The sequence below is a fragment of the Ceratosolen solmsi genome, unplaced genomic scaffold (genome assembly GCF_000503995.2).
Source record: "Ceratosolen solmsi marchali unplaced genomic scaffold, CerSol_1.0 scaffold15, whole genome shotgun sequence".
NCBI lineage: Eukaryota > Metazoa > Arthropoda > Insecta > Hymenoptera > Agaonidae > Ceratosolen > Ceratosolen solmsi.
The window spans coordinates 3,752,455-3,824,543 of record NW_011948434.1 but is presented as its reverse complement, the minus strand read 5'-3'; the positions used below and the strand labels follow the sequence as shown (position 1 = coordinate 3,824,543).

Sequence of the window (72,089 nt, the reverse complement as noted above, 5' to 3'; positions counted from 1 at the left end):
TTGGCCGGAAGTCATCGCGCCTGATAGACAGACACGCGCACCTGCTCATCGACTCGTATGTTTCGCCGGAGATTCGAACACGCGCCCGTGGTGCATGCCCGTAATTTTCATTCCCGGCGCATCTCCAATGCGCATCTACAGGCAGATAAAAGTATTCGCGTGGGTGGCAAATTGTTTCTGCGCTCGACTATGTATCGTCGTTAAGTTTCCTCGCACGGTCTTTTCGGGCAATTCTTCAAATCTTTTCTACAATAGGGCGCAGGAGTAAGCGGAAGTTTTTGAAAATCATTCGTTGTTGATTTGTTCGATAATTATTAACGTCGCACGGGTTCTGGTGCTTCGTGGCTTCGCTGATTTAGGTGAAGTGAATGCGAACGGTCGGCTAAGTCGGATTGAGTTGTACTGCCCAATCAATAATATAATTATTCGAAGGGCTCATCGAAAATAATCAGATACGGATGGATCTACAATTTATTATTATCGATGGATAATAATTTATTGTTATTGTTATTGTAAAAGTGTCACGTACTTAGAGTACATTATGAAGGACCGGATTACAATGATGATAAGCTGTTTTTAATGCACATGCGGGCATAAAGGACGAAGCGTAATGGCGAAAGATGTTTGTACGGTAAATAATATTATCATCTCTTATGAAAATTGCTTAGCGACAAAGTTCACTTGGTGAATTGGAAACAAAATTCAAGTAAAAACGATTAAGGGCCAATTAGGATGACGTTAAATTGAATTTGATTGTAAGGTATTTCGATTCATGAAATATATTCTCTTACATAAATTATGGAATAATTAGTTAAAATCGAATGAAGGATGGATGAAACCTCGATGAGCTTTGTCAATTTTACGATTGAATTGCACGGCAGAGAAATGAAACGAGTTGCTGTTATTTTTCTCTCGAAAGCAATAAAATAATTTCGGTGCCCAGCGTAACCATAAAAGCGCACAATACTTACGCCATTGAAAAAAGCAACGGCCACTCGGTCCATTCTTGTCAAATATTCCCCTTTTCCGACGTCAAACGAGGTTTTCAAACTGAGAAACGCGCCTCATTTCTAGCTCTGCTCACTCTCGAGGTTCATTATCTTAACAATCGGTTCCCTAATAATTTTCGCACAATGGCTGTGCGCACGCTTTCCGTCCTTGTCCGCTCTCTTCTTTTTTGTCCTTTCGAAAAAGATAAATGATTTAGAGCGGCCAGTGAAAAACCCACGTCTACATGTAAGCTGTATCTGCTGTCTGTTTCATTCACTTTGCCTCACTCTCTCTCTCTCTCTCTCTCTCTCTTTCTCTCTCTCTCTCTCTCTCTCTCTCTCTCTCTCTCTCTCTCCTCTCGCTCCCTATGGATTACGATCGAGGAAGCGGACATACGACAGACTGAAACGAGGAAAATGTCCCCGGCTTGACCTCGGCTCGACGGTTTCGTACTTTCTGGGTTTTCGAAATTGATATTTTTTTTCTCCCTCTTTGTGCCCTGCTAGTAGCTACGCGATCGAATGGTTCTCTTATATTCAGTACTCGAATCCAGCGGTGGCGTCGTCTCCCCTACGCTTCGCGTCTTCTCCGATCTCATTCGTCTTTCTTCTTCTTCTTTTTCATCTCCGTCGTTCTCGCTCTTTACCCTCGCAGGCTTTTTATGCCGCGCAGTGTCCGAGGGTGGCCATTTTTCTCCGCACGACCGTCTGGGGGGAGCGTCGAAGAGACACACAGAGAGAGAGAGAGAGAGAGAGAGAGAGAGAGAGAGAGAGAGAGAGAGAGTGAACGTAGCGCGTGGCGCATTTCATCGCCCTTAATAAACACACATACGTCGAAGCCTAGACTTTCTCGTACACGAATGCTACTCACTTCTCTCGAGAAAAACAAGCGACTTATTATTTCACACCATCACCTTGAATTCCGAGGACCTTCGCAGTACGTATGCTTCAGGTTCGCATAAAGCAGTACACGTTTCACGACCTCCTGCGATTACGAACGTCGACGAAAAAAAAAAAAAAAGGATTACGCAGGCTAAAATTTAAGGCAGAAAAACTGACGTTTCTTGGATAGTGAAAGTTACGTCGTGAAAGTTACATGTTTATATGAATAATTAAATAAAAATTTCATTTTAATTTACAAGGGGTATGTACGATGCTCTTGTCTCAACAACGAAAGCCTATTATTATACGTGACGATTCAAGGACAATCGGTGTTTTTTCTATGCAGTTTTAATGCGCTTTAAAAGTGCGTATAAGAAAAAAAATTAATAATGCGCGCATCGTAATGGAAAGTATCGTTTGCGAAAACCAGAATTTTTTTCTTTTAACAAAAAGGCGACTTTCATACTTCGTTCAATAATAAATTGATTAATATTAAACTTGCATTTCTCTTCTTTTTTTATTCTTTTTTTCTTCTTCTTTTTTTTTAAGGATCTTTATTATAACGTCGAAAGATATTTTACGTACATTTATGCATTAAATATCAAATAAGCCACTCTCTAGAATATCAATAATAAATCATTAATTATACGTATAAAAGTGAATTTCAACAATTTACATTTCATGATAGCATGGAAACAGGTTGTGTTCTAATACTCTGAAGATGGTATTTTCGAAAATTTGAAAGATTCGTTGTCCGTCGAATTATTACTTGGTCCTTTTCGACTCGTTTTAATAATTTGACATTATTTAATTATTCTCCATTGGATCTTGAAAATTAGAAAAATAATCCATTCTTCTCGTAATTCATTATATAATTTCTAAGACTAAATAACAAACCGTGTTTTTGTGAGCTGCAATTGATAAAGAAGGAACGATATTTTACAATGATAATATAATATTCGTTCCGCATACGATAAAAATTTTCTCTCTAGATGAAAATAAAATGCTTCTTGTGCATTTATAAGTCCATATTATGCCAGCGATATCAGTCGCTTTAATTAAAGTGAAAGGTACTTAACCGGGGCAATTCAATGTGACAAGAGTGAATATATAGTCTAAGAGGAGTGGGATGCTTTTTAAAAATTGCCATAGGCTCCATTCTATGAAAGAGAACTCAATCTTGTAGCAATTTTCATTGTATTATTATTCTTAGATATTCTTACGTAAATTTTACCGAGGCTCGTTAATATTTTTACGTAACGGATACTCCTGGACATACTTGTTATGGGAAATACTTCTACGCGAAAGTTTTGCTTAGAATTTGCCTATTTTGCAGATTAACAGACAATTCATTTGCACGATGAATCGATACTCGCAAAATTATAATTGACGATAAGGTATTAAACATTTTAATATCGCAATTTTCAGACATTGCGTGTAACGATTTAAACATTAATGTAAAATCTTTTGACAGTTTAATTAAGCCAGTTTAAAGTTTTTCATAAAAACGACGAATCGTAAAATTGTTAAACTTGTATAAATTTGATTTTCTGCATTAGATTGGCTTAACATTAATAAGTGAAGATAATCATCGATATTGTTCCCGGCAATAAACATTTAACGAGCATGTAGAAATTTTCATAAAAACTAAAAATAATATAGTATAAGCGAATAGAATGTGTACAAGTTATTGTAAGATATTTACCGAATTATCATTGCAACAAATACAACAAAAGGTGCGGTAGTTAATAAAATTTGGGCAATTCAAATTGTGCGAAACGCACATTGCGTGAGCTACCCTAGCGAAATAACGGAGCTCTGTTGCAAAATTCCAAGCAACGTAACTCAATTTGGTCTTGATATTTGTTGGAGAAAAAAAAGAACAGAAATAAAAAATAAAAAATTACTAGCTACAATTGTAAAGCTCTAATCGTTAATGTTTCAAGAACTTTTGAAGATGACGTTTTAACGCACGTACCCGTAATATTTCACAATGCAACGTTCATCTTGCACCGCGGAAAGTAAATTTTCGCCATGTACAAATCACCGAATTCTCTCGATTGAAAAAGCTTATTGGCGTGCGATTGGACCGCAGCTCACATTATAAAAGGTCCGTATCACGCACGCCCATCCGAATAAAATTTTCCGTCAACAATGAAAAGCATTGAAAACAATGAATCGTCGACAAAAATAATAGGCATAAGCTTTAGGATAAATAACAATCGATTGTGAAATCTTATAATTTAAAGCAATTTTTGAAGTATTTTCAATGTTATTGTGCTTAGAAAAATACGTTGGATTATTTGTATAGAAGGAACAATTTCACGCGCACCCTCGTAGCTGGGAAAACGTATAATGGCCGAGGCGCTATTTGGAATAATACTGTGCCCATAAAATGCGCACAGATGGAAAACTTGCATTGGGTTTCGTTAACGCGCAGTTACGAATTAAAATTCAATAAAAGATCCGTATCTTTAAAACCAGAGCGTCACAGCCAAGTCACGCTTTAATTTATTTGTAGGCGTACAATGTTTCCTAATACACTTTTGCACGACAAATTCGAGCTGCCGAAAAAGAACATTTGTATTTGAAAATGCAATTTCAACGAGATGCGAAAGAGAGAGAGAGAGAGAGAGAGAGAGAGAGAGAGCGAACCGACTGTCCTAAGCGACTGTTAAATGCGAAACGGCTTTTTACCAAGAGTATCGACTAAGAGAAGAAGCTAAAAAATAAGAGAGAGTTTTTGCTTAGTACCTGATACGCCTGATCCTCTGTCTATGGAATAATAAAGGCTTTGGGCACGTGGCCACATCGGGAAATATTGTCGGTAATTATGGGGAGATGCGTGCATGGGGATAGGCAAACGCTCCGCTGAGTATAAATATATGCGCGACCCAGTGGCGCGGAGTGGCGGAGGAGGAGGTGGTCGAGGAGGGAGGATGGAGTGGGGTGGGGTCCGTCCTTAGCGAGCTGTTTGGGATGTAAATTTCTTACCTGCACGCGTGACACATGATTAATCTCGATTTAAGAGGGATTCCGCATTATAAGGGAGCACGCGTCAAAATCTTACACCCATGGATGTGGCAGACTCATGAACTCGATTACCAACAGGTTACTTTTATACCATACATTTCAATTTGTAGGGCCGATTACAAGATTGTATGTCCAACATACAAGGCAGCGCATTCTAGCGAATATCGTTTTATATTTGTGGTTTCGTTTTCACTGGGCGCATTGACGTCACTGCTATTGCATTAGCATACAATAATATTTTCTAAACTGCTTTCCGAGTGGGACAAATTTGGAATTACGTGGTGAGCCTTTGCGTCGTGCGCCCGTATCACTGTCGAAGGGGCACATCGTGAAAACGACGAATCTTTTTGAGACGAGCAAGAGCACGGAAGCGTCTCAGGTACGGGAAAATACAACAACAACGACAAAAAAAAAGAAGAAAAAAAAGAAGAAAAAAAAAAGATGGAAAGAAAAAAGAGAGAAAAAAGAGAAAAGGATCCAATGGAGCACCTATGCTCCATTTTTGCCAGTTTACAAGAGAAGAGAAGAAAAGCGGCGACCGCTGAGATGGGAAAGGAAAAATGGCAGTGAAAAGATAGAGGGAGGACTAAGCGTATATTGTGCGTCCATCAATACAGCCGCACAGATGATTCTCTGGCATTTCCTCGTGCAAGCCCAAGCAATTTCCCGAGCGAGGAAATGTCCGGTTTGCCAGGAAAATAGAAAAAAAGCGGCCCAACCACACCCCAAACTGTTAAGTTTCGCACTTGTCAACGGCCCCCCCCTCTCTCTCTCTCTCTCTCTCTCTCTCTCTCTGCTCTCTGCTCTCTGCTCTCTCTCTCTCTCTCTCTATCTATCTATCTATCTATCTATCTCTAACTCTCTCTATCTATCTATCTATCTATCTCTAACTCTCTCTATCTATCTATCTATCTATCTCTAACTCTCTCTATCTATCTATCTATCTATCTCTAACTCTATCTATCTATCTATCTATCTATCTCTAACTCTCTCTATCTCTATCTATCGCACTATCTCTCTATATCTATTCCTCTCTGTGTGCGAGCGAGGAGGGGCGAAGAGGAGCGAGAAAAACCTCCCGGTCAACTCACTCGTTAAACGATCAAATTGAAGCTCCGGCCGCATTCGGGCGTGGCGCGCTACTTAAACGTGAGATGTACGGTGGCTGTGGAGTGTCGCCGATGGGGCTGGAGACAATGACATCGTCCTCGAATTTGTTGCACCGATCTCTGGCTTATTCTTAGCTCGATTTTCCGCTTGTCTTGGAGATAGAGGCGATGAGAGACGCGAGCGCGCAAAACATTTATTGCTCCTGGCTAGCGTCGTCGAATCGGCGCTAAAGCCATTGGATTTCATTGAAAAAGGATTATGATTATTTAAACGCGGCGGCCTCTTACTTCAATAAGCTATTTGACGATCGTCAAATAAGTAAATGAGAGCGGAGGCGCGACAAATATTTAAATGTGCGCGCAGGGCCCATTGTTGGGTGCGCATAGGGTGTATTACAATCGTCTTTGGATGACTCGCGTGTTTACATATCGCCAAGTGCATGGAGCTTCGGGCACCCCATCCGACCATTAATTTTCCGCATTGGATTTTGTAATTATTCTACGATTACGCGTTCGCTGGTGCAATGTAAGTTGGCTGGAAGCGGCGATGGCTGTCAAAATTTATTTTCATGCAACGCGGACTGTACGCTCGGCGGATATTTCATATTACAAAATTGCATGCACGTGCAATGTGCAAGGATGCGCGCCTTGGAAAGAGTCGGCGGCAGACCTCCGTGACTCTGTACGCCAGCACGGTAATATTTTTCATCATCATCATCATCATCATCATCATCATCATCATCTTCATCTTCTTCTTTTTGTTGTTTTTTTTTGTTTTTTTGTTTTTTTCTCTTATTTATGTTTTTTGTTTGTTTGTTTGTTTGTTTGTTTGTTCGTTCGTTTCTTTTGAACGGCATGGTAAGTAAAAAAAGTCGAGAAGACCGAAAAATAGAGACTCACAGCGTAGTCGCGAGCCACGGCATTATCGTTCGACCGTGGCGTGCACAGAGGCTGAAAGCATGAAATTTTCAAGGAAGCGAGAGGCAAAAGAGTAGAGAGGCGCGCGAAGGAGCGAAAAAAGCGTTACAACTCTAAAGTCCGCTCATCGAGGACGGCCGAACGAGGGAAAAGATCATGCGTCTCCCCTTCATAAGCAATAAGTCACAACACACTCGAGCTTCACATCGTGGCGAAAAACAATGTTTTGCCAATTCTCCGAGAGTAGGGACGGGAAAAACATCTGGAGCGTTAACCACGGTCCATCTCTCCGGTTTGTTTGTCCGCGCGAGCGTTCCCCCGCACCGGCTTTTCCTACCTCGCTTTTTCCATTGACCCCGTATCCGTCAGCTCTTTCCCATTCGAAAAATCCAGCTGATCGCCCGCGCGTAACGGGTCATTCTCTCTCCCTCCATCCAGCGCGGACGTTAATGCGCCCAGCGTTACGCGCTCTCGGTCGGTAACCCGATAAACAAGAAAAATGGTCGGCGAGAGAGGGGCGGGGGGAAGGGGGAGGGGCTCGAAGTGTCGAGCGGGTACAAGAGAGCGAAAGCCAGTGGCGAGAGAAGGTGGTGAAGCAGGAGGAGAATGAGGAGGAGGAGTAGGAGGTGAGTGAGGAGGAGGATCTGGAGGTGAGTGAGGAGGAGGTGAAGGAGGAGGTGGGGGAGGAAGAAGAAGAGGAAGGAACAATGAGCGACTCGCGCGTGGTCTTCCCAGTGCACCCCAGGTTAATATGCGGGCAACTAAACATTCGAGTCGGACAATACCAAGATTTATAGGCCGATACATACGCGCCAACCATTGTCCAGCGATGCTGACCCCCGCATCTCCCCTCCATCTCCCCTCCATCTCCCCCTTGCCCCATCATTCTCTTGTTTTCCAGAGGACATTCTACGGATCTTTCTCGCTTTGATCTATTTTCTCCGGCGATTTTTCCCGCTCGCGCGTCCTCGATTTTCGGCCGCATCGCATCCTCGCGCTCGACAAACAGTCGAGCCAGCTCGGCTATTACCAACACGCACGCACACGCAGACTCGCCAACTGAGGCGCGTTGACGCGTGGCCCGAATCAAGGCGAATGAATGGCCGCGATGGTTGGGAAGGGTCTTAGCCGGCTAATGATGCGCCGTCTTGCGATTCGATGGGACTAGCTGACGCGAGCTCTTCACCGACTCTTCCACTCGATTTTTCGCGACAGCAGAGCGCGGACTTTACCGACCCAAGGACATTATGGGAATGACTTTTAGGTTCGCTTAAGGTGCCAATAGTAAATAGTGCTTGGAAACGGTTTTCTCAAGATGTCCGATTATGTTTCCACTGCTTACGCTTGCCTTACGACCTGGATGATTTATCGACCTTTACGATGCTGCATGGCCGATAATACGTAGTCCCTGATACGTATGGTTTTTATTAGTTATCATTGATAATATGACACTGATTACGCGGGCATGTTGGTAGATTTTTTTTTTTTTTTTTTCAAAATCGATTGCCAACCGACCGTGCTCAGCGAATGGCAATCGATTCTTCATAAGAGCCAACAATTCGATTAAACTTATATAAACTTATTTTCTGCGTGATTTGACAATTTCACGTTGGCGAGCCGCTCGCGGTTGTTTCGTCTGATTAAATTATAACAATTTGTTCCATTACTGGGAGCAATAATGAAGCAAAGGTTTTCGCTCCAATTGCGAAACATAAATGTCGCTTGTAATCCGTCTATGTTACAAGTACGCATGAACATTTTTCACACTGTCCGGTGAAATGTTTCCGCATGACTTGTATATATTTAATACGAAATCACGTGACAATTTACGAAATTTATGCGAACATCGGACGACGTATTACGAAAGCGTAAACTGAGGTTTATCGAAGAAAAAATTACGAAAAAATAACACGTTTAGAAGGGTAAAACGAAAGCTCCCGAGCATTACGGACGCATAGTGAAATTGTGATCGCTCGGGCTTGCATATCTATTCGTTTATGTGATTTATTCGCGAGGACATTGGATTTTTCGTTGCTAATTGTAGAAAATCTGAGAATCGATACAGTGACGCACGTATCGTAATTCGCTACTTGATGCGACAATTTAAAAATGTAAAATAATTCGACGAATGACGAAAAACTTCGACGTCCACTCTCAATTTCAATATGTACAGAACATAACGCTACTACCAATGCTTTTAATGAGATGCAAAGTTTAAGAAGTAAAATTGCAGAAAGAATGCAAAATTTAAGAAAGTCCCTCGCCTACTTCGCTCGACACTAACTCTTTCAGTCATCTTTACTCCAGGCATTTTTCCATTATCGTATTATTAAAGCAGCCTCGGTTCGGCCTAAGATTGCCCAATTACACGCGCGCGCGCATAATAATTTAACGTTCTTATAAAATGAGATGGCGAAAGGGCAGCTTAACGTATCCTTGCTCCATAAAGACCGTCCGAGCATCCTTTACCTACGGACGCTCATCGGGCGAAAAACCTGCGAGCAGTTGGAGCAACGAAGGGACATCGCCTCGCCAGCCCCTTTCGCCTTAAATTACAAATTAATCGGGGCGGCCCGTAGACACGGCCCTTTTTCCAATAGACGTTACACCGTAAAATAAGTCTCGCGGCAATTATCCGTCAAATCCAGCGGCCGTCCAGGTCCGTGGAGGGCCCATCTCCAGTCTCAACCCCAACGGAAAATATAAATGCCAATAAAGGCGAGAAGAGTCGCACGAGTAAAATCGGCCGGACACTCCTTGCTCCCCTCCGCCAAGTACGACGTTTTGAAAATCGCTTCTCAGAATCGCTGCGATTGACAAACTCGTGCTGCGAGCGGCAATTTTTGAGCGCGTGCAGATAAGCGTATAAATCAGGGTCAGAGCTTTTGTACGCGCGCTTACGGGCGCACGCGCACAATGGTTCGGGTGGACACGCGTTCTCGCACTCCTCCAATGTCGCTGGACATTTAACGCCCGGGGATCGCGCCTGAAGGAGCGACTTTTCGGGGTTAAGCCGTCGACGGCTTCGTCGACGGTGGGAGAATCGTCGCTCCCCTTTTTCCACTCCTAGCTGATTAATCGCTTTCGAGCGGTCGCGCGCGCGCTACAAAGCAAAGGGTCTTTTTGTTCGCGCGTATTTACGATTTGCCGCTGCCGCTGCCGCCACCGCTGCTGCTCCAATTTCCGAAAGGTTTCTTTAAATAAATCGTGCTCCATCGCCGGCTGCCGGCTAATGGCGAATAATGGGAGGCTGGACGTTACTCGGATTTGGCCGGCGTTTTGCGCAACCGCGTAGCGCGCGCAAGGCTTACCGCCCGGGGATATGGCGTTACGGGCAGATTTTCCAAGCGCCGTAGGCCGATCCTTATCGGGAAGTGGATGCCTTATGGTTTTGCCCGTTGCGCAAGCGTCCCGAGGAGACGAGAAGGAAGACCGAGCACGGGAATTATACGCTCGATCTGTGCCTCTCGTTAATCCGACCTCCTAATCCGGCGATAAACGGATTTTGTCCTCGGGACATCGTAGCATTAGTGCCGAAAGTAGGTCTGTACGCTGATACGATCTGGACTTGAATTATGACTTAGTTTTGACATAGCGGAGGTCTCGACGTCAAACCAAATTGAGGTTCGTCGAAGCTTCACGCAACTTCCTATTCACGAGCGAAACAGCTCCGGTCGACACCACCGCTCATGACTATATATTGCGTGGCTGCTTAGTCCTCGAGATCTTTCATTAACCTAAAGTAAAGATCGATCGACAAATTCGCAAGCGGAATATCATCCCATGAGGGCAATGGCAGTACCTCGAAAAGCATTCGTCTCAGTTGCGCCAATGCGCCGTAAATTTAATTACCAATGGTACCGAATTCATGGATTTTTAATACGCGTTTTTACATTAGAGTGATAGTTAATCGACGCTTTGGAAAATATGCTTTCTATGGGATCGGAAAATGCAGGCGTAATGCGAGAATCTCCGCTTTCCCTCGGCAAGACCGACAAAATGTGGACGACAAAAGAATCAAGTCGAAGTATTTTTCGAATTGTTATAGTGATTTAATGGATCGAACAGAAATTACGTTGAAGCCAAAGACGTTGAAGTTTTGTCAAATATTTTGCCATTAAAACTCACTGATTATTGACACTTGTGAAGCATAATCATAAATAAAAACATCGACGTTCGATATTAATATCTATATAGCAGAGATTCATTAGCTGAATTGAGTATTGGAATTTTTAATTATTAATCGCTGACAATACGCAATAGTACAAAAGTAGTTAGATTTATATTCTAATACGTGCATACGCAAGTCTATAAGCGGCTATGTACATAATTAACATTCGCATAAGCCGTTTTTTTTTTTTATTATGCTCATTTTTGCTACGGTATTCATCTAAATTACTGCAAAAAAGAACGATGGCTTTTCATATAAGAAAAGGGACTCGTTTGGAAAGAGAATTTTGACAAAATGGTATGCTACGTGTCTTGCTTCTTTTTAAGCTAAATACAAACACTGGCTAGTCTTTTCCCTCTCATGTAACGTCATCATACAAGATCATGATTGATATGTTAATTGTTGATTTTTTGACAGATAATCATATACGAGATAAAACACACTGCTTATCGGTTTAAATTTATAGTTTTACCATACAATCGTTGACAGTTCAGTCATCTTGTTCATTTAATTATCCTACATATTACGGTTACAGCACTATTTTTTTTTTTTTTAAAAAAAAAAAAAAAAAAAAAAAAAAAATCAAAAACCATTTGTCGCAAGCTGATAAAAGCTCTTTATCAACTGAGTATATAAAGTACATCAGTTATATAATAAATAGAAATTTAAAGATATCTTTCATCGTTGTTATTTTAAGAATATTCTTACGTAATTAACCGATAAGTTTTGCAAGAATGTAACAATTGGAAAACATTAACCTCAATATGATGAGAATATTTCAAAAGAAATTATTTGATTTGTTAAATAAACGAAATTTTTCAATCATAGTAATTGAGACCAATTGGCAATTGTGTAAATTTTATCAAACGTTTGAATACTTGAATGTTGAAAGTAATATTTCTACGGATTTCATAATTTTGTCTTCAAATTTTTTCCAAAACACGTATTAACATTTCATAAAACAATAATTACCAAATCAATGACAAGATGTATAATAATCCATGAATAGATAATGAAAAATCTTTTCTTAATTCATCCATAATGAAGACACATAAGCTGTAAAGTTATTATAATAATTCAACAATTTATTTTCCAATAATAATGTTCGAAAAATATTGGCCTATCGTTAGTAAGTAAAAACTCTGTTTTATTGTAAAATTATATCAATCAAGTCGTTAAGATGGAAACTAGCGCAAGCGCTAGAAAACTTTCACACTTACAAGTATAGAGATGTTTGGCGCGAATGTGAAAGTGTCATGTAAAGTCTTGGGGTAATTTTTTAATTTTATAAATGTTGATGCTCGTAAAGGTCGGACGTTAAAAGTATTTGAACAAAAAATTATAATTCGAATAATAAATCGAGAAATAATTCTTAAATTATATTCGAATAATTTTTATTTAAGGATTGCGAAGCGAAAAAAGTTAGAGATGAATCATGAAAATATATTAAATAAGTACACAGCCGTTGTAAGTAGGCGAATATTGAAAATGCCCTATATGAAAGTTTAGAAATACGATTGATTGGCTTAGAATTTTTTTTATTTCATGATACGTCAATATGCATGGAACTCGATAGTGCTATGTAAAATATTAACGTTAATTCTCAAAATCTAGAAATCATAATTACCCCACTAATGCGATATAATTAAAAATGTACTTAACGCGTTGAGCGGAGTAATTAACGTGATTCGAGAATATTGCCGATTTTCTGCAATTTCTTCCCTTTATAAATGTTCGAAATTACGAAGCTTAAAACTCCAGCCGTTTAGCACAATTCTTTGAACTTTCACATAAAGTAACAATTTATTTTTTATTATACCCGCGTACCCGCGGCTTCTTATGGCCACTTAAAGTGCCGCGTTAAACAAGTAAATTTTGACATTTTATCCCTATCATGCGATAGGCAATATAGCATTGCTATAAATTTTATAAGAAAACGTCCACGAATTTAAATAGCATACAAATGACAAGGACTAAATTGTCCGAGGCTTATGGTGATTGTACGAGCAATTGGGCATTATCTATTATTAAATTAGGTCTCGGTAGTACGTTTTGTTAATATATCGAGGAGCATGTATTATTAATAATATAAATATTTAAAATGATCTAGGCAAGTTCAAGCTTAATGGCGTCGATAAGCCAAAGCATTCTTGGAATAACAAAAGTGTAATTATCCATTAAGACGAATCAAAAGTAAAAACTGACCGTCAGCTCGACAAGCCAGTGAGAGTGAGTTACGTACGCATCAGCAGTGAATTCTGTTTTTGTTAAAGCTGGCGATTTAGAATCTGTGTTTATTTAAGCGATTGAAAAGCAAAAACTTATTTACACTTTCTTCAGCTCACGATTCTCCGCCATTACTCCGGTCATTGTCCAGTTGTTACGTATGAATAGACAAGGCCAATACTCCCCGTTATTCGAGAGAGGCAAGATTTACCGTGTATTATAGAGACAATAGGACAATTCCTTTATAAAGAAACATAAATTTCACGACATCACAATTCGCACAGAAATCACGAAATTTACAAGATTTTGGCATGTTATTGTTAAACTTGATTTATATTCTATTATTCTGGGAAAGATTTTTAAGGCGGTTGAATGTGCAAAATATGATTTAATAATTATAGATTGTTGCATGCCAGGCTATATGTCAGCATGTCTCAACATCTAATTATTCATCTATCTAATATAATTTTGTCTGTCGTTGAATTCTAATACGTTTTAACCTCAATATATATATATATATATATATATATATATATATATATATATATATTTAGCGATGGATAAGTTTTTATTAGAATAATATGCGCGAAAAGATAAAGGCTCTTGCGTAGAGTGCTCGATTACAAACGAGAGGTAATATTAGATTAAAATCGAAAATTTACTTCCAAATGACTGTGCCTAATATCTTTTCTTTTTAATATATATATATGTGTGTGTGTGTGTGTGTGTGTGTGTGTGTGTGTGTGTGTGTGTGCTCTTATCGTATAATATTTGTATAAGCGGTAATAACACGAGTGAAAAAACATAATGCGAATATTGCTTGTAGTGCCGTACTATTCTCAATTACGTCACGAGTAATGACGACTGATTGGCCCAGCGGTGAAACGTTCGAGAAAATCGAGAGAATTATTTCTTTACAAAATTGGGCTAATCTTATATTACGAGGGAACAAGTCGTAAGGCAAATGTTAAATGGTTAAATGCATTCATTGATTGACAATAATACCTGCAATGTCGAATTAATTGGAGAAAAATGATTAGTTTCAAATAATTTATCCATACATTGGTAATCAACAATTATTTACTTCCTAAGGTACGCTCAGAAATTTCCAATAAGATACTGCAAAATTTCAAAATCCTTAGATGCATAATTTGGTATAATTAATGAAATATTCTCGATCGGAACATTAATGTCTCATTATGATTATATCACATACTGTTGACGTCGTAAAAGCTTATCCTTTCAATTTACAATTCTCATTATAATGCTATTAATTTCCTAGCTATTATTCGTATTAGGCTGGGAAAAAAATTGACAAATTCATTATGCTTGATTATTTTATGAGATTTTGTTAAAAAATACTTTGAATAGTAGTTCGACAGACCCGTTAAAAACTATGATAGATCGAACGCTTAATAAATACATGAAGAATTAATTTCCTTCGATTCTACGAAGTTTAAGCCACGTTTATAGCTCTTTCCGAACAACTCAAATATATTATTGGATGTGTGTTTATGTCATTCCTCAAAGTTGCGAGGCCGAATCCGAAAACATTGTAAAGAACATTAATCAAGAAAGAAAACAACGTCCTGAGTAAAGATCGAACGAAACAATTTCTGTTTTGGTAGAGGTTGTGTTGCTTTCTGACCGTTGGAAAATGTCATCGTACCTCCTTTCTCCCTCCAGCGACGATGTACCGAAACAAACGAACGTGGTTGATTCGGTTAGAAGAGGTTAGAAGATGAGTCAATAATTTAACACGTTTGACACAATTTTTTTCTTCTTTTTTTCTTCTTTTTTTCTCTTCTCTTTTCATTTTTGTATTTATTTATTTATCATCGTCATTTCTCTCTCTCTCTCTCTCTCTCTCCACTCCACCCCACCCCTCGCCGATCGTACAACTCGTCGCTCGCTCAGTGCAGTAGTTTTACACGTAGTCATATATTCTACGTATACCAGATGCGCAACGGCCACGAGCAAGTATTAGAGCAAGTTGGACGTATGCTAACGGGGCCATTATTATTAAATTATTAATGACGAACTTGGATCATTCGCGTGTGCATTCTAAAAATAAAAAAAAAATGAATAGACGACGAGCGCACGGAGTTATCGAGGAACGGTGAGGATATCGTTGTTTGCATTGGATTAGATGGCTTGTTTATAAATATACCCAGGGGAGGAGGAATATGTAAAAGATCTTATGATTACTTAGTGCCAAAGCATTTGCTTTCAAAACAACGGCTCGCTTCCTCTTATGCCTCTTACGGCTATGAATTTTATCTTCTCTGCTTATTGAAAACGTCGACAAAGCAACGCTGCGCCCTTCGCACACGAGCCACCAGCCATTTCGGCAGAATTCCATCAACAAGTCGATTTAAAATTGCATGCCGCTGAACATTTGCCTCGAGCTGACTGCCGAAAATCTCCTCGTTCTGCACATTATATTCGGATAAATTATCGTAACGCCTTAACTAACTAACACGAAATTCTCATTTATTACATTAAAAGACTTTCAACGTTTATGTTTGCCGGATATATTTATACAACTTGTATTTATCTAGCATTTACCGTATATAACATAGTAAAAACATGGTGAATTCCTTCGTCGTTTCACATTATTATATTGTTATTGTTATTGTTATCATTATCATTATCATTATCATTATCATTATAAATACAATTACAATTATTATGTTATTATTGTTATTATTGTTATTATTGTTATTGTTGTTAGATACCATTTAAGCAATCGTGAGAATACTCTCGTTTAGGAAATAATCCGGTAATTCAGTAATATCAATTAGCGCCTCGTTTGCTAATTCCTCGCAACCAATTGAACGCTAATGTAAATATTGCCCTCGGCGACGCAATTGTTATTATTAAGTGAGCAAAAAGTGCGAGTGGTCGTTGCACGTGGTGCAGAACAGGATACGCGCGTTAGCAACAGGCTAATTTGAGAAACCCAAGACATTCGGCAAATCTATTTCACTCGTGTTGGAGAATAAATAGCGAGACTGATTGATTGAGGGAGCGAGAGGGAATGGGCTAGTGAGGGCATCTCATTGGCCGGACTAGGAAGGAGCTCCTTTAACGTTTGAAAATATTGGACCGGTGCGTCGGGGGTGGACTTGCCAAGGCTGGCCCTAAAAACATATTTCATCCCTCCGGAGACTCCAACGCACTCGTCCTTAATCGCCACTTAAGTAAGAAAAAATGGAGAGCACAATTAATAGGCTGTCCGATCGAGAGCTTGTTTTTTCATTAAAAAAAAAAAAAAAAAAAAAAAAAAAAAAAAAAAAGCTAGCGAGGCAGTTGTCGATGAACGGCTCGATGGAAGGTAGGAGGTGGTGATTAAAGTGGCAGCCGACCATTAATCAGCAGGCAAAGTAGCTTCCGCCGCGTCGCTCGGGCATCTATTAACTAGTTAACTCACGGATTAACTAGTCCCGTGGATTCATCGGCGCACGAGGCCCGATAGGCTCGATAGGCCCGATAGGCTCGATAGGCTCGATAGGCTCGATCGGACCAAGGGTCTACTAATTCGTTGTGGGCCAATCCCGCCCCTCCCGTCCCTCGTGCCACGTCGTTTCCCCCACCGTCGCGGCCACCGCCACCGCCGCCGCCACCGCCACCGCTGCCGCTACCGCAGATTCTACCTCGGCGCCCGGTGCCACCGCTCTCCTAATCCCCAATTAAAATTTCGGTGTATTGGCAACAGCGCCCGGATAATGCTCCCCTCTGTAGTGACAAACCGAGCGTGAAACGAGATAAAGCTCTCGTGGCTATCGACGCCTCTCTCGCGGCCAAAAAACCGAACAAAGCCCCGCCGCCGCTAAGAAACGACTCAATCGGGGACTCGAGCTAGGGCCCCGGATTCTGGTCGTGTTTACCAGGCTAACCGGGCGACTTACACGCGATAAACGTCCCGCCTATTCGACGGCATTAAAAAGCACGAAAATGTCCCGAGGCAGAGGCGCGCGAGTCCATCGGGCGCGACACGCCACCCCGTAATCGGATTTTCGACTCGCGCCCGTCTGTTATACGCCGAGATCGCCTGTCTCTCTCGGACTTGCGCCAAGAGGCGGGGCCATTACACCCCTCGGCTTCGAGCCTTCTCTCACTCACTATCTCCCCCCTCTCTCTCTCTCTCTCTCTCTCTCTCTCTCTCTCTCTCTCTCTCTCTCTTGACGCTGGCTGGCTCGCTCTTTATGCGAGCCGCACGCGCGTTAATTCTGGCCACTTTTCAAACGTCGAGCGTTTTTTCTCCCATCTCTCCCTATTTTTATACTCTTCCATACCCTGGCTCGCGTGCGCGTCCGCCCCATCTCTCTCTCTCCCTCTCTCGTTTTTTTCCACATTTTTCTACATTTTTTTTGTTGTTACGCTGCCTGGACGATACCCGATACTTGCCCGCTCCGAGTGTGTATAGCTTGTGCACGCGTTGTGATTTCCGTTTTCCTCCCTGTTTCTTTGTAACAGACTTTCCGGGGGGATATTCCGTCGGAATTTCTATATGTAGGTTTTTTATGTGTTTTCCGAGGGGGGTTGCGCGCGGCAACAAGGCCTTTTTTTCGCCCTCGTGGTTTGACGTTCCGGTGCTTAGCTCGGGGGACAAGGAGCCGAGACCGAGAGAGAGAGAGAGAGATAGAGATAGAGCGTTTACCCGTGGCAACAAGGGAGAAGCGAGAGAGGGAGAGCGAGCGAGCACGCGAGCACAGAATGATTTTGACGTTTTTTAGATTGGTGTTATGATGAAACTTTTTTACGTGAAAGTTTTTTTCGAATATTGACTTGGTAATCGAGATATAATTGACTCGTCGAGTGTTCGTCATTTTTTTCCATTTAATTCTTCAGCAAGTGCCACGATCTTTTTATAAGGGGGTGGGGGGGATTTCATTCTAGTTTTTTTTTTTTTTTTTTTTTGTGTACACTCAGATATACGTATTTAAAGTAAATTCCAATAAAAAAGTTTGATGACATTTACCTTTTGTTTGATCTTGTAATTAATACGATACTTTATTTGTATTCAATTAAAAATAATTTTTTTTTCGTTTATTGCCAAAGCTACGTGTTTGTAAATATTTAGTTAATTTGAACTTAGCTGACGAACTTAATTACAATTTTCATTTTATTAAATTCACAGATTTAATTTTAAACAATTGATTTCGATAATACTTTGGCATTACTTTCCATTACAACCGAAGTATAAATGAAAATCTTATTGTTTCGATAAATTTTGATGATCTTTTGGCAAAACATTGCAACAACACCGTGACAATAATTTTACATTACTTAAACAATTTATATTTATTTTATCCAAACACGTATTACTAGGCGTATCGAATATTTGTCAATAGTCGTGTAAAGATCTGCATAAAAAGTTGAGAATGTCGTTACTTTTCATTAGTATCGGTACGTCGAATAATATTAATACGCGTGTGCATGTGTGCGTGCGTTTGCGCGTGTAATTAATGGACGAAGGACATAGACGGTATGTGGAGAAGGATGCCCTATAAAAGGAGATTTTATATAAAAACTCGAATGTCCCCCTCCTGCCGCTACCGCCGCCCGTATGTCACAAAATTATGTCGATATGTAGAAAACGTTCCAAGCTAATAAGCTAAACGCTCATTTAAGTTGCAAATGTCCCTCGTGAACTTTTAAATTTGCGATTAAATAATCGAGCACCGATGGCAAGAAAATGAATGCCAGTATTACAAGTCTCGCAAACGCTGGCTTCCGTTTCGGTATAAAAGAGCAAAAGTATCCTTGCGCATCCTCACTAAATGCAACAGCTAGCGAGCAAGTAGGCCAGCGTTTTTCTAAAAATAGCACAAAAATTCTTCGAGTTCATCGCGATTGAAGAATATTTCAATACCCTGCATTCCGGGAAGTAACAAAACAAGGCTTCTCCATTCTCGCCATTAAAAACTATTACAACGAATTTGTGAGACATGCGGTCCTGCGCGCACGAGAAGAAAAAGCATCCTTACGGCAGATCATTCGAAAGCCGTGCAAAAAAAGAGGAGCGGTTGGGGTGGGGTGTAGAGGGAGTGGGGAGGCGATGGCGGGGAGGCCAGTCTTTTTTTCGTGAAAAGTGAAGGTTCGGCCGGAAACGGTGGGCCTCCTCTCCCTTTTTTTTTGGTCGCGCGCGTATCCTCGTCACTGAAAGAACTTCTCGCAGATCATCGTCCTCGTGGTAGCCGACGTCACTGCCGTTGAGTGTATGCATGAGCTGACCGAGGACCCAAACGGGGAAAAAAAAGCCCTCGACAATGGGGCCACGGCACCCATTAGGGAGGTGTATTGCTTATATAGGCCGGGGCCAAAACGACGATTTTTCTGACGGAGAATGGAAGTGATTTAGAAAGCGGAGTTTGAGGAAGCGTTTAGACGTGGGATGTGCGCCGACTATTATTTTTTTATTGCTTTCATACCTCTTAATGGGAGCGCATGCGCAGCCCGAATCTACACGAGCGGAATTTTACATTTCGAGTGGAAGGAAGGGCATTCCTCGGGAATGCCCGACGCGCCCGGATTACCGACTTCCCATTATTTGCGCTCGAATTAAAGAGCCCAACGCTATTTTCTGTTTATGCTCATTGTCCACGAATCCTCTCTGCTTCCGAGTTCTCGCCATTCAGGCTCCGCCAGCCAACCTAGATTTAACTGCGTTACACGCACAATGTTTAGCAACGCGCTTAAAGGATTTTTAAGCAATGTAAAACTATAAAATCAACTTTTGTCCTCTGGTGGCTTAACTTGAAAAAGTGGCGGAAGGATAATGCGGATTAGCCAGATTTTACAGATGCTCGTTATTGCATAACCGTTAAAATTACTCGACATTCCCAGGCTATCTTTGTCACCTTAAGGGCTTAACAACCACATATCTTGCTCTTGAGATATTAATAGTTGTAGCGTCGTCGTAATTTTCGCGAAACCGTTGCTTATAGAGAGGCTCGTGCAATCCCAGAGCAGCTAGAAGCGGCCGTGTAGAAATGAGCCAATACATTTGATAAGCAGAATCGACATAATGCATAGATCAGTGCGAAATTGTCGATTGGTAAGGGCGTCCATATTTGAATGAGAACAGTCGAAGCCTCCGGCTTGTCCGCTCGCGATGAATGCATAAACGACAGTTGTTTCCATCGTATCTCAAAAACACGAAAAACTTCCTAAAATAAGTTACCAAACGCCTGCTCATTATTTAATACGGGAAAATGATCAGAGATAAAAGAAATAAAAGCCTTACCTTAATGAAAGAAAGAAGCCTGTACAAAGACTCTGTAATATTTAAGTTGCGCAACTCGATAATCGCTCTTATAAATAATGGGCGTTAAATGGCGCGGTGATGTGAGTTGGTTTTTTTTTTGGGGGGGGGGGCGGGGGGGGGGGGGGGGGTGGTGGTGGTGGTGGTGGTGGTGGTGGCGGCGAGCGTTGCCGGTGAAAAAGGGAAAACAAGCATGAGGCTGCGAATCGAATGAGCGCCGTCAGGTGATCGATCTGCGCCACGTCATCGTCAAGCTGCCTACGAATTAACAGGGAGCGATGATACTTTCAGCGGCGAATGATCGAACGCTCGAGCGTGATCCGCACGATTTCCTCGGCGATAATGAATGACGCCTGTTCCCGTCGCCCGCTTTGCGTTTGTCGTATTATATAGCAGCTTTTTCTTCTTCTTCCTTTTTTCAACTTCGATAACGGGGGACCGCATTCGCCTACTAAGTAAACTTCCCGTAGAGTTCGTTAAAGTCGCTTTTTACCGTCCCTTTGACACTCGTCACGACGATTTGCGGCTCCAAGTGAAAGTAATGCGCTCGACTTTTTAAATGGTATTCGGACTTGATGACATTCATATGTTCGCTTAGAAAAGTCGATTTGTGCATTATGTTACGAGTATTATTGGGCGTTTGTTGCAATTGGCTGCTTCTTTTCTTCTCGACCCCTATGTAATTAAAGTTTAATATGTCGCAACGTTGAGATATCCCAGGTGAAAGTGTATTACATTAGCGCATATACAAATTTATGAAATTTCGTTTGTCCATTTAATACGAACTTGCACTTCTACTCGCTGTGCGCTTGAAAGTTGGAAAATTTCATTATATTTATTCTATTTTTTCTTTTTTATTCATTTATTGTAGTATAGAAAACGTTTTACTTCAATATTTTTCAATCTTTCTCTTATCGCAACACCAATAACATTTATATAAGTAGACACGAGATATTATTTAAGCACTTGGATAACTTATAATTTATGAGTAATGTATGTGTTCAATCAAACCGAAATGAAAAGAAGCTGTCACTCGATATGTTAAAATTTTGTTTTTATACGTTACATTTAATGTAACACGCGGAGTTATAATTAATAATATTTTATAGTTTTTACGATTAAAAATCTAACGGGAGATAGAATAACGAATTTGTACTGAATATAATTACGTTATGTTTGAATGCTTAATACAAATTCTAATGAAAATATAAGTAATATAAAGTATCATATTCTTTCAGTTATTAATAATTGCAAATGACTTTTTGCCTATTTGTCTGTTTGTCTCTCTCACACACACTCTCTCTCTCTCTCTCTCTCTCTCTATATATATATATATATATATATATATATATATATTATCTGTAGAATATTTCGTGGATACTACATAAAAGGATTATATAGTTTTTTTTATAAGATATGAAAACATCGTTTACAATGGTAAAATAGCGTGTATAATAGTATAAAATTTATCATAATTAACTAACAAATATTTTGAGTAAATAAAAACAATTACATTATAATAAATCTAGTCGAGTGCGCTGTCTATTATTTCATAATGTCAAAATCAATAATGTGAGAGATTAATTCGACAATGGCAAATTCGACATTCTTAGATGACTACCCATAGAAGGATAATGAAATAGAGAATTTTTTTATAAGAAAAATGTATTCCAAAGCGCACGATGTTTTTGTTAAATTATCTAAATTATAATATATACTATGCCAAGGATAACCGAGAGATACATTCCATAGACTCGTTTTACATAAAAGAAAAAGAAAAGCCAATGATGTTATTCGGCTAATTTGGCTATAAATGAATTTTATACGTGGTAAATGAAAAGTTACTTTCGAACGAAATGTATATTTGCTTTATTTTATTATTTTTATTTTTGTTTGTTGATACGGTAGTGTTTTAGTAGGATCGCCTCAATTTCATAAATATTTTGCAACTTAACGAGGATATGTGCACGGGAGGGTGACCACGAGCAGGACTGGCCAGTTAGTAAGACAAGGACGGGCTCTCGATGGGCACATCCCCACGCGCTGTGTAATCGATGATTCTCGTTAAGTGGCGAGAAAGTGGTATAATTAGTGTATAAACGTCCTCCCTCGTAGTGTATTATGCAATATTGAGCCATAAAGAGCCTGACTGATGAGTGTAATAGGCCAATGTGGGACGAAACTTTTATCCAATTATCCGTCACCCCCGCTACAATTATACATTATGGAAGGATGAATATTTACGAGGGGAAGAAGATGTCCATCGCTCTTATTAGGATTCCTTCGATTTAATAATCCATTACTTTATACAAACAATATGGATAATATCGTCTTGTTGAATTTAAAGTCGAGCGGAATATCGTAAGATATCCACGTTCGTCTAAATAACCTTCAAGTTTTTTTAATGACCCTCCATAGTCCACTGAGACACAGGACAATTGAATATTCCCGCTAAGAGGTCTGTCCGTCTGAGGTATGTCAAACGATTAAGAGAGCGATAAAAATTATTAATACTTTTCAATCAGGGTGAGTTACAACGAATGCATTGTATAACCAATAAGGTGTTGCAATTAGCGCCGACCGGGTGCCATGAAAATGTTATCGCAAATGTTGGCGATAATTGGAAGGATTGGACGAGAGATAAGGCAAAGGAGCGTAGCCGTGAAATATTTCCGGGACAGATGAGCTTGGGGAGGCGTTGTCAAATGGAGTCGTGAGGGTCACTCCGACGGCGCCCCCATAAAGGCGCGCGATCGACCGAGCGACTCCGCCTCACCCCTTTCACCCGGACGTGTCAAGTTAAAAAAGGCTCTTGGCACCGCCCTGCGAGGGCTGGATCCCGAGTCGCTGAAACGGGTCGGAAGCCACTCCGGACGCACAATGGCGGCGAACCTGTTCGGCTCGATGAAGGGGGCAATCCCACGGGTGTGTTTTCAGTTTTTTTTCTCATCTTTTTTTTTCTTTTTTAAACGCGCAAGCGCGCCCTCTCCTACCTTACAACCCCTTGTACAATGGTGGCGCCAAGCGAGGGGAGTTTTTTTAGGCAGCCATTTCGCTCCCTTCAATTGGCCCGCGTTTTTTCCACTCACGTTTCGCTTTTTTTAATGGACGAAAAAACTCCCCCTGCGGCCTCGCAAGCAGGTTGCACAGGTTGCGCTCGTACCTGTAACCAACTCCAACCCCGAGCCCGATGGGGTCGCTACACGCGTGCTTCCGCAGGTTCCTCGTTTTTTACATGTTTTTTTTTTTCCAAGCCCCGCACGTGCCACATTCCTGCGCATTTTTTCCTCCCTTGGGCTACGAGGGGTGTGTCACCCATTTCCCTAATCGTGCTGTTACGAGGGATTTCGTTTTCCGGTGTTTTTTTATCCGGACGTCTGGAATTGGGGCAGGAGGACGGCGGTCATTGGCGCCCCATCATTTACGAGTTTCTTTTTTTTTTCTTCTTCTTTTTTTTTTACTTCACTCCTCGTAATTGAACTCATCGCAACTTCTCCAATTGGTGAGATAAGTAATACGAGCCGATGCGAAATTGCGTTTCAATTGCAAGTCGGGGGATTTACGGCTGCGTCCAGCGATATTCACATTATACTTTGAGACAATTTTAGCGAGATGTACCATTGAAAGTAAATTGCTTTCTTATACAATTGGCGCTCGTTCGCCGACTAGAGGATCCCATGAAGTGGTAGCCCTTTGTGATGAGAGGGCGAGGGGCTTTAATTTCTATCCAGTCTATTATAAGCAAACTTCATAAGATTCGCGAATTTATGCAAGACCAATCGCTAGCCGCATACGTTTCGTGACTTACCGAAATATGAATTATGTCCATATTATAAGCGCAGTAGGAACAATTCATTTATAATTATCGATTTACTGGCGAATATGGTGTCGATCTATGTTTGCGAGCCTTATATCATAATTAATTAAAGGTATTTTTTTAATCGTTGCATTTCAATGAAAATAGTAATTTAATAAACGACATTTGATTGTAATTTGATAAATTGTACGATGCACTTACTATTATCGTTTATAGTGCGCGCATCTTCTACGCTTTGGCAAACGTTACAAAGTGTACTTGACTTTATCCATTAATCCTTTTTCGTATTAATTCATTATATATATATATATATATATATATATATATTTATATAATGGCTCGTATTTGCAAGTAAAACGGAAAATGCTATAATAATGCGAGCGCTTAAGATATCGTCCGTTATAATAGATAATAGCGCATTGGTATAGATTAATGCCGATATTTCATTTCAAAAGCGAAACGCTTGACAATGTAGGATTCATCCCAATCTCAGTCATCGAGCCGCACTAATGTTAAAATGAAAATTTACGGAGATAAGGAGCATGATATTTTACGAATGGCATCGGACCGAGGATGAAACAAAATTCTGTATAACATAATACCCAATTTTACGCCACTTTTTCGTATTATGATAACTTAACCAGGCATTTTCCATTTATTTACAAATGTAATGATTTTTAGAAAAAAAACATCACGTCGTCATTATCTGCACAAGGTCTGTAAAATAATAAAAGAGACGATGGTGCCATAAAAAATAAAATAAGGGAACATTCCTTTAAACTAATAAACTAGATTTTTTAATGCCCGTCGAAGTTTGAGAAAAAAGAAAGAATTAGGAATCTGAAGCTACCCTTCCGACAAAAAAAAAAAGAAAATGAAAATCTTTAAATCCTTTAGCTGACCCAACCAGCGAGACAATTTTTTCACAATTTTTTGCATGCTCAACGGCTTTCGGCTTAGAAGCTCGAGATTAACGAAAGATCTCATATCTCGGGCCGAAATCCAAGCTGAAAAAGGAGGAAAGCCGTGAAAGGGTTGAGCAAAGAAAGGAAGGTGGACCCGGGCTAGCAAAAAAGGCCCGAGTAAACTTTACGAGAGCCGCGCGCGCACCCCATTGGGACGAGAACAATGGCCGATGTTGAGCACTCGCTTTTTGTCCAACGGTCCCCGTAAGAAAGAGTTGAAGCAATCCCAGGTACCACGCACTAATCTCTGCTCCTCCCGCTTTTTAAGGTCCACCGAAGTAAGCGCGTCACTTGCACAACGAGTTTCCGCCTAGGAGCGCGTCGCCTGCTCTTCTGTCCCGTGGCCGCGGGACCACGAGAGGGATTAGACGAACGAACGGAAAGTTGGGAGGAAAGGGTGAGGAAGGGCGGAAGGGAAAAGAGAGAAAGAAAGTAAGTAAGAAAGAAAGGATGAAAGACATGAAGGAAGGAAGGAAGGAAGGAAGGAAGGAAGGAAGGAAGAAAGGAAGGAAGAAAGGAAGGAAGAAAGCGAAGGGAGGAGCTCCGGCACTAGCGCTCCCTAAGCTCAGCGTTCCAAGGTTCTGGTTCGAGATCTTCCCACCCGAGCTCTTGCCGTTTAATAACATTAGCGTAGGATTATGCCGCCGGAATCTGTAAGCAGCCAATAAATAGCTGAAGTTTCTCTGAGTTTTGCGAACTTCTTGGCAACCACTTGCGTAAACGATACGAGCCAGTCACGCTTAGAAAATCCGGAGCCACATCGCCCAAGACTAATCTACGGAATTTTAGCAATCAAATCCTTACATGGCTATTTTCCCTTATTTCCACATCTTGAAAAGTACAGTATTTATATGGAGTGACAATATGCAGTGATTCCAATAATCAACAATTTTCATTGATTAGGTATAAGGTATGGTGATAATTTATCGGAAAGCCAGGACGTCAATGCCTTTCGCAAATTGACATTCCTTAAATTCTTCATGTTGTTATAGTATTTCAAGCAATTTCTCTATTATTGTTTCCCAAACATAAATTACAAATTAACATATAGATTTAATCCACGATCGGATAGTTATACTCTTCGAGACATTTTATATTATATTTTTAATATTATAATAATTGTTCGAGGACGATTCGAGCACTAATTATTTTTAAATTACGTAGGAAACAACAAAGTAATGAAATAGGTTAACGGTAAATCAAAATATTTGTATGCCCGAAAGTTTAAATAATCGGAAGAAATTTTTAACACTAATGTAAGTACTTATCAAGGGAGAATAAAATTTTTTAATTTTCAGTTTTTACAAGTAAAATACTGTTCAAGTATATAAATTTTGGAATACAAAGGATATAGAGCATAACAAAAAGTTTCAATACAAAAATATTACTTGATAATTAGATCTAAACAAAGAACAGTTTGAATTTTTTTTCAACTACTTTCTTCTTTAAAAAAAAAAAAAAAAAAAAAAAAAAAAAAAAAAAAAAAAAAAGTTTAGGTACGCCCTTTTGTATAAAAGTAAAGTGAAAACTCAGTTTATTCTTTTTCATGATAACATCTATCTACATCAGTATAAAATATTTTACGATTTCTTCTACAGCTTCTACAGTGACAAATATTTGACAAATATTTATAATGTTTAGAATATTGCTAAGTAATGCATTTGTGATTTATTTCTATTAAAAGTATCAAAGCACTAACAATATGTAATATACGTAATAACTATAATATTATTGTAATAAAAATAATGATTATACCTCGAAAGATGGATTACATTATGCATAAATATTAAAACATAACGATATAATTTTAATCACAAAATTGGAATAATATGATAATTATTCTGCTAAATATCATTATTACATACAATTTATTAAATAAATAAATTATATTAAAAGACTGTTGAAATATTATTCGATTAAGCTAATGCATTGTACATGATGTAAAATAAATATTTTTATTTATAACAACAACAACAACAACAACAACAACAACAATAGTAATAAAAATTACGAGAATATTATAAAATTCTCAAATGATTAGTTTAAGAACTTTGATGCATAATCAATCGTTCAAGCCTTAGTTTACAACTACGTCACATGGAAATTAAAATTTGATTATAATGTGCCATTATATTTTTATATAAATTCATTGAAAAATTATGGCTATTCTGGCTGTTGTGTAAAATACTTCATAAACGAATTTTTGCTAAAGGAAAGCTTTGGGCATAGAAGCATTCTTTGTCTCTTATAAATTAACGTATTATTGTGAGTCAATACATCGGGTTCGATTATTTCGCTCGTTACGCTCGATGAAATCCAGCAAACACAAACCTTATCAAACGATCCAAGGTAATGTTTATGATATATGAAATATCCCGATCGTCCCTATATTCATACACAAAAACAATATTAAATATCAAAACAAATCTTCTTTCGTTGTGCTTCAAAAACATCAAATATCAAAAGCAGCTCGGGAAAATCAGCGTGTGAGATGTAGTAAAATTCTCTTCGCTAAGTCGAATTCAATATAAATATGAAAATTCATTAAAATTATCACGATCGACAAATTTTTTCGTGAATAATAGAGACGAAGTAGGAAAACACAATGATTTAACAATCTAGCATAAATCATTGGTCTTGACTCGATTTGATTATTTATAAAATTATAGCCTAGAGCAGCAATATGCGGAAACTAAAGGATAACGAACGTTTAAAATAGTTGAGATGGAGCAGTTGAATAGTTTAGCGTTTACTCTGCGTACGTAGAGTAGGTGTATCAGCTAAAACGTGATCGTTCCTGTATCCATCACGTGTTTTTCATCACAAAGTCCATTGCTTTTTAAAATTAGGGGAAAAAAAGGTGAGCTCGTATCGTTGGCAATAATGGGCGTCCGGGAGAGTCAGCACTGATCGCGTATTTCGTCGGGACGTAGTGCCATTACAGTACGGAAAAATAAATTATCGGAGCCCGGCAAATGATCTATGGACAAAAGGAACGACGATCATTAAAGTTCTTTCTCTCCTTCTTCAATCTCTCTCTCTCTCTCTCTCTCTCTCTCTCTCTCTCTCTTACTCTCTCACTCTCTCACTCTCTCACTCTCTCTCTCGGTCTCGTGCAAATAGGTTCGTGCAGCCGGGCGGGATAAAGGCGCAGAAGAAATGTCGATTGGAGTCCGAGCGAAAAATGAGATGGGGGCGCTCGCTCTATAGATTTTTAGGAGTTTTCGGTAAAAATCGTGAGCGGAGGGAAGCACATCACCCCATGAAGCCTGCTGGGGTGTGCCCTCGAACCCCGTGTGCTTACACCCTCGCATTACGGGGTTAGCAGACGGCCTCTAAGCGCCATGACCACCCCCTCGGCCCGATCAAATCACGAATCTGCCCCCCTTGCTCGCCCCTCGGAATGGCGCTCCTTGCCAGCTCGCAGCATCAAGGCTACCAAGCTCCATTACTACCACCGGGAGGTCCAGCTCCGTCCCCATTACGACGACTCCGGCGCATGTTGCAAAATTTTGCGCTAATATTTGCAGCCGTGGCGATCGACTTTCCATTATCCCCTTTAAAAGTAAAGCCAATTGCGTTGTCCGAAGTGCCGAGCGCCTTGCTGCTGTCGATGCAGGGTTAGCGATAATCCAGCGGGATTGACCCTTTGAATTATGGCTGCTGCCTAGGAGTAATGTGCGGACTCTTTCAAAAGAGTCTCGATCAACTTCTAGTTGGTCAGTTTCGTTTGAATTTCGCATTATTCCCACCATGATTTATCGTCCCTCCGCTGGGATCGCGCGCTTTTATAAAAATAAGTGTGGGAACATTACGGCGGAATGCTCGATCGATTGTTAAATGATTTTAAATGTAGGATTTTGTAAAAATGAAGCACGATGGCGAATGTAAAATGTTGCAAACTTTTATCGTACTAGGATACTAGGGTGGCTATTTTAGAGAGTATCTGGAATTACGCGGTTGTTAAATATTTGATAATTAAATTTTTAATTAGCACGCAAGCATTTAACTTAATTATTCCAATATTCCATTAAACTTAATAAAAATCGATTTCTTATAGCTTATAAACATTGCACCACAATTTTATAAAGTTTCGAGAATTTGTGCATTTGCTAACGTAGTTGCAAATTCAAGTGTTAAATATCTTTCAAACGATTGCCATTTTTTTATCGATCCAATTATTAATTGTCATTAATTAATTGAATAGAGATTGTAGATTGTAGAAAGAACATTGAGTATTTGACAATGATATTCGCGCTAGTTGGTAACAACCTTGGTTACGGAAATTAGTTGTTTTTGAAATTTCGCTTAAAGTTAAAATATTTTGGTATTTTGAGCTTTAAGTAAATATTTATCGTTTCGACAAAAAAAAAAAAGTCAATACATTAAATATAATTTATCGTTAGATATAACGAAATTCTTTTGATTATCCGACATAGCCATTGCACAATTTCCTAGTTCTATAAAGATAAATAATATCAATCTACGAACGATGTTTAGTGTACACTAAGCATAGAAGCCGATAATGGTAAAGTGAATGTTTGCATAACCGACTGGAAGAGATTGCGACGTTCGTTTCGATGTTTAACGATAGAGGGAGCACGAGTACACGGCGTACTTTCCCACATAACGGTATCGGCAGTTCCCATTTAACGACATTTTCAGAACAAATTTGCGATCTCGTCTAAAGTCCTCTCGACGCATTCGGCTGTCGGATTATTGTATCCGAGGATGCACACAAGTCAAATCTTACTCCTGACTATTCCATTATAAAAATACCAATGGCAAAACAAATCTCGCCGATTGGCAATGACGACTTGGCTGTCAGAGCTTTAAAGAATGGAACGAACACGTCTTTTTGCACTTATTCTTGTACATCTAAGATCTCGATTAAATAATAATCGTTCGTTATACGAGTTACGAGGATTAGCGACGTTTGTTGGACGGACGGCTATTCCCATGCACATTCATATAATTTCACATCAACTTGTAGTTCACACATTTGTTGCAATTGTTGTAAGCTTGTGCTTAAACTTTGCCCTCAAGCACACAGCAAAATTATCAATTTCATCAGTTATAAAATACAGACCTAAAGTTAAACTCTAATATTATTATTTATTATCCAAATTATTGTTTTGTCAATTATGGCATTATATATAATCTGTTGTACTTTATTGTATTGGCGTATATAAAGTTTCTTGTAGATAGTAAAACTTTCGCCTTACACCTTTAATCGTACAAAAGAAGAGCATTTTCCTCGAATTGCTTTTGCGAAAGTAATATATCAGGCGCAATATAAATACAATGAACTGAACAGTTAGCAGAGGCGCACGAAGGGTGATTGTATAAACCGACGACTCTGTACGAGATCATGTTTGAACAGGAAAACAGTAAAATACCTCGTACTGACAATAATCTTTCGTAAATAAATAAGGAGATGAAAGGTTAATTTTATCCTTTGAATTTAAGTGTAAATTATAAATGGACGTCATTGTCAGATGCTTACTTTATTACAAAATAAATCACACGATTCTACTTTTCTACCATCTTTTAATGAATCTGGAATGCGAGCGCGGAATAAAATGGAGAATAATTCAGTTGTACGTGAACAGTTTCTCATCTCGATATCCTTATCGGCTCAATGAAAAGAGAGCACGACGAACAAATATTCAATTCGTTATCACCTTTACCATTATCATCGTTAATAATACATAGTGCCAAAAATGTCTATACAGCAATAATCTTTATCGTATAATTCGAATAATAAGTTTATCCGTAATAATCAAGCGACTCGTTTCATTTATTCCTCTCACACGAAGGATCTTCCCCCCCAAAAATTTTTTTTTTTTTTTTTTTTTTTTTTTTTATTTTTCATCAAATTAAACCCTTAGCAATTGATTTGCCTTTATTGTTAATCAAGTACACAAAAGTAACGAGTCTCAGCATCTACAATACAGTCAGCCAAAGTGATAAATAATAATTTAAAAAAAATGGTCCTACCCAATAATTACCCTTAATCATAAACAATGATAAGATCAAAAAGTTGTGCAATAAGATGTTCAGTAATGAAATAAAAAGATGAATATCGTCGCTATCGAGTCTCGGCACTTACTCGTCCTTCCATCAAAACTCGCTTGCTGTTCCGTACTCATGACGTCGCTTTTCCTCGCGTGAAAATAATCTATCACCCCGAGGGGGCCCAGTGACACATCGTACCCGAATATCACGAGGGTGCAGTCGGCAAATTGGTCTACGGCTCTCCCGGTAGGTACTTATTGGTTGTTGTAACGGTTGCGGGACGACTTGGAAGGTCTTGAATGCCCGTATAGACGAGGACACGAGACTTCGTTAGTGCACCGAAATGTTCGTCCTGGGATGGCTGTGGCGCTTCCAATCGAAGACGAGGTGAAAGATCTCTACTGCCGATGAGGCAGTCGAGGAGCAACGAGGACACGGAACGAGCTTTTGCATGACAACCGTGACGGCGGCTCCTGCATAAGTGGACGTACGCGGTATCGCTTGCGCACATTGTCCATCTCAGTTTTGGTTTAGGGATAGGAGGTTGTACGAGGGATATCGTATACAAGGCTACTCATCATATAAAGCTACATTCATCCACCACTCGACCGATTTTTAAAAGGATCAGTGCAATTGTGTCATTGGACTTAGTGTCGAGTCAAATAGGTCGTTAACAGCCTTAATTGCCAACGCGTTAAAATTAGAATTTTCAACCTTATAGAGACTAACGTAATTTAAAAATTCCAATCAACCAGGCTAGGTTTTCGCCATAAAAATGCGTTTGCATAATTACAGTATAAATATATAGTTGATTAGACTAATAATGAGAAAATCGATTTATCTAATTGTCGAATAATAGAGTGCCGATGTGCGTTGGAGTCATAAAGTAGAAGAGAATTTGATTAATAAGGGAGGAGGGCGAGTCGTTCATCTGGGAAGGAAGAGTCGTGAAGTAGCGTAAATAAATGATATTCACTAGGAGGGAGCGACGAATGATCCAATTAGTTGAAAGGTCCTATAAAATGTTAAATCGCATCTTTAGGAAAGTCCATGGGCGAATAAAGCACCATAAAAGTCGCTTATTAAAACGAGATTCATTTGAATAGATTAGTAACATTAATAAACAGTACGTAATTTTTGTAGTAACAGATTTACGTGGCGATTAATACGTGAGCTTAATCGAGCCGGAAGTAGTCAACTTGGGGCAATTAAACTGTAATTTTAACTGTAATTTTACCAAGTGTCATAAATTTATTGATTATAATTTAATTCAATTTTTATTGTTTAGATATAAATGTAAGTAATATAAAGACGATTAAGGTTATAGAAGCTAATATTTGCGGTTATTTATATACAATAGCTACACATTCAATATTATGTGTAGTATTATTATTATTATTATTTCGACAATAAAATTTGTTTTTTCTCTTACAGGCATTGGCTTTTGTCTTTCAAATTTCTATAATCCATTTCCCCATATTAATATCTTGTGCGTGTTCAGGCAAGGGAAGATGAGTAAAGAGAGGGTGTAAGAGAGTGTAAGAGAGAGAGAGAGAGAGAGAGAGAGAGAGAGAAAATAAATAAATATCCTGCATATATTAGATATTTTTAATACAATACAATTCTGTTTTTTAAGTGTGTGGTGTTTAGTCCTTCATACATCGATTTTATCGATTGCACGATGTAATTGGTTTGAATTCAGAAAAATATCATTTCTTAATGTAAAAGTTTATTAAATCTCCATTACTCATTAATTTTGTAATATGTTAAAATCATTTATAGTGAATTGCTTTCTAATATTAATTATTGTAATAATTTCAATTAGAAAATATATACATACATGTAATTCATATTTCAGCTAATTCAATATTAATATATAATTATATTTATTTTCAAGTATTAAGGGAATTGTTCTGGTATACTCTGCACCTTAGATCTTGTATTATATATTCCTATTGTAATGAGTAAAATGTCTTGTACGTTTGTGAATTATTCAAAATTTTTTCATTATTAATTTTGAAGGAATTTATAAAAATTTTTTATAAATTACAACGGATGTATTAAATTTAAATTAAATCTTCATCACTTGAATATTATATGAGCAGCATAGTAAGGATATAAGATTTTTCATTGGATACAGATTGTTAACTATCAAATTTAATCAATTCTTCACTTACATTAGTGTGCAGCTTGTGCGTACTATCGATCATTATCATATAACTTTTATATTATACTATACGTGAAATTTACATAACTGCAATATAAAAAAAGATAATACCTAAACAAAGTACCATTGTGATCAACTTCCAACAGATTTATATTCTTTATTATGTATTTATAAGCCAGATAATACGTTTTTATATCCGAGTTCATTTTAACATAAATAGATAAAAATAATAAAGAACAGAACTACGATATATATTCATAATATTTAATATTATAATAATATAATATTATAATTATACAACAGTTGGTTTTCAATAGAAAAAAAAAAAATAAATAAATAAATTCAAACATTTACCTACTATTATCATAAACAATAAATATTATAAGAAAATTTTCGCGATAATAATACATTAGTAATATTAATGCTCAAACTTTCTGCGACTCTTACTTAAGAGATTCGATGTAATTAATATTATACAATTAACGCTTGAATACAAATACTCATACATAATTAATAACTTATTTAATTAAAATAATAATAATAATAATAATAATAATAATAACAACAACAACAACAACAATAATCATTAATATTATAATGCACCACAACTGCAGAATAACTTTAATGACAAAAAATTATAAACTGCAATACTTGTATGATGAAGGGATAAAGTAATATTGACTTGGTAAAGGTGAAAAATAAATTTACTACATTATTTATGAGTAAGTAAACAATATATTTACCATTACAGTTATTGCTAAGGCACTTGTTACCGATATAAAAATGTACGTCACAAATGATTGCCAATGAGCATATTTAAATACTGATAATAAAAAAAAAAAAAAAAAAAAAAAAAAAAAAAAAAAAAAATTAAAAAAAAATTAAAAAAAGTAAAAACAATCGATTGCGTTTTCTTTGTAATCTCGCGGTAATACAAAGAGCATCTTGACCCCCGCATATGCACCTGAAAACAAGGTCACGATAATGATTAAAAAACGTACGTATCTGCTGTTTGCGTGTTTTCTTTTTGTTTTTTTTTTTTTTTTTTTTTTTTTTTTTTTTTTTTTAAATGTATCAAATGATTGGTAAGAATTCGCGAGACACAAAAATTATGACAAAATTCATTACACAAATTAACCACCATCATCGCTGACTGGACGAAAAAAAAAATACAAAGCTTCCCTCGATGAAATCTAAGTGTTCGGTTTAGATTCTAAGCAAAAGGCTATTACAATCAAAAATTATCATTACCGACTAAGAGAAAAAAAAAAAATGGATGAAATCATATATAATACGAGTTCGTAAAAATAATGATCTCCTGAAAGTAATCGAAAATCTAATCCGTCGTACGAGTCGCTCTTACAGATAGATATTTCTTAATTCTAGATAAACTAATAAAACAGACGAGAATTATATATATTAAAATAATGTTCGTGTCTTCGGTTTCAATCTCGCTTTCTTGACTATTTCAATTGATAGCTGCAGCCGATATTTGATACCGTAGAATAATTATTCGTTAAAGTGACGCATTGTTTTTATAGAGAAAAGTATTCGTACGATCGAAGCTCGATAAAAGCTAATTATAAAAGATTATCATAAACAATCGTCCACTTTTTACAAAAGCACCCGTAGCGTAGAAAACTTTTCTGTATAAAGGAATGAGTTAAATGTTAGTTCAATTCGCTAAATTGAAAGGGTGATTCTGAAAAATGATTTTGATCGTGCCGTTTTGGTGTCGTAATAATAATAATAATAATAATAATAATAATAATAATAATAATCATATTATTAATAATAATAATCATATTGATAATAATCATATTGATAATAATAATAATAATAATAATAATAATAATAATAATAATAATAATAATGATGATGATGATGATAATAATGATAATTATGATAACGAACGCTCCCGAATTTTCAATTACGTACAATCACTACATATTAATGGCCTCGCTCACACGACGGATTCAAAGTTCAGTCGATAATTTTCAGGAGAAGCGCCAGGCAATCGACTCGCGCTTATTCATTATTGCAAAGAAATCGGCCGCAAGCGATTTCATTCATTTCTTAATGCACACACTTATTCATAAAGCACAGTACAAAAGGCAGTTGTCGCACAGTTGACAACATTTACATCATTCTTTTTTGAGGCATTCGACGCTCAAACACTTAAGAAAAGAATAAATCATCGATAAAAACTTGTTAATGTTGCTTAACTTTCGTCGTTCGCTTCACTGTTTCCCCGACTTTTCCGTAACGTGGGCAAGAACGGAAGAACATTTATATAGATATTCGAACACACTATATCTCCTTATCAGTATCAAGAACATCGCATATACTTCGTTACAACAATACCTTCAAGGTTTAGTTTCAATTAATTCTCCAATGATCCGAGAGAATGACACGTGCAAATTTTAAAGGCGTTCGAGGTTTTCACACAAGCGGTAAAAAATATGCCAGTCTTCTATGAGCACTTTCTAAAATTCATTCATAAAGAAAACATCGACGCTTTAGTGTCGTTCTCTTTCGAGATCGTGCGAATATATGCTAAGCTGTCATAAACTTAATTACATGTAAAGGTGTAATATCAAATTTACCGACATTATTCAATGTATGAAAGAGAGAGAGAGAGTGGGAGAGAGTGGGAGAGAGTGGGAGAGAGTGGGAGAGAAAGAGAGAGAGAGAGAGTGGGAGAGAGTGGGAGAGAAAGAGAGAGAGAGAGAGTGGGATAGATAGATAGAGAGAGAGAGAGAGAGAGAGAGAGAGAGAGAGAGAGAGAGGGAGAAAGAGAGAAAGAAGTGAGTGGGAGAGTGAGAGAAACGAGCAGTCGATACATGAAATTAATACATTGTGTTTCTTAATCAACAAAAATAAAGAAAAGGAAGTACATTAAATCGATCTGTCTTCCTCTTTCACATTTTCGTAAAATAGGAGACAGGCTCAGGTGGCCCTTAAAGCTAAAAATATTTCGACATATTCTTCTGTAAATATGATATAATTTCTTTTTCTTAATAACTCTCGTGACACACACACACACACACACACACACACGAGCGCGCGCGCGCGCTCGTGCGTGTATAGCTGCTTAATTGCATTATATAAGACATAAGGGACTTTTACAATCTAACAAATTTTCACGTTGCTTTTTCGTCTTTTTCTTTTTTATCTGCGTTCCAATAACTGGTAATCCGTAACAAGTATAGACTTTATATATAAAAAAAATATATATATATACTTTCATTTTGCTTTCGCACTTGCTTAATCTTGAAATATTTAAAAGTTTACCTAAAAAACATGATATACGCTTCTCAACAATTGCTAATTGTTCGCATAAACAAATTTATATGGACGGTTATTACCCTTAAAATGCGACAAATCCCTGTCGCCGGGTTTTGTATAATTGATTGCAAGGTCAAGGCACTTGGTTAACTTACAAATATCATGTTAAGGCTACGACAGGCGTTATTATTTTATCTTGTTTCGCGATTTGATACGTAATTCGCCCCCTTTTAAAACACTAAATCGAACCTTCCTGTATTGCTAAAAAATGCTTAGTTTCTCGACGTTACTGCCCTTTCGTCAAACGTAAAATCATTAAAATATAAACTTTCGATTTCGATTAAAGTAAAATTATTTATGAAAGCTCGATTTTGAGCCGTCTCTTTAAAAATTAAACAAAAAATAAAAAATAAAAAAAAATAAAAAAAAAAAAAATGATGTCGAATGTTGTAAATACTTAAAATCCCCATGAATCTGATACGTCATGATACCAGAGCTTACGCAAATGCGATGATTGAAATGAAATCTATGAGCTTCGTAGGCACGGACAGGAACGTCATTTAATCTCGCCAGTATCTACTTTGGCCACTTTTTTTTTCTTTTTTGCTTCTTCTTTCTTTCTTTTTTTAGACCTATGATTTATGCACTTAAAGTAGTTGTATTGCTGAAGTTAGAATTTTTGTTCCCGATTCAATTTTGCACATCATTGGCCGTTACGGGAGGAGCTATTTACACAAAGTTTGATTCATATACGCACACGTATACTATAACAACTAAAAATGTGTATACGGACTTTGTAGGCTCTAAATATTCGATGAGTTCTTATGCACTTATGTCCCATAAGGAGTATTGACTGTCTCTCACTGAGTGTAGAGTCCTTTCGATAAATCTTTCGAGCTGTCGTTCGGCGGATCAATGACGGACATTCTCGAATCTGGTATTGCTAAGGATACTACAACCATGTAAGAATATTTTCTGGCTTTGTGGTATTACCAACAGGATTGATCAATGACTGGACATCTTCTAGGATGTCGCTGCTGAAATCCTCACCAAGCTAAAAGGAACAATGGTCAGTATTAGAATAATTTTTAACTTACAAATTACGGCGAATGATTAGTACGCGAAATTCTTAGGTAATTCCTTAAAAAGACTCTTGACACGTCGATAATTATAGCTAATAATATAGTTAAATATATAATAGATAAAAATATAAATAGATAAATATGGTCAGTCAGTCAGTCCACTTATCGATTGGATAAGAAAATTCTTTCATCTCTTCGATCTATGATGTATGCTTACTAATGTATGGATAATGCAAAAACAATGGACGAAAATGATAGATTTATAAAAACATAGAATACAATAGGAATTATTGCTTACGGAAATTACACGTACACTCGTACGCGCGCGCGCGCGCGCACACTAATGTTTAAAAAACGGAAAAAAAAAAGCGAAGCGAGATATTTTTAAAAAAAAAAAAAAAAAAAGCGAGAGAGAGAGAGAGAGAGAGAGAAAACGAAAAAAAAAAAACGAAGAAAAAATGAATTTATAAAATAGTAATCGAGCGAATGTACGAGATAGCAGGATCGGATAGCATTTGACGGGATAATGGCAAGCGATTTATTTAATATATTAGCGCTACGAGTGGCCTAAACACCAGAGACCTCCACGTAACGTAACAATTACATCATTTTGACTTTACTACACTGTTCAATGGAGCATGATATTCAACAGAAGGCGAGGACAAAAAAAAGACTTTGCATTTGATTTTTTGTAACGAGTATTCGTAAATTGCACAGCTAAGCCATTAGCTCTAAATGATAACGTGAAAATTAAAAATTGGCGTTATAAATGATATGGATACCTGTAAAGAAGGCACGAGATCATCAGTCGAATCGATGTTATCGCTTAATGTTGATAAATCTGGCGTTTCCATTGGAGCACCTTCTATACAAAATTTTTAATCAATACGCGCTCAAAAATTTCCTTTCTCCGCTAGTATGCGTTTAGTAATCGAATAAATACTGACCACTTGTGCCGTCCATATTATCATCGATGTTGGCTAAGAAGTCTTCGGGCGTGTGAGGTAGGGAATAAGCGGAGCCCAAGCCCAAGCCGCTGTCCGCGCTCTCTTGTCTAGCGTGTTGTTCGTTGATTCCTGATAAAAATGGATCCATTGCAGCGTCTGTGGTACTCTGTCGGAGCATTAATTCTTGCTGCGAGGGCAGAAAACAAAGTTGCCGGATACAATGATATCTCGCACGCGATTCCGACGAGGCCCGCTCTCTTACATACATTCAATACGCAAGAGACTATCTGAATTCGAGATTTTTCGGAATACCGTTATCGTTATTGGTAATAATAGCATTGAGGGCCGTGATGCGAGTCGCATTGCCGGCATTATGTGCGGCTTACGTATCTTTGCCTGGGAGCGTGTTTCGGGCGAGTCACGTCTGCCAGGCCGAAGAAGGTATCGCATTAAAGAATCTCGCCGCGCACTCGGACTTAGTTAATCTCCAACGAAGTCAAGTAATGGGCCTTTTGGACGCGTAGAGGTAATTGAATCGTAGGGATATTTACCGAACTGACCTGTCGCATGATCTCTTGCTGCCTCTGCTTCAAGCGCTCGCGTTCCATCTGCAGCGATTGAAGGCGTAATTTTTGTTGACAGGCCTGGAGCGTTTGACTACTTTGAAGGCCGCCACCGGCCTGCTGCTGAATTTGCCAATTTTGCGGTAACATGGCGCCGGAGGTTGGGGCTCTCTGAAGATGCGTGGCTATAAATTTCGAAGACTCGGTATTAGGATCGCGATTAGAATGACCGTGGGGATGCGCGGGACCAACTACATCGCCAACTTATTCTAAAGCTATATCGACGAGATGGAGAGCGCGCGCGAGATAAAGATAATGGACATTGAAAATTACGGGCTTTCGACTAGTAAAGGATTAGAAACGTAATGTTTTCGAATTTTTGCCTCCCTCATTGCTTTCGTCTTTCGAGGAAAGCAAGGTCAACGTCAGCTAAAACCTTAGCACGGCCTGCATTACCGGCCGATACAGTTGTCCCTCCAAAATGAAACTATACGTCCGGGACTCGGCAACGTCTCGGCTCGGATACGTCGGCCATTAATAAAGGGCGCATTATGCCAATTAAGGACACCATACCGGATTTCTTCTCGATCCGGCGATTTGCTTATTGGGAAAGGTAACGGGAGCGCGGCTCTCGGCCTCCGTCTCAAATCAATCTGACAAACTTCGTTACGGAATCGTTTGCCACGGCTCATTTAAATAACTTCTCGGCCAGCCATTTTATTCTCGATAAGCCAAATACCATATTCCAAACACAATTGCCTATCGACACATTAATCCCTATCTTATCGGCTCGACTTTGCTCGCTCCCAAGCAATTTTAATTTCTAATAAACGCTGCGCGCTCGCTTGGCCGCTGCATAATTAATACGACTCTGTACGCGTCCGGGAAAGAGAAATTGATTTACAGCCACGTGTCCGCGCGTACAATGGACAATCCAAAGTCGCTTGACGTTCGGCTCGGAAAGCGCATTGCCTTTCCTGCCGCGGTCGGTCACGCCGCGTCGCCCTCTGTCATTGTACGAGCGTACACGAGGAACGGATCGGCGCGTAACCAGAGAAAATTTTTCGAACGAGGAGATTAAGCGCGATGGGAAAAATGCGAGAGCCCGACCGAGACAAATAAAAATCGTCGCCCGAGCGCAATTCCGAGCGCGCGCCGGCAATGCGCGAATCGACGCACGCAGGAGATAAAGTCCTGTCTCTCCCGGGTGGCGTGGACTAAAGGTGGCGGTCAGTGGCGGGCGTCGCGTCGCGCACGGATCGCGACGAGTGAAAGGTGCGGATGGATAAAAATCCCTTACGGATTCGCGGGTCGAACCAGGACGTGGTGCGCGCCTGGTGGTTGATAAAGTAGATCTCGCCCTCGGGCGTCCTCGCTTGCTCCCAGCCGTCGGGTAGGGGGCCCAGGGCGTTGCTGCCCGCGGCCGCTGTACTCGTCTTGCCGCTCTCCACAGCAGCGGCGACCGCAGCGACGCTCGCCGCCGCGGCCGTCTTGCGCGGGTCCTCCCAGGTCGTGGTCCTCGTCAGGTGACTGCAATTAAAAGAGATTACGTTTGTTTGCGTCGAGGTGCGGGTGCGCCATGCGCTAACTAGCGTCATCGCCGACTACGGGGTACGAGGATTCGTGTAACTGGTAGTTGGGTTGGATCGGTTGAAGCGAATCTGTCGTTCTGTCGGTCGGTCGGTCGGTCGGTCGGTCGACTGTCTCAAGGACGGGCCCGACGTGCTCGGTCGATAAAACAGCGATTCCCCGTTGAACTGAACGGCTCGAGTAGTCGCTTACGGGAGGAATTTAAGGGCTTTTGGATAATAAACATTTTGATTTGGCCGATAATCGATTATCCGTAAGGCGTCATGTTCGTCGAAGGAGGGATTGGGACAATTTACAGCTGCGGCGCGCAACGACGTTGTTCCGACTTTAAGCACGAAATTCAACATCGCCGCGTTAATTGCAAATTTTTTATCTTCCGCGGCTAATATCCTATTTTACGATACATCTTATTTTACTCCCTACTTTTACCATTTTCCCTCATTTGACATTTGGATCTTAGGCATTCACCAACGACGCACATGGAAACGCGCGCGGAAATAAAAAATTTGCCATTAGTAAAATGTTCCATACGTTGGAGTCGTCGACGCACGAATATAATAAATATTAGGGATTCGTGGCTTTTGAGTTTCCATTCGAATTAATATCTCATCTTCGTTCATCCTATTTTAATGTTTATTTATTTATTTATTTAATTATTTTTCTATTTTGTTTTTATATATAGTTATGTATGAATAGGCAACTTTAGCGAAAAATAATAAACAGAAGGAAGTTGGCGTGAGGGGGGAGGGGGGAGGGGGTTTAAATAAATAGGAAGATTTAGAAAAGCTGATCATTGTTACTTGGATGTCGATAAATTTTTAAAAAAACTTTAGCTTCAGAAAATTGTCAAACCGTTGCAAACTTTCTAAATGTCCCTCTGAAATTCGAAGTGAGTATTATGTACGGAAAGATGACTTTTTGACTTTTTGAAGACAGAATCGGACATAAAGTCAAATTGAGAATGAATAGTCGACTGATAAGCGAAGCAAAACTCTAAACAAAGAGTGGGACAGTGGGTGGGCGATATTGGGCGGACGCCTTATGCCTCGTGAGATCCACACAACAATTGAAAAAATCCTTGGAGAGTGGAGGATCGATGGGATCGCGGTTGGGTTAAAATATTACGCGGCCAGGAGTCCGTGACAAAGCTGAATTCACGCGAGCTGCAGTTTGGTTAATCTATCTTTATCGCCAGTAATAATAAACGCCATAATCTGGCGTGTCGGTCGCGCTAGCGGGGTAAGTTTCAGTCTTAATCTCCGGTAATAATTACGTGGAAGTCCTCTCCCCCCCTCCTCCCTCTCTCCCTCCCTCCCTCGGCTGCCCCTAACACCGCGGACAAAAAGGCGCTCAGCCGATGGCTGAAATTTCAATGCCGTCGTCGACAAAAGTTCGACGTGCCGCAATTTCCCGAGCATTCGCGCGGCCCGGAGACATTTTTCGCGATGACTGAATTGGACGGACGATCGCCCCACCGCTGCGATCCTCGCCATCCGCGACTGGGGGACGGCGGGGGCAGCGGTGGTAGTTGGATTGTTGCTAATGCTGCCACTGGTGCTGGTGCTGGTGCTGGTGCTGGTGCTGGTGCTGGTGCTGGTGCTGGTGCTGGTGCTGGTGCTGGTGATGGTGCTGGTGATGGTGCTGATGATGGTGCTGTTGCTGTTGCTGCTTCTACCGCTAGTGGTGGTGTCAGTGCTGGCGACTGCGGCGACGACAACGACGGCCCGGAGTTAAGGTCGTCTCGACTGCGGCAGGCTCTCGATGCCCGGAATGTAGGCAGACGGAAATAGGCGCGCGCGCGCACCCGAGAAGAGCCCCGCTCTGACGTCAGAGTTCACATGGCGCGGCTATATATACAAAGCCCGAGCTCGTCCGCGCCGTCGGAGACGTCGTGTCTTGGTGCCGTCGGAGACGATCGCTCTCGTATGTTCGTCTCGGGAATGGCCAGCGCCAGCCCCTTACTTCGACGACTCTGAGTTTTCAGAATTGAAACAACGACACTCGGGCGAGGTGAACCGTTCGCTCGGGATTAAAAAGTGCCAGCGCGACACTCGAGCTTCTCCCTCTTCGAATTATCATTGTAATCGCTACTCTAGACTCTTCGTATTCTTACTTCGAGGCGTGTATGATGAAACGAGGAGATGACAATCCGCGAGTACCATAGTTTAAGAATACGATTTAACGCGCTTGGAAAGTGGTTTTTTTCCACCCGACGACTACCGTCATTTGTTTAATAATCACTCTTACGCATCCATAAGTTTCTGTCATTCTGTATTTTCATTAATGTCGGATTCATTACTCGCTGTATACAATAAATAAATACGAGCGCGCGCAAACACACACACACACACACACACACACACACACATATATATATATATATATATATAAAAACAAACAAACAAACAACTAACAACAGCGTACAATTTCACTTGCTCCTAATGTAAATCCACTGTACGCGATCGTTCTTTTAAATGCATTTCCAATTTTAAACGCGAAAATGATTAAATATACGCTAAAGATCATATTCAAAGTAATGGTGCAAACATGTGTACATTAAAGCGTAAACGTGCACATCTGCTCTATACCTCGTGACCGTGTAAAGTTTGAAAATACAACCACCTTCCGTGTTAAATCAACGCTTTTATTCGCCGCGCAATTCATGTATGCATAATCGGCCCCTCCTCCTCCCTCATTCCGTCATTCGCACACAAAGCGCCTGTAGTGAATTTCATATCCACATGTGTCTATGCGCTGATACGATTTCTTTAAAAAGACCAACAGAATGTTACGATAAAATTACCGTATCGATAATAAATGTGGACCATTATATGCATTTGGAAGATATTAATGATGACGCCTAAAGTTTAAACGCTGCGTCCGGTAAACATTTTTCGCTATAAGACAGACAACGTTTCGTGCTTTTGTTTGACTGGAAAAATTTTCATGCAACGTGATGGATTACGTGATGCATGTGCGTACATCGTCGCCTATAATTATTTATCATTATCAGTTATAAAGACTTTATGCGACTTTTATTTATTACGCCTCCTCGAAATTATATTAATATTAATAAGCGAATTATATTTGTCACCATTGATTGAAACAGATTATATAAATAAATAATAATACACATTATTTAATAGAAATTTTTTATGAATGAAAATTTTACCACTTGAACATTAATTAAAAATAGTCTTGTGCGATTACACACTGTTCTTATTCATATATGCTATCTAAATTTGTAGGCTTTATGAATAAGTCGAGATTGTATAGAACGTTGAGAATTATCTAATATTTAAATATTATAATTTTATTAATATTACTAATGTCCTGTATTTTTTTTTTTTTTTTTTTTTTTTTTTTTTTTTTTTTTTTTTTTTTTTTTTTTGTTATAATTGAAATTACAAATAATGTGTAACTTTTGAAAGAAGCTTTTATAAATGGCCTGCGATATTTTTATTTCAATAATCAGCGATTTGTCAAGATAAAGCACTTAATTCATTTGTATTTATAGTTACTATCTAGATAATTTAACCTGTGTAGGTAAACTGTCTGCGTACGAATCAATCTTTTTATCTACTTGTTGATAAAAAAAAAAACTGTATTCTTATAAGAAAGTCATGAACTTATTTATTAAGATCAATGTACGTATCGATGATTATTATTATTATTATATAAATATATATTCCTTCGCTTCATTTTTATTCGTTTGTTTGCTTGTTTGTATGTTTGTTTGTTTATTTGTTTGTTGTTTTTGTTAAATAATATGAATTTGCTTTCTAATAAATGTTTTTTATAATTCATAATTGAGCTCTTACAGCCTAATCTCTAAATTTTTTTTACTCCAATATAAACTAATTTGAAGCTTATATTTGTAACAACTCTAAAAATTTACGTTTCACTCAAGATTATAAAGTCATAAATTTTATTATGCTTTATGGTAAAATTTAGCGTGATATACTATAAATGCAGTATTAACAACTGCAGTAATTAAAAGCAACTGTGTAATCTAGAATTATTATTGTTTTCACGGTAATTTTAATTATAAAATTATCTATGTCGCGTAGAGGCAAAATAAGCTGTTCTTGTATAATTCGAATAACATTTATATTACTGAATAACTCGTTAATTAGTGCCTTGTAGCCTTATACCAATCAACGTGATTCATAAACTCTTAAATATAGTTGTGTTCAATATTTCTGTAATTGAAATACGGCAATAGAAGAATCGTATCGAGCAGAATATAAAATACACATATTTATCGTTAATAAGCAAGATTACTTGGTTTTTATATAAATTATCGTAATATTCCAATTTTGTTTAAATATATTAAAAACGAGAACAAAAACAAAAACAAAACAAAACAAAACAAAAACAGAGCTATTTCTACTTCGATGTTATTTTAATTTTAATGCTTAAAATCATAATATTAACCAACATATAAGTCTTATATGAAAAATTATACAATTACTTTCATCGACTCATCATCGGCTATTTTCTTTTAGCCTATGATGAGCAGCGATTTCTAATTGTGCACGATTTATTTACCGAACAAGAAAATACTTATAAAATTAAGAAAACGCAGCACAAGAAGAAGTATAGTTGAAATATTAATTTTTAATGCCAATCGCCCAGAAAATGTGACTCTGAATTCAAAGACTTTTGAATAAGCCGCAAGAAAGCTTATTAAGGAATATAATTCCTTAAGTACAGGGCGTCATAAAAGTGAATGAACAATTATGAATGAAAGTTAAGGAGCGCGCTTTACACGCGCGCTGTTGAGGAATGTAGAAATCGACTCGACGAAGCCTTTGTCGTTCATACGTGTACCCACACGTTCTTCCGCGCTCTCTCTCTCTCTCTCTCTCTCTCTCTCTCTCTCTCTCTCTCTCTGTGTGTGTGTGTCTGTCGGTCTGTCTGTTTATGAGGCGAAGGATCCTCTTGACTTAAAAATATCATAACGCACGCCGCCGCTGTCGCTGCTGCCTCAACTGCAGCCGTCGGTCAAACGTTTTTTTCTTCTCCAAGCCTTGTAGTAGTTGCCGTCGTCGTAGTCGTTGTCTCCGGTGCACCGAGACACAAAACAATAGTGTGTAGATTGCAGGCGAGCACACGAGGACGTCGTCGAAGTCACGGGTCGCTGCTGTGTGTGCACGAGCCGAATAAGCGATGGGAAAAAGGAACAAATCGCGTCGGCGTCAGCGGCGCTCGGCGCGCCGTCCGAAAATACGGGCATGCGCGACGCCATGAGGCTCTGAAAGGGGATAAAGAACGAAATCACGAGAGAGAGTATATTTTTGCACAAGGAAACAAAAAATGATGGGGTTCACTAGAGGAAAAGCGGACGGCGGCTTTGGTGACCGAGTGAACGTCCGCCGCGCCTCGCATCTTTATTTTCGGCCGTGTCTTTCTTTTTATTGGGGCAAAAGTTTTCTCGTAGACTTATTTAAGGTTTCTCAATCCTTTGTGGCGTGGACTCACTTTCCGACACTTGCTATATCAATTAATTATATCGTATGCTTTTTTAGACGAATTAAAACAATTGAGCGATTGTCGACAAGATGAATTTTCCCTTTGTTCTTTACATTGAAACCCTTTGCATGAACACTGGACTTATCGCAGCTGCTTGGGTATAAGTATTCTTCTTAAAGTCAAAGTAGCTATTTCGATTGTTGTAACTGTCAACGAAATGAATATGTATTTTAAAAATGTGTCGGATCTCTTGTAAAATTATAAGCTTCGAGACATTTTTATAAGAAAAGCTCTACACCACTGATCATTGAAATTATTTTCCATGGATAAATTCATCATTACTTTATCTAAAATTAATTGTAAAATCTACTGGTTGTGAGTTGGTCGATTTACGAGTCGTTATAAATAATTCAAGGAAGCCTCATCTAATCAGTTTACATTTTACGTTTATCTTATTCTTTGCTATTTCTGTTAGCTAACATTATTCAATTCTAATTGAATTTCTTGTTCAAAGAAAATTATTCAGAATACTATTTTTATAGCTATTTGTTTAAATTTTAAATGAAAACTTTGTAAAATGTACACACGTTACTTATCGTCGCTTATACAAAGATTAACGGATTAACATCTAAACCAACCAATTTATCAAATTAAACATTTTGGATGTTTACACTGCTTACACTGGGAAAATGAATTATTATACAGATAGCCATTTTCAAATTATTACATAGAGATTTTAAATTAAACAATCGCATTGGTTTTTTACAATATATGCTTATTTTATGAATATCAATTGACAATAAAAGAATTTTGCCATCCGCAAAAAATTGCACAATAAATAGTAGTGGAAATTTTACCATAACGTCACGATAGGTTTCAAGATATGTTATTAAACTAGTTTCTATTATCAGTTGATGGTAAGGTATGATGATTGTTGTGTGAGTTAAAAAAAAAACAAAAAATTAAAAGAAATGGAATTAGAAATGTTGGAATAGATTAGTTTAGCGCAATACTTGTTTTACCGTTACATTTGTAACTAAATCTAGTAAATACCGCTTTTAGTGCTGACGGTTTCTGACTCATTTATATACCATGTGAGTTGTGATTTCACCGACCGAGGTAAAACGACTTATTCTGACATTGTCGAATTTCGTGTTTAACAACGGGAAGTTCTGCATAATGTAAAATATAATTGGCAAAGGGCCACATTCACTGGCGTCTTCCTTTTCGTCTAATAATACTAAATCCTCCCTAATCTTATATTAGCATCGGCAATTTTTTTTTCCCTTCAATTTCCAATTTCCTTATCTAAGTTATTAAAAGGAAATATAAAAAATATTCCAGCGTTATACAATTTTCACTGTATTGTTAATTCTTGCTATAATTTACTATTCAAGTAATTTATTATTTAAAAAGCGGGCTGGATTAAACAATAAGCATCGTTCCAAGGAGCTGATTCGTGTTAACCGGTCAAGTATATGATGCCGAAGTTGTATCGTGTTCACTTTAAATTTGGGCATTTTCAACAAAGAAAAATATCTCTCGTTGGCCTCATATTATATAATATAACATTTCATACAAGCCTTGCATACATTTTAAACAATATCTTGTTAGGTGAAATGAAATCTCTCACTAGATGATCGATATGTCCAATCAATGCCTTAAAATTATTCCCACCCGGAATTACTCGTACTTGCGTCTTTACAACGTAACTGTTCAGCTTACCTTCCCCAATAGTAATTACAACAAAAAAATCAAAGCAGCCACAAAGCTCGATATCGAGGATCATATGAGATCGGCGTAATATAAACAAGCCCAGCAGGTGTTTAGTCGCGCGAGTAAAAAACGCAGGCAAGGTAATCGGTCCGCTCGCGAAGTCGTCGAAATTGTTTACGTCGTCGCTTACTCCGAGTCTCCGTGAAAGAAAAGCGCGCTCGAGGCGATGTTTTGAGAGGGGGATTCCCCCGCTGGCTGTTGGCCAGTCGCGTCCGACGACAACGTTCGTAAGAGAGGAGGGCGCCTTGCTCTCCGCGCCTTTCTACCTCCCACCCCCTCCCACCCCCCAACCCCCAAACCGCTCTGCCACTCTCGACGCTTGAGTTCGCACAGGCGTCCACGGTTCGCGTGATGTATTTTTACATTGGACATCGCGGCGCCGGACAACTCGTAAATAGCCGAAGACGCGGCGAGGAAAGCGCCGCAACGATAATCGCGCGGACGAGTTCTCCTCGTGGGCCGCCCGCGACAAGGAGGATGCCCACGGCTGGATCCTCTCGCGCGTCTCGGACTGTACGGCAATCCGAGCTGAGGCCACGCCCCGGTCACGAGCTCCAGTGCTCTCGCGGGCTTCGAGAACTTTATTCGTACATACAACGTCGCATCAAGTGGAATGCGAAAGAACTTCCCCGCGTTAATCGGAACAATTTTCTTTTTGTATGAATGGCGCTGCCATCCTCACCCCTTCGCCACAAATCATGCCCGATTTCGTCGATCTCTTCCCAATGCAAGTGGCCACCACACAGGGACGAAGAAGAGAGCCCCGAACATGGGAGTCGGCGAAGCTCATCCTGGCTTGTCCCGTCTCGCCCTTCTTTATCTATGTAAGAGCGCGTGCGAGACAGTGATGGTAAGAAACGAGACACAAAGGGAAAAATAGGAAGAAATGCTCCTACGACTCTGGCAAATGCGCGGTTTCTGATTTCTAGTACATACGATGCTATAAGCATCCGATTAGCCACTGAGAAGCGAGACAGTTAACGGAAGAGTGAGAGAGAACGATGGCCTGTCACGTATGGGTGGGTGGAGGAGGAGGAGGAGGAGGAGGAGGAGGAGGGGGGAGTGCAAGTGCAAGTGCACCGCCACTTTTATCGACTTTACTTTTTTTTATATGGATGATCTTGCGCATACGTGCGCTGGCTTATCGTGCTCGATGATATCGTTCATAATGATACTATATTTTCTGATATCTCATACACTCATACACTTGTACAAAGTACAATGGTAGCTGTTGGTCTACCGTTTTTTATAGCTTCAACTTTTTTATTTATGGAATTAATAGGTTTACAAGATGTCAAGCGGCTCGTTAAAAAACAAAAAAAAAAAAAAAAAAAAAAAAAAAAAAAAAAAAAAAAAAAAAAAAAACTAAAAAAAAACTAAAGAAACGCCAATGACGCTGATCTTCTTTTGCTTTCTATAAACAAGCTTCCGTTTTAATGATTTTACAGCATTATGACTAAAAATAAACTTGTAGTCATCTTTAACATATCAGAAATTTGTTACTAATTTATGTAGAGATCGTGATTGGTGTTGTCCGACAGACTGTAGCATTAATGAAATTAAAAAGATTAAACAAGAGAGAATTCTTTATTTAAAATTTGAAATTTAACTAATTTAATTCTAATATTTATGCAGTTTATGTAACCGTTTATGTAACATACGTTCGATTATACGATATCACTATCGTATACTTGCTAGAATTTATAAATTTTTATTCATTTTCACATTAATTAGATTTTATTCTATTGTAATTTTATTTCAGATATTCACCCTTTACCGGGACATTTGTTTTTTTTGTTGTTGTTGTTGTTGTATCGATTGCATCTCATAAGATACATTATTACTAATTGTGTAATAGCAACATAATTGTTAATATCACTTTAAATCAATTTCTCCTGCAGATAATTCTTTTAAGCGTTATAATATTTAATTCGGTTGTAACTGCAATTATATTTTTTTAAAATATTGAATAGTTGTAAGTACGAAGACATGGCAGAATAAAACAGATGAATCAGAGACGTTTAAGAGTGTTAAAATTTGTTTGCCTAATTTGTGTATTTTCCTCGTTCAAATTTTTGTAGAACCAGGTATAGATGTGTAATAATTTAATTTGAGAAAAACAGATTCGACAAGTGCGGATTATAATTGAAATGCCCATTTATTATTATTTTTAAGGAACGCTCAATAAATGCAAATATTGCATATTTGGATTTGTAATCAAGATGACCAGAGGTAAAATAATTTTAACAACGATCAATCTCGGCAATCTCGACGATACAATATTAATATTAAAACTATCATAATTGAAAAAATTATGAGTATACCAATTTAATTATTGTTTTAAGTATTGTTACAAACGGAATATAATGCAATCGTGCATAATGTGCAGTTAATTTGTTTCGCACAACGAGTCTAGCACTGTTCTAGCAATTCTAGCAAGGTTCTAGCAAGGTTCTAGCAATCTGTGTTCAGCAATCGCAAATTAATCTATAATCACCTAATGGTCGACGAATTACTGTAAAATACCAAAAACAAACGATTAGCAACATTCATAAATCATGGTAAACTCGGGAGGGGATCGGTATGAATAAGTCACTTATACCATTATCGACGAGACGCTGTGTCATGGTCAGAAATGACAAAAGGCAGCGGGGCAGCGGCAATTACCGTGAAGCGCTTAACGAGCTTTTTACAACGAGATATGGACTTTACTTTTACCACTTCTGGATGTATGACGTTACCATTTTTATTACTAAATGCACTGCACTCGTAGGTCAAGCTTTACTTACGCTGCGCAAGGTCCGATACATCGAGGGAATGAACTTGGCGTTATTGTTTGTAAGAGTTTAAGGAAAGTGATGTATGGACTGGCGCGAGCCGATTAAAACTGAGTGTTAATGTCGACGGAAAAAAATAGTGAGAAAAACATCGAGTAGGACAGGAAGAAGACATGCCAAAAGGAGGAGAAGGAATAAGACGGTAATGGAGTATGAGTAAAGAAATGGAGTTCTAAAACGGTATTTAATTTCGAAACTGAATGATGTAATTGTGCACGCAGAACTAGTTTAAGAATAAAAAAAAAAAAGAAGAAAAAAAAAGCACGGTCAACGAGTATGTCGGAAAAGCCGGAAAAACGAGAAATAATTTAAAGGAATGACTATAATATGACTATAATATGGAATAACGAATGACGAGAATTAAAGCACACTGTATAAAATAGATTGTCTCTTCGCCGCCCCGCGTCCGCCCCCAATTCCCCATCCCCTCTCCCGCCGCACATCTCTATTACGGCAAACAAATGCCCGCTACAAAGCCCGTACAAAACGCTCTATTTACACAGGCAGACGATGGAAGAGTTGTGGCCCGGTGATGAGTGGGGAGTGGGTGGGTGGATATGGCGGAGCAGGAGGAGGAGGAGGAGATGGTGGAGAAGGAGAGCAGCACGCGTGTACAAGTTTTTAAGAAAACTCGAGGCGGTGGTGATGTCCGAAAATAAGGCGGCGGCCGCCTACGAGAAAACGCTGGCGCGAAGTGACCTAGAACTTTTGCTTGGATCAGCTCGGCGCTGCCCGGGTGACTCGAGCATCGGGGATTTCTCGCGTGCGCACCAATGCCTTCGAGGAATCCTGGTCGAGCGCCGCCCGAAATCGCCATTCGCTAATTATTAGGGAGCCGCGCCTTCTTCCGCTGATACGGGGAGGCTTTTGTCCGCGCTCCCGATGGAAAGTGCGTCGCGAAAATGCGACGTTCGTTACCTCGTGGACGACAAATGTGCGTGCGTGCGCGACACGTGGGCGTCGTGTCCTGCTCTTAGTATTATACAGTCGATCTAAACTACTTACGAACGTTCTACGCGAGAGCCATTTTGCGCGGTAAAACCCGATTTTCCCGTTCCCCGCTTATCCGCCCCCCCCCCACCTCGTTCCCCTTGTTTTGACTTTTTCGTAGCCGAGGATCTTTTTCTTCGTTTTCTTTGTCGCGCCCTTGTTTACAACATCATATAAGTTGTAATCTTAAATGAGAACTTGTTTACCGTACACGTGTTTAGAGGAGAACAGAGTAACAGTGTGCAGCTGACGGATGTTTATTTACTGGTTTTAGACGCGAGCATCTGACGGCTAAATTACACAATAGGTCAGATTGTAATTTTCATGTTATTCGGAAACTTTTTGCTATTATCAAAAGCTGAGGAGGGGCTGGCTTTTTGTTGCCTCTTGTTTTAAAATAAATTGCCGTCTAGATGAACACGATTTCATCTCGTTGCAACGCGACCATTGTGTTTCCTCGCCGTAACGTAAGGTAATTTTCACTTCTTTAATCTATTAAATCCCGAATAAGAAGGATTTTCGTGCCTGATACTTTATTCAGCCAAAAGACAGATTGCAATAAAATGATAAAATTCGTAGTTCAACTCAATGCCATTGATTTATTTAATGACACATTACTTTTTCAGATAACGTCGTGTCCAATTACAATTACATAAAAAGCCAAGATTTTGGATTATTTGTTAATAGGAAAAATTCGAACACGAAGATTTGTATCGAAATGTTTTTCAACCAACGTTCGGCAAACAATACCAACGTTTGCCTTTAATTAAACATTTATTTATCACTTTTAATCGTAAGCCTACTTAAAAACTGGGCGTCCGAATGTCAATTATCGATTTATTTATTGATAATCGTATCATACAGTAACCTAAAAATCAATAATACTTTGTATCGCTAATGACAACGGAGTTTCGTTATCTAGAGAGGAAGCCTTACCGGCATTAATCGTCGATTTCAGTTTCACTAATCGTAATGGTGCGTGGCCGTTTATAGAGCAAGGCCACACTCGTTATAAAGAGAACTTTTCAGCTACTCAGCTACCAATTGTTAATCCTTTGGAGATAGATTTAAGGACAGTAGCGCGCGAAACAAACAAAATTAGTAAAATTAGTAAGTTTAATTGAATTGTTTGCATAACGCAAATGCGTGCAACATTAATATCAATGTGCTTGGAGTACATTGTATAACGCTCGCGGTGAAAGTAAGCCGTAAATCAGTTTCTGATGCATTATACGCATTAACTAACTTCCGAACAAAGACTTGAAAAAAAATGTCTGAATTTCGTTAGCAGTTTAAACGAGAATATTTCCACCTAACGTAACACCTTGATTGTAATATTGTAAAATCAACACCATCCGTAAGCCGTTAATTGGCTCGATCGACGTAACCGAAATAATAAATATTATTAGTGTACATTTCGATGATACACACACACACGTTTTAAAACATTGCTGCGCATAGCGCGGTATTCTAAAAAGAAAAAAAAATATATACATATATATATATATATATATATATATATATATATATATATAAATAAATATAAGTCATCGATATAAATTGATATAGATTAATTGGACCCAAAAAAATTAGTTACCCTCGATTTGACATTAAAATATAAAAGTCGATATCAAGTAGAAAATAGTTGTATCAAACTGAATACCGTTTAGTTTAAAAGTAAACATATCTGTGTGACTGTAGTGCCCGAATGAATGGTCACTGATTTATTACAGGGGGATACTTAGAATAGGAAAATGGACGACTGGCGCATAACGAAACGTAGCTATTTTTTCGGTTTGCTACAATTCCGTACTTAATCCCGCTAGCTCTGACTACGTACCCGAGAATAATTCAGCTGCACACGCTTGGTAACTTGGTAAACGTACGCGCTGCTGCGACCGCGTCGCGCACGAAACCTCCAACAAAGCGAGATTAACGGTGTTCGAATCCCCGATGAGTGGCTTTCGGCCGTGATCGAATGCAACGAGCGACGTCCGCGCATGTATTAATGCACAGAGTCATCGGTACGAAAGAGAAAATTTCGAAATGCGCGTTGGCGTTGGGGCCGTATCGAAACATCGGAAGTGGCCTACACCGGAAAAGGCGAGAAATTAAGAGAGGAGAAATAATGCGTAACCGCGTCCGCGCTGATTGACGACACACGTGCGCTCGGAGGTAAGCGTCACCGTGGAGAATTTTTCCGCGAAAACAGAAAACTGACCTTATAAGAAGAATAATACGGAGTGACGTGTTCCGTCGTTGCTCTTTTTCACTCCCGATTTCGCTTGTAAACTATACTTTCCAATCAATAAAATATTTACCTATAGTGAAAGACAATTTTTCATTAATTAGGCTTACACGAGCGCTATTTTTAACAATGAAATGCTTTTCACAGAGCGAGGGACACTCAAAAGAATGATATTAGGAAGACGCGTAATAATAGTTTTCACCTTTTAAACAAAAAGTTTTCCCGTACGTGCTTTATAATAAAACACTCGATTCAATTGAATCGGTAAGTGTTTTTTTTTTTATTTATTGTCTTTTTTTTTAATTCCGGTATAACCTGCGTGAAGCAACATTTTAAATACCTAAATGGCAATTATATCTACTTTACTCTCGATATTATTACCAAATGCTCCTTAAAAACGAGCAGTCGGTAGGTAATTATTAATTTTTACGGACAAATGTACGGAAAATGGGGTAATGCGCATTTGCGATTGTCGTGAAAACATTCGCTTCAACTCCCGACAAATTTATTTCTCTTTTCAGTCACCAGAAGCTAATAAATACAACGAATAATATAAACTGCAGAGTCAATAAAAACTCCGCGAGCCCGGAAAATGAACGTAGAATATATTCTCGCTCGTTTTATATGACGCACTTGTTTTAATGCGAAAGCGCCTATTTTCAGAGCATAAGACGATTTTTTCGCTGCTTTATTTCCAATCTAAAACGGCATTCGTTCTACCTCTGGCCTTTGGAAAATTCGGAAACTTATGGCACTTGGACCATCGTCAAAGGTTTGATTGGCTCTCATTGAAGGATGTTGGTTGGAGTTCGGGGTCATTGGAAGACCAGCCGCAGGTCCGGAAGGTGATGGATAGCCGTAATGCAGGGAGGTGATGGGAGGAGGGCGCTCGGGGTACATGCATCACGTGCTCGTGTATCTTGGGTGGCGTCGTGGATGGGCAGTGAACGCCACGAGGGTTAAATAACGGTCGGATGAGTAAGCGAGTGTCGTCGGCTTCTTCGACTTTGATTTGCAATTTTACGTTGGGTCTCCTGTCGAAACAATGGACAACTCCAAGTCCTCCGTCCCTCGAGATCTTCAGGTTCTTATCTTGGCGAGACGACCATCGAAAATCGATAAAAAGAAAAAAAAAACATTCAATTGGCCAAGTGACGGGAGGAAGAGAGCCAGGGTACGCAAGCTCCCGACCGGTCGACCCTGAGGATATTTTGCGAAAGTTCTGCGAAACGCGACTTGCCTGAAATTACGCACGCGTACGTACGCTGCCCCTCCTAGCCCTGATAGCTGCTACGAGCGGGGCCAGGGCGAGCCGATCCCGGCACATTAACACGCACTCGCGCGACCCTGGACGCCGAGAGCGAGTGAGCATGAGCATGTGCGCAAGCGAGGGAGAGGGGAACGCGAAGGGGGAGGAACGAAGGTAGAACGACGTCGGCTTCGCGGCTTACTTTCACCCGCGTAGCCGAGATCCGTGCCGCGGCTACGTGGGACCAATTCTTCGATGCACGGCCCTTTTTCCGAGCGGATGTCTCCATCGATCGAGGACGGCGGGGATTTTCCCGTGGTGTCATGAGCGAGTGTTGGACAGGTCTTCCGAATACGTGGAAATTGGAGGATTTGTGAGCGCCCGGAACTCTTTCATAAGCTCGACGAAAAATTGGCGGCGTCGTCCTGATAATCAAGCGTGTTACAATGAAATATTATATAAATTATTTGAGAATATCGAAAACTTGTGCATTTTGATGAGACTTTTTAATATGTTTGCTCGTGCAAGGACTATATTTATGTATCTCGGGTGGAGTGTATTCAAAACACAATTACAAAAAAAAACAAAAAAAAATAAAAAAACAAAAAAAAAATCTCTCCGGTCTACCCGTCAAGTAATTATGAATGATTTATATTTTCCACAAAATTTTGAATTTTACGAATGTGATTCACGGCATTTCTTGAAGATTATAACTCCGACTATTGGTACAGCGCGTGTTGCTCGTTTAATTAAAAATATCATTATCCTATTATATACAGATTTACACTTATAGTAAATAAAGTACTCGTGTAAATCTTGAATAAGTTTCTTGGTTTTATTTGGTAGAGATGGATTAAGTTGCACGCGCCACTAATAATGACATTGGACTATTCGTTTCATTTCCACCCAAATTTTTCAGTTTTCGAAATCTAATTATCGATAAAATACGCGACGAAAACGATTAAATGCTTCAAATTCCGGGAACGATGAGCTCAATGCAATCTACAGTATGTAAAATGGGTAACAAAATTATCTCAATTTATATATATATATATATATATATATATATATATATATATATATATATATATATATAAATTGAGATAATTTTGTTACTGGACGTATCTATGAGATATGAATACATAAAGATTTTAAAAATAAAAATGAGAATGAAGCAGACCTACAATTATTTAGGCGGTAACTTCAGGGTGTCAATATAGCGATATAAGAATAATAGTACAATCAATAAATTGTGGTTTCGCATGATCTGTAATTATAGATCGAATGATAAAGTAAAGCGTTTGTCTACAATAATGTTATTTTAGTCGATTAAGGAAATATTTTTAAAATGAAAAAAAAAAAAATTCTTATAGCATAGCGAACCAAGTGTAATTTGTATCCAAGCAATACCACCACGTGTCCATATTCGTATGAACAATTTATGAACAATCGCCAATGCCTTTCATATAATACTAATTGTTAACGATGAAAATAATAAGAGCCCCTCCCCTTCCCCCTCACTCTTCCAATAGTTAGACTTGCTCAAAGAAGACAAAAAGTGTAATGAAATCTCCAACGAATTGGTATGACAATCGGCTGTTGTTTGTCAAGTTACTTGTCAACACCACCTGGATTCATAAACGTTCATTCTTCAGTTTTAACAGTACGAAAACTGTAAAGAGATCGCTAATAAGACGCGTTGCATGAAAAATTTAGAAACTATGTCAGTCGTCAAGGAATGCGTCAGAGAGTGCAGGAAACGTATCAATGGCAGAGGATCGTATACTCGGGCGTACATGCGCGGACAATGCAACGATACGGTTTTTCAAAACACACAATATCGTAAAATCGGTGCGGAACGCGAAAAGGAAAACGAGTGCGCTGAGATGTCGCGGAAAGTCTTGCGTCATTGAGGCTCTTTCCCCGTAGTCGTGGATGCATCGAGAGAGCCCGCGCGCTTTACCCGCACACGCATACACACGCGCACACGCACGGACACAGAGAGACAAAAGCCTGCGCGTGCATACGTTATAATGTTAATCAGCGTAATCACGTGAGCGAAGAGCAGCGGTTCGTTGAGCACACGACGGGCGCCCCAACTTCCTTCCTTCCATTTTCGTCCAACTTCCTGTACGTCCGAGCGCACGCGCGCACTCACGCACACACGTAACAGGAGCTAATACGGTGGTTGCCGCGTCTTCGGCTTCGATTTTGACGTACGTATATGCGTGCGTGCGACAACAGCCAGGAAAGATAAATAAATCAATAAATCTTTGCGGAAGTCACGATTGCGTACAGCGTTCGATATTAATTAATAACGGATAGAGGAGGAAGAGTGATCGACATTTTGCCATCGACACCGTAATTCTTCTGCTTATCCAGATACATAAATCGTGCATTGCGCGATATTGTTATTGTACTTTAACCAATTCCTTGTTATTTAAAAGCTTCATTTGATATTTATCCCTTTTTTACTCAGAAATTCAATATTTAAGTTTTTACGCCATTAATTATTTATAAATAAAAATTACCTTATTAAAGTAACACACTATTATGTAATTGCAATCATTTATATATGCTAATTTTGCTTTTGTAATATGTATAGAAATATTTTATAGAAAATATTTTCTTATATAAACGTTTCAAACGTGATTTTATTTTTTAATTTTGTTTATTCTTACTGCTGGTATTAATCATTTTTATATTCGATTTAATTATAATTCCATTACAGCTCTTATTATGACTTAGAACTTTCTTCGTAAGAAGTGGCGAAATTTAAACAAGACATTATCTCCTAATTTTGCTTATAACATTCTTTTTTATTACATAAAATTTGTAACATTGTCATTGCAAATATTATATTCGATTATGTATTATATATGTTTTATATTTGGAATTATAAATATAAAAAAATATACAAATTTCTCCACTATAATATTTAAAGATATTATATACTCTTTGAAGTATATGAAAATGCTGAAATTCTTCCAAAATTTTTTGAAACGTTAACCGTACTACGCGTCATTTTCTTTTTATTATCGAATTTTAATAATTGATCTAAAATTACATTTACAAAAAATTAAACCTTCTTTATAATTGAAACATAGACTTACGTCGTTACTAAACCGTATTGCACCTAGAGTAGCGAGCATCTTTTTAAAAGTATAATCACTTTTAAAAAATATCGCACGTTACTGGAAAATAAATGTTCGATTATAACGAAGACCTCTCGTTACGTACACAAAGTCGTTATCTGGAAAAATATTGTTTTCCTGAATCAAGTAAGTGCGTGCATGTTCTGTAAAGCAAGAGTGTTACGTGTTATAGGCTTGTTGTTATATCACTGACGATTTCTATTTTTTTTTTTTTTTTTTTTTTTTTTTTTTTTTTTTTTGAGTAGCACATTCGTTATCTTTAGCCACTTACCTTCGTAATTATAACATTAGTTTCAGGCAATTTTAGTTTCATTTACATTCACATTACGGTAGAGATCTTTTTCATAATCTTCGAGAAATTAATGCAAATCTCCAGAAATATGATTAAGAGGAATTTTAGACTTATTTTTAGATACATTTTTCATACATGAATATGATGTATTGTTGAATTTGATCATCTGATTGGATTATACAAGATAAATTTCACTGTGTTTATGCAGATATTTTTATACAACGATATTGATAATAGTGGATAAAAATCAATTTGCTTCTTAGGACTTTAACAAGAGAATATAATTATTTATCCAGATGTGTTGAATTGCATACAACGTATTTGAATTGGATCTTGCGATTACGAATACATGACGTCATATACTTTTGAAGTAGATGATAATTTGTGCACGTGCCGAACAATGGAGTTGAGATTTTTGAAAATTTATACGATTACTTTCATTGTAAATCAAATCGGTAAATATAAAAATTTTATTATTATTATTGTTTTATTATTTTTTTTCTTCAAATTTCTCATTGTCGGTCTAAGTAACAAGTACTTACACCATAATATTGTCAAGAGGAATCGATAAAATGGAAATTAATTTTAGAATGCAGTTTAAAATGAATAAACGTACCTAAAATTATCGTATTACAAGAAATTATAGGGCATCTTCATTTCAGACTCTTTTAACCCATTTGGACAGAATATAAAGAACTTTGCAAGCATCTTGAGAATGCGTTTTCTTAGCCTTTAAGTTTGGCAGAGTTGAAATTTAATTTAAAAAAATTTTTTTTATTATTTTTTGGGCACGGAGTTAATATCCTTATTCACTTGAAGCGAGTACCTAAATGTAATACAACAGTCTTCGGACAATATGCTTTGTAAACATAACCTTGTCAATTGTATCCAGTGATTGTTAATGTACAAATATTACTACAATTAATTGTGCAGTAAAAATATATATTTATCGGCTCTATTCACACGATATTTTGTATAGGTATGCTTACAAATACACACGTGCAACACGTGTAAATAAACAAGTATTCTCGAATTCATTCCATTGTCCTGAGAATAATAGTAGTAGAATTTCTTTTCTTGTTAGAACATAAATACCGTCTACAATGGATTATCGTTCCAAAAAATTTTGATCGTACACAAGGTTTCAATCAAATAACAACTGTGCTAAGTATAGGGTTGTGTTATTATCATGATCGTTCTTTTTTTATAAATGTATTTTTATATATAGACTACTTGGACACTAAATTATTTTGGCGCAATTCTTTTTTATCGAATGTCTAGCTTTAGTATCTTCAAGTTTCTTAAAATTATGCGCTTTACTCTCAAATCCCATATTTATTATTTTGAATTTACAAACAATTATTTATTTAATTTTCGGTTAGATAAGAGTTAAGTAAATTCGTCTGCTTTCAAACACAATTCATTCAAGACCACAATAAATTCATGTCAAATAATCATCTATTTTATTATTTAATAATATTAATAATTTTATACAGCGTCATCTAATACGAAATTTTATAAAGTTTTTATCGAAATTCAACAGCCGATGACACAATTTACATACATATTATAGCTCTTATAGCTCTTATCATCTCGTTCTAGTAGCGTTTCCACTCAAGGATGCGAATCATTATCGAGAAACCTTTATACTGTGCGTGACAATACTGTAAATAAGCATGTAGATAAAAAAAAAAAAAAAAAAAAAAAAAAAAAGTGCGTGTGACTTCGATCAACCTGCTTTTGTCGTCAATGTCTTTACGACGAGTGAAGCATAAGTCGAGCTTATCATGACACTGAAACATTGACGCCTAAAAAAGGTGTAAATTTTCCTGTTCTCTACGATTGTACGATTTCATACGGAAATAGAACATGATTATTATTTTATAATATATATATTTTTTTTTCTTCCACTTTTATAATTGAAAATATCCATTTAAAGTATGTGCATCAAAGGGCAGTAAATTGTAGACACGTGAGAATAATTTTCGATCATATTTGCATTAGATATTAATAATATTAACATTGTTCGACGTTCTCGATATATTCGCGTCAATAAAAATAATATTTGAAAATAAAGGATTTTCTTAAAAGCTAGGCAAGCAAGCAACGATATGCCTTAATCTACTAAAATATTAAAAGCTTTACTGTAAATGCTGAAACTAAGATAAACTACGATACATTGGTTATGTAATCGCTATTAATCAGGACCCACGTGAGTTTTACGATTATTTTCCATTTGATTAGAGATTGAATTAACATGTGCTCATTAGCATTCAATAATATTTATTACCTAAAACTAAGAAGAAGAAAAAAAACTTCTAATGAAATACATCGAAGCGAGAACGCAATTACAAATAGCGAACAGTATAATGTTACGAGTCTTAATAAAGTTTATCCATTAAATCTGAAATCGATTGTGATCTAGCATTTAGAAATGAAAACTCATCGTAATGGATGTTGATTTACTGAAGCTTCTACGTTTTAGACGCGTTAACAACGACCTTTTAAAAAGTAGCCGTTAAATTTTGACAAATTTTAAAATGAAAATTATGGTCCGTAAGGCCTTGAGAAGCTTACACATAGAAATGGCAGCCGAAATATAAAGGAAAAATAGGAGGAAGGAAAGAGGAAGAAGGTAACCAAATAGGAAATAATCTTTTACTCGGAAAAACAAAAAGGAGTGTTGGCGTTTCTTTGCAAGAAGATCGCATTAGACCGGATTTCCATGGAACTTGTCTCGATTCCTCCTTTTCTCCGCTACTCTCACCAATTTTTTCACGAGTGTCAGGTAGAAAACTCCGGAGGGTCTCAATCTCTATTTCTTTCTCTTTCCGTTTCCTTCTTGGTTCGAAAGTATTAGATGCTTCAGGGCCGGAACTTCGAATCTCGGGCACCACTCACTCACTTTGGCAGTTGTGGTGAAAAATTTTTTCATTTTATGAAAAATCTTTCAATTCGATTTAAAAATAATGTTGTATGCATTATTGAGATATTGCCAATAGTAATGTCCCCCCTCGTCTGTTATTTACGTTGACGATAATGGTCTCGTTCAAATGACAAAAACCGTGTATATCATAGGCTAATAATTAGTTTATTGCTGTTGCAAGTAGAGGAAAAGCTTCAAGCTTCACTGTATTATGCATAAGAAAGTATTTGAATAATAGAAAATTTTTGGATGGAAAATGGAACATGAGCTGCAAAAGATGGATAGTTTCTTATCTGATAAAATATATGAAAATTGTTTATAGTTTTGATTCGTTTTTAATTGGTTTTATATTTTAAAAGTTTTAAAAGGGAGATGGAACATTTTTTTTCTTCGTTAAATCCTTGGGTGTCCCTTTTATCGAAGACATTAACCAAATATATCCAATCTGCGAATTGAAAGCTTCGAAATAATATTTATCAAGAGATTTTTTCCGTATTTATTGAAAGACCGTCTTAAACATAGAGAACATTATTAAGTTGGTGAATATTTCTTCCCTTCAATTGATAATATTTCAGTAATTTTAAAAATCATTGTTAAATGATTCCTTCGATTAACATTAACATTTCTATTTTCTATTAAATATTACAATATCTTTTTGGATTTTCACGTTTGAAAATTAGGAATGCAAAACCTTCGGATACTGAAAACTGGTGAAAAGGTATGAAATAATTTAGACGTACCAGGGATACGACAATAAAGACGTAAGGTGAACTTTTCGGGAAGGTATCGTGAGAGAAATGGAGGTTGCTTCGGAAAGTGAAGGAAATAAGTCAGGTTGGGGTAGTAGCTTTGACGAACAAAGAGGATCGATGTTTTGCTTTTTTCGAGATGATCCGTGAAACGAGTACGGGAATCTTACGGAAGTGGGACGTTAAGAGAGTTCGTGAAAAAGAGAAGAGACACAGCGAAGAATGGAGTGAAATCCGAGTTCTTGCTCGGATTGCTGCGGGAAAATTCGAGTGTTTGGGTTCTCAGTGCTCGAATTAAAGCGGCAAACATGGGATTCAATCATGTTATTGAATACTTTTAAGCCTTTAAATGGCTCTCCGATCTCGAAATTTGCTGTTAAAAGCGTAGAGAATGCCTATTCTTGGATAATAATCAGAGTTGTCATTTCGGTATTGTACGTCGAAAAATGACGAAGAATTCATAACGTCAAGTATTAGACACATGCACAATTCAATTATTCTTGAAAGTAATTTGAAATTCTATTACATATTCATCGTGTATAAGTGTTCGTTATATTTTTAAGAGTATTAGTTCCATAGAACTATATAAATTAATTTATCATGAATAAATTTCTTACGTGGAACGTGTTAGCAACGCATGTACATATTGTATAAGACTGATACTTGGAACGCGTTTATATTATTAACTTTTTCAATAATTGTTTCTAATAATGATTTATATAATAATTTATAGAGAAATAAGAAAAACGACGTTCAAGCAAGTTACGTCGATCAGCAACGAAGAGAATATAAATTAATTTTTCCTTTTTTTCTTTTGTTTTTAAGTCAAATTTAAAAGATTTGTTAATAAAGCAATATTATCTTTACTTTTTCTGATCGTCTATCATGTTTAAATATTTAATCAAGATGAACGATTATTATATATAGAAAAGTGTCGACACTTTTGATAGTTTTTTTTTTTTTTTTTTTTTTTTTTTTTTTTTTTTTTTTTTTTTTTTTTTTTTTAAAGACAGTGATCAAAGTAAATTTTTAATTACAATTAAAATAACTTGCGAGTCGTTAATTTTTTTGTTTAACTTATAATGTCCGATACTCGCCTACTGTATTAGTCTTCATTTTCTACTTGAAATTATGAATTTTAATGGATTTGATTTTTTTTTTAATAGTAAATGGCAGTCTCACGTCGAATGCAAGTTTCAATAGCTAAAGCAGACCGAGAATAAATCTTATTATTAGTAAATGCATTTTGCTTTTCAACATAATTAACTTCAGCATGGTATATTTTACATATGAATTTAATCCTTATACAACGGTTTGTCCCTCTGGCTATAATTAGGTCTCGATATTTTCAAGTGTTTTGCAATTTGTATTATGCGATGTCCACGTGCGCGGAGAAGTTTTGCCGAACAAATAAGCCGAGCTATGAAATCAGCGCCATTGTCTTGAGCGTTTAAAGAAGCGCGCATTTTCGTGTAAAAGCGTCATAATATTTTCAGCTCAATGTAAAATGTCGTGAAACATGGCTGGCGTAAGGGAGCAAGCCGCCCGAAAGATAGGCGCTGAAAGGAGATAGATAGAGATCGAGCGTCACGGCGCACCTTCGATGCGTATCAACGTCTAGTACACGCTACACGCCGTTAAAGCTGTAATTATCCGCTGGATTGACTCGAGCTTGGGCAGTAGTAGTGTATGCGTGTATGTAGTGAGAGGGTGAGGGAGGGATGGTGGAAGGGAGAGGTAAATCTTGCCGACCGCAAGTATTTCGTCGTTGTAAAACGATAAACAAACAAGTTTGGACGGCGGCGGTGGTGGTGGCAATGTTTAACGCCGCTTGGCTTACGTAACGCCGCTCATTGTAGTTAACCAAGTAGTAGGGTGGGTGGACGGGGCGATTGCGCTAGTGGAGATAGATAGAGAGGTAGAGAGAGAGAGAGAGAGAGAGAGGGGGGCAGTGAGGGGGGGGGCAGGTAGAATTTCGTAGGCTCGCGTAGCGTGCGTAGCCGGGCTGGTAAAGTTGGTCCGCGGTAAATCCGCGACGCCATTCGCCATGAGTCGGAGAGAAAGGGCGTCGGGCATAGACTCGGCGTCGCGATACGTTTTCCCCCGGGACCTCCAGGTGCGACTGGGTCCGTGGGCGCCGTTGCGTTGACTATTCTTCGACCCGGCTATCTAACTATCCGCTCTAACTATCAGATCCTCTCGCGCGCCAAATGAAAAGGGAGGGAGTCTCGTTCTCTTCTCTCTCTCTCTCTCTCTCTCTCTCTCGAGACCGTGGCTCGCTCGCACAGCCGACGAAAAGTGCGGGGAAATCGTTTGGCTTCTCGAGACGCGAATCGATGAGAAGATAAGCGAGTCCGTATTGTCCCGATGGAAACCCGAGGCAGACTCCGCGCGCGGCCTTTAATGAAGTAAGGCACAATTCTGGACCGGTCGACGCTCGGCTCGCTTGCATAATGCCCGACACTCGCAATAGTAAATATTCGCCGTGGCGCGTCTGTTCTTTACGCTCGTTGCTTTCGTCTTCTCCTTTCTCTTTCCAACTTACTTCGCTTTCTCGGCAATACGTATCGCATCGGCCCGCGGCTTAAACTCCGAGACAATGAGGTAGGCGCGAGTGCGAGCGAAGAAGAGGCGCGCATTTCGAAATCAGTTGTATTAGCCCCGAGAGTCGGAGCCTCGCACAGCCATACGGCGATGATTTTGCATGTCTACATAGGTGACTTACGCCTTAACCTTTGGCGCATATTGTACACTTATGCTTGCTATCATTAATATTTATGGCTCGCTATACTCTCGCGGTCGTACGAATGACTTACTAACTTTATTGCAGCCGCGGTGGTATTCGTTGTAACAATGCGTTGACGACGCTCCGAACAATTTTTTCACAATTATTCGATAAACTCTTTTATGGGGTTTTTAATAGAGTGCATCGATGTTTGACGGGTAGCTCCGCTGCAATTTGTAAACCAAAAACAGCCGTGGCCTCTTTTTGTCTCATTGAACATTTCGCGAGAATTTGAACTTCCTTAATAAAGATTAGGCCGTAGGAATTTTTTACGCTAATTTTATGCATTGCCGATCCTTAAATATTTCTAAGCCTCACTCGGGACAATGAGGGGCTGCTTTGAAATTCAGTGAAATTCTCGACATTTGTATAGTATATGTTTATTCAAATAACGCATACAAGAAGTTTTTTCACATCTTACAGTATCACGGATAAGTAATGTCATTGTATTCAAAACCAATGTTCGAAAAGCATCGTTGTTCCCTTTAATTGGCAAAGTGTAATCGTCACCGTTTTTTTTTTTTTTTTTTTTCTTTTTCCCGAAAGATAGATGCTTGTGCTGAATGGACGTATTTGCGATACGAGTTCGCTGCACAGCCAAGGACCGAGCGCCCGCGCGCGAAGGCTTTTTAATTTTCATGGTTCGAGATGAGGATTTGAAAAGGCAAACTTTGGCCATCGATCTACAAGGATAAATGGAATGTGTAATATCGTCTAAGCGATTTCTAATTGCAGATAGGAAGAAATAAATACTCGAGTTGCTCATGTAATGAAGGGGAGACGAGGGTTCGAGCGAGCGGTTAGCGAGCATAAAGGAAAGTGAGCGAAGACCGAAAGGTGAATTAGGAGGAAGGAGGTTCTAATGAAAAGCAAAGATCCACATCGGAAATTCATGAAAAGAAGAGCGAGAGGCAAAAAAGAACTGGGTAAAAAGCGCTCCGCGGCTACTCGATTCGGTCCTCCCCGAGGTTTCGGTCGACTCGGCGAGCGGGGGCGGCTGCAACTGGTGGTTCGTGGCGGGCTCGTTAAGCCGCTCGAGGGGTGGGAGAAATCACAAAAGTGGTAGCGCGGGGTAAGCGAAGGAGGGGCAACAGGAGGGAGCATAAAGGACGAGAGCAACAGGTAAAGCGAGTGGGCGTAGCGGACGCGCGGGCGAGGTGAAAAGGGGGGAAGGGGCGAAGGCGAAGGAGGTGAAGGTGAGGAGGCGGTGGTAGCGGCTCTGCTTAGACGGCGCGACGACACACTCACGGAGTTTCCCACGACAGGTGACACGTGGGAGAGTCACAGGTGGATTCAACGCTGCGGGGGTTGATGCGCAGCCGCGGGGCGGCGCTGTCGGCGTCTCGGGAGCTCCCCTCGGCAGCCGCGCCCTTGACTCCAGTCCACCGTGAGGTCACCAAACGCCGTTATCGGCCTCCCCGAGCAACAGGTGCGCATCCGGCCGGGGAAATCCGGCGCGCCTAAAACGGAGCCACCCGTGCTGGTCTTGGTCTAGCTGGGTCGGCGGAGAGGGGGGACCGGGGGGGGGGGGTTGGTCTAGCTGGGTCGGCGGAGAGGGGGGACGGGGGGGGGGAGAGAAGGCGCGCGTTGTCGAAAAACTTGTCGCGCGTGATTGACGTAGACGAGGCGTCGTGAGTCATCCGCCGAGGGTCATTGTTCCGCCTCAATTTTTCCAAGTGGCCTTTTTCCTTCGCGCGCTCTTAGCTGCCTCCCCCTTACTTGCGCCCGTCCCCACGACGATTTTCCCATAGGCCTTGGTCGATTTTCCCATAGGTCTTGGCCGATTATCCCTTCGTCTGCGACTCAAATGCCGAGCACTGCGTTATGGGCGTCCTCTCGATTATTGTGGATCGATAAGTATCGTTGCGGAAGCTGAGCGAAAGATTCAAAAGTTACGAAAAGCGCTGCTACTGCTTTAACGAGTAGGATAATGTTTCTGTATAAGGCCAATAACACTGGCTTAATACTATTCGACACGCTGCTGTTCCTTCTGATCCTCGAATTTATGAGTCAAAATTCTGACTGTCCGAGATCTTTCAAGTGCTCATCTACATAGGTCTAATTTACAAATAATCACAACAAGTTGCGACAATTGTTTATTTACTGAGATAGCGAATCTCACTTGCTCCAATCGGTGAAAGTCATTTTCTATTAAAAATTACGTGAGATAGAGTCATCTTACTTATACATAACGTAAGCGCGCATTTTATAGGAAATGGCGAATTTAATCGATAAATTAATTACTCGATGGGCAGAGAATTGCTTAAAAGCAAAAAGACCTTGGCGTTCAGCATAAAGAATAAGGTTAAAAATACCGATATTCTTCGGTTCCGGCGACAGAAAAAAAACAATACCATTCGCAATGCGCAATAGTAATGAAATATTAATATTATTTTTAAATGGCTTCGTGTGATGAATATGAATCCATAAAAGTTCTGAAGACCATTGTTTTTTTAATTTAATTCGATGAACCGATTTGCTTTTCAATGGGACTTAATGAGACATTAAGATATTTTATAAATCGATTAGATTTTTCACTTTAAATAATAAAACATTATATATTTTGCACTGCTGAGCTCAAATTTAGAAAGTCTCGTAAAAATTGCAATAAATGCAATAAAAATTGCATAAACGTAGTACCAAAGAGAAACATGTGTTCCAATTGGCCATCGGTTATTACATATAATTAAATTTCAAACATTATTCTCGAAAGTAATGTAAGTTGTTATAAAATGTATTGAAATATGAAAGGATTAATTACATCCCTTGTAAACATTACAAATAATAAACAACCACACCTTTTTTTTTTTGTTTTTTTACAATTATTCTGTTTAATTCTGTGTAATATAATATGCATAATTCTGTGTATAATCATGTCCATTATATTAATTAGTATTTATCCATTTCAATTTAATTTAATTCCTGATTAATGCGGAACATTAATCAGATATACCTTATACTCTATCAATACCCAAACATTCTATTTCATATATTTTTTTTTTATTTTTGACTACATATAAACCTGTTTATACATATGAAATTAGAAACAATTTTAATTAAATTCAATAATAAAAATATATGGAAATCTTACATCAAGATGCATAAATTTTAATTTTTGAGGCATATTTGAATAGTCAAATTGCGTATTGTGTTTGCCTACATCATATGATGGATTATATGATATTAAAAATTATAGTATTACGATGATTCAAATTTAACTTTAGCTCACAATGCCAAATGGTGCAGTAGTGTCGAAATTTCATACTTTCTTCCTCATTATAAATAAACCTGCTTTTTATTTTTCTATTAAAACGACAAATTATTGTTTAGCATCAATATTAAAAATGGATTATCTAAAAAAATTTAATTATAAGCAATGTAAAAATATTTTGTTTACATTTAAAAAGCTATCAAATAAAATGAAATGAGAATAACGATGTCTTCATAATTATAGCGAAACATAAAATTTGGAAACGAACTTTTAAATATGATATTTTTAGCTAATGAGGCAGTTTTTTTACATTTATGACAATGCATACTTTTTTTTTGTTTCTTGTCAAGAAATAATTGAGTCTTTACATAATCTTATCATTATTTTATTCTTAATTATGCAAGACAAACTAAAATGTTTCATATTTACGTGTTAATTATAATAAAATGCAATAAAATTTCTATATTCATTTCTAGATTCACACTAATATATATATATATATATGATATAGCGTGTACAATATTTAATTTAAAATAAGTGGCGGAAGTGTCCTTTATAATATGTTTAGGGAGATTTCATGAAATCGAACCTCTTCGTGTAATCTGCTTTACCGACTGTACAACAAAAAATAGCTTTACTTGTAATATTTTATATTAATAAATTAATCTGTGCTCATATGTACGTAAATGGATATGTGAAATGATAAGTGATTAAAAATCGATTGAAATCGTGGTGAAATGATAAGTGATTAAAAATCGATTGATATACAATGATTGCACTTTTCAAAGAATGTACTTTCGGATAACTGTATAATCCGTAAGTCAGATTTTTAGATACGAATTATATGTGTGTGTGTGTCTGTGTGTGTGTGGCGGTGTGTATGTATGTATGTATGCATAAATATACGTATATTGTGTACTAAACACTGAAACAAAACATTCTTTTATGCATATTATTAATAATATAATGTACATGTTGTTTTATAAAATCGGATGTATTTTTTTAAACAAGTTCTTGTATTTCATAGTTTAATTAAGAATAGTATTTTTCCTACATACATACATAGTTTTTATCGAGGAAGCTCAAATTTCGACCGTTGGGTATTTTTTTTTGTTTTTTTTTTGTTTTGTTTTTTTTTTGTTTTTGAAAAGTAGAACAGGCCGCGATTCATGGATATGTACAATATGAAAATAAAGAGAATCAGAATTTATGCTCGAAATATATTTAAATCTTCGGGGCTCTTTAACAGTAACTTATTTCGAGTACCAAAGGAATTTTTTTCGGTTGTTTCTATCCTAATACCTATGAAATTTAATATATCCATAAAATATATCCTTACACTCCCATAAAAGTGATTGCTCGTACGTAATTAATATAATTTAATTTCATAAAGCAAAACGGTCGATCGTTTTTAATGAAGCCACATGTTAAGTCTAATACAGATAACGAGGTATTTATTAGCTACTGGAATTCGGATTATAATCTTAAGTAGGAATTGTCATTTTATTTGTGTCCTGTTTGAAAACTGTTATTCGATTACGTTTCACCATAAGTATTTGCGCTTTTTCAAATTCACTTTGTCAATTTTAAAGCGACAAGCATGGCTATTTGCTTAAAGGAATACGAATGTCAATGTTTTGACGCTGTTACATCGGCAAATTAAGTACGGTAAAAGCAGAGTAAAATAATATTAACACAAGTATGAGTAATTGTTGTTAGCACCATTATTGTCACATTTTCATAATGATGAGTTTTCGTGGGTCGTAGAGAGGAAGGATGGATGATTTAACGGGACAACATTGACAGGGATTGAAAGGAATTAAATGCAGCGATGTCTTTTGCTCTTTTCACGACGCATAAAGAACAGTCAAAATTTTCGAGTTCATAGCCAATTTCGAGTACATTTTTCATTCGCGTGCATGAATCGTCCCGCGGATGATCGACTTAAGAAAAACGGCTTAGAGACGATTACAAGATGACATTCTAATTGCCGAAAAGTCGCGATTGTCTATTCGCGCTCGATAATTGAAGTGCGATTGGTCGCATATGACTGGCATCGATACGACAGTAGAAATCGGCTCGATCGCCAATGGGGATGATAGGGTGGATGGTGGATGGGGGATGGGGGATGGGGGATGGGGGATGGTGGATGGTGGATGGTGGATGGGGGATGGGGGATGGGAGTCGTGGTTGCTCGTAAGGCTAAGGTTGCTAGTACTCACTTGAGAAAGTAGATTTGACCCTCGGGTGTGCGTGCCTGTTCCCAGCCGTGGGGAAGAGGTCCCAGATCGTCGACCGTACTGATAACGTCGTAGCTCCTCTGCTTCTGGTGGTGATGATGACGGGCTGAATGTGGTTGGGGCGCGTGTTGGTTCTGCTGCTGGGCCGAGGCGTAAGTCTGTTGGAGGGAAGCGGGGCTACTGTGAGCCCGGGGGTGCGCGACCGTGAGACCTTGGGGAACCTGGGCAGCACCGGCGGGAGCAGCGCTGGGGGCTGCGGCCGCGGCAGCCGCGGCTGCTGCAGCTGCAGCGGCGGCGGCTGCACCGGGGCTAGTGGCACCCCCAACTCCAGAGCCATTGGCTACGCCGGCGACGCCCGCCCCGAAGGCCGAGTCCGCCGAGTTCTCGCGGGAGTGCGAGATCGAGGGCGACTTGCTGCCGGTCGAGGGCGGGTTGAAGAAGGAGTCCGGCAGATTGCGCATGCGTAATGGCACCTGGAGGGGTCGCTTCGAGTCCGGCTTGAGGACGGTGTCGAAAAGGGCTTGTAGGTCCGATTCGGAATTCTGGTCTATACGCACGACGAGGTTACTCTTGGCCCCGCCGGTCGCTCCGACGTCCGCGACGTCCTGGTTAAGCGCCATTTTGTGCGCGGCGCCTGGCGCTCCTATTCAAGCGTCGGGGAGAAGCTCGTCGATGGGCACGAGGATGCACTGACACAAGCGCGCGCGCGCGCGCGCCCAACGCCGACGGAGAAAGAGGAAAGAAAGGGACTCGGGGAAGAGTCGCCGCCGCTCTCTCTCTCCGCTCAGCTTCTCGTTCGTCCTCTTCTTCTTCCTCCTCTTTCTACTTTTCTTCCAACTCCAACCTCTCCTCTGCTGCTATTTCCTCTTCTTCTGCTTCTTCCTCTTCTTCTCACTCGACTCGCCTCTTTCCCCTTGACTATCGCGAGTGTCTTCAAGTTTCACGGGGCTTCCGTGTGCTGCTATTGTTATTGCTATTGCTATTGCTGTTGCTGTTGCTGTTGTTGCTGCTGCTGTTGCTGTTACTGTTACTGTTACTGTTACTTTTACATTTACTTTTACTTTTACTGTTATTGTTATCGTTGCTGTTGCTGTTGCTGTTGCTGTTGCTGTTACTGTTAC

At 38.6% G+C, this 72,089-nt stretch overlaps 1 protein-coding gene across 2 annotated transcripts; it reads right to left on the bottom strand.

The window, feature by feature from the left end:
- Window positions 1-37,450: 37,450 nt before the first annotated feature.
- yki (Transcriptional coactivator yki) lies at window positions 37,451-71,803 on the bottom strand. 2 transcript variants are annotated; one of them, XM_011502840.1, is made up of 6 exons: window positions 70,951-71,803; window positions 40,746-40,975; window positions 39,434-39,630; window positions 38,883-39,069; window positions 38,718-38,800; window positions 37,451-37,907 (listed from the first exon to the last, which is right to left on the bottom strand). In XM_011502840.1, exons 1-6 carry the CDS (start codon window positions 71,586-71,588, stop codon window positions 37,806-37,808), a joined length of 1,437 nt encoding a protein of 478 aa, XP_011501142.1. In that variant the 5' UTR covers window positions 71,589-71,803; the 3' UTR covers window positions 37,451-37,805. The 2 variants fall into 2 exon arrangements, with proteins under 2 accessions (XP_011501142.1, XP_011501143.1); XM_011502841.1 differs by having other exon boundaries at window positions 39,443-39,630.
- Between the last annotated feature and the right edge of the window lie 286 nt (window positions 71,804-72,089).

Excerpts from the sequence above, each read along its gene's own strand:
- yki (XM_011502840.1), bottom strand. The coding sequence starts at position 71,588 with ATGGCGCTTAACCAGGACGTCGCGGACGTCGGAGCGACCGGCGGGGCC. Across the intron at positions 39,631-40,745 it reads CTGGTTCGACCCGCGAATCC|CCACGCATCTTCAGAGAGCC; the intron begins GTAAGGGATTTT and ends CGAAATTTATAG. Across the intron at positions 39,070-39,433 it reads TCATGCGACAGGTCAGTTCG|CAAGAATTAATGCTCCGACA; the intron begins GTAAATATCCCT and ends CTGCCCTCGCAG.